Below are 72,089 nucleotides of genomic sequence, written 5' to 3'. Positions count from 1 at the left end.
CCTCTTCTGTCGTGGCGTGCTTTCTTGGTCTACCCCGCCTGCGACTAGGGTATGGTGTGTCGTCGCCCACATAGATGTTGAGAACCTCTGAGCCCACGCGGCGACGTATACCATGTGCGTGAGCGTGCTGCCGCCGTTTTCAGAACGTTCGACTGGCGCCGCCGCTGACATTTCCCTCCTCGTAGCCAGCGCCGCTGTTGCCGTTTACCTCCACGCTCTTACTGTGCCGCCGTTGCCCTTTTCCTGAACTCTCTGTCTGCGCTCCATCGCCCTTTCTCAGAACCCTCCTCCGACCGTGGTGTTTCCGTTTCCCAGCACCCTTCATTTTTCCTATACCTCACAACGCGAACATGAAACATAGAGATCTGCGGCTATCGCGTTAAAAGGGAGTTATTAATTTTCACCTGTGGTGTGATGGGAGAGCAACTTCTCAAGCATTTTATCTAGACGTGTTTGCTTTTCTGAAGTATTTGCTACAGAAGTACAATTTCAAAAGTGCAGTGTATTGCAACATTGTTTCGAACTATCTTTCTTTGTACAATTACTTGAAATATTTTTCACAATAAATAGAAGCCCGAAGTTCACAAATTCGTAACTGTGCAGCAGAACCAGGACTGAGCTCAGTTGGTCAACAGCACTGTACAACTGTATCACCCGTGCAACGAAGACAGCGCCCATTATCCCAGCCCACTGAACACAAGACCTTTCGTAACCGTCTTGGCGAACCAAGATGGACTAGCATGTCTACAACTATTCAAGGCGGCTACAAAACGTCTTTCATTGTACGTCATGGGGACGTCCTGCGAAAAACGCCTAGAAGGCGTCTTGTTAAGCTGTTCTAAGTTAACATCTTGCTAAGACGGCTAGGAAACCTTTTGTAAGAACGTCTCGAAGATATCAGGGCGGAGCCTTATCCAGGTATTTGTATAAAAATTGGGAGGAGCCTTAAGCTTAGCTTTTAGGAGTGGAACGCGACAGCATTCAAAGATCCCTGACTGCTTCTCATGCTTCCCGACAACTGCAGCTTAAGCAACAGTAATGGTTACCGGGAAACACTGGCGGCGAACGCTGTGCACGAAGACAAGCTTTCTCGTAGAAACGTGGCCTCCTGCATGGGGCGATCGCGGAGATATTGCACAGCTGCGCCAAAAAATTGCATAATTTTCAAGTTTTCGTTTTCGTTTCTTACTTTTAATATTTCAGTCTGAGAAGATTTAGCATAAAAGGCATGTGCTGTCGGTGTTTTGTTTTATGACATTTGTTTGTGGATTGTCATTCTCAAAATTCCGGGGAATAGCTTTGCCAAGAATGCAAGACAGGGTATGAGCAATATTAATGATGGAATGGTGTGGCACACCTAAATATATTTGGAGGGCCTGCGTGGTTGGGGATGGTTTTCTCGGCCGCGGGCGCCGACGCCGACACCGATGCCGGATTTTCTGCGAGATGGGACCCTTAACGAAATATACATTTCGGTGGTTTCCGCTGCATTATACGGTTAGAATTCTAGCGCCCCTACTGGCCACACAGCTTGCACTTAAAAAACCCGCACATGCACTGCCTTTTCTTTGGTCTGTCGTTTTACCATCCTGTAATGTGGCCATTCCCATTAGCCGCACATGTTTCATTGCGCTGTATGTCCAGTCGCAGCGTCCATACGTATTTCGCCAAGGAAAAACACAAATCAAACGTAAAAGATAGCTCTATATTGAAGTCAGCATTCATACAAGACCTAAGCGTTTAAAGCACGTTAATTGAGAAAAAAAATGTGAAAAACAAATGCAAGGGTTATACGTGCCAAAAACATGAAGCAGACCTTAGGTGGAGACGCCGGATTAATGTTGACCACCTGAGATCTTTAACGTACAGATCAATCTAAGTACACGAGCGTTGTTTCTTTTCGCTCCTATCGCACCCGCGATCTCAGTAGCGCGATGCTATAGCCACTAAGCTACCGCGGCGGGTAACAGAAAACATTTGCCTACGCTGAGCAGCTGCGCAAGTTTAGTGTGTGCGCTAGTTTCAGATAGATGGATAGGTGGGCCCAGTCATATATTTCCGGGGCAGAAGATCGCGTGCAGGTATTAGGGTTTCGACCTTTGCGGTTTTCTGCAGGCAGTCCCAATCGGCGTTTTTCTCGCGGTGCTATTCAACCTCCACGCAAGCGCGTTATTTGACCGCTTTTCGCTTCTACTAAAGGTTGCACTTTGAGCTACATCACACTTGCGCTGTCAGCTTTTCAATCAAGTAGTAAAAAATTGAAGGACACTTTGTAATTTCCAAAGTGTGTTCGGCGAAAGCTTGTGCCCATTCGAATGACTACCGCCGCATGCGCATTCGCTCATTCTTCTTCTGGCGTTTGGCATCCACATTCTTGGGGCGCTTCTCCAAAACGCTTGCAGGGTAATCATCACCAGGCCGCTTGGGAGCCATCCGACTAACTCGACTGCTGCAACAAGACGTCTGACGAAGGAGCGTTGCCGCGCGCGCCGCTGTGCCATCACGTGATTGCTGAGAGATTGTAAGGGGGAGAGGCCACAGCTGGCACCGTTCCAGAGCACGGACGGACGAACGGTCGGACGCCGCGAGTGTGAGTAATTAAAACTATAGTATCGCAAGTTGCTCAATGCTTAATTTATTACGCTTTTCACCGTCGTGTACTCCGAAGTTCTGAGACTGAATCGTTCATTCCGTCTATCTTTCAAATTAAATACCTATATACGCTAAAATGCTACAGCTAAAATTGGTGCTATAAATATTCATGTGCACTTTGGGGGGAGAGCAGCATATCGTGCATTTCATCTAGACTTATTCATTGTGCGTAATTATTTTCAACAACAGCATGGCGATTTTAGAAGTGCACCACATATCATAGCAAGCGTTTCCAGAAATTTTAATACAGCAAAGTTTTGAATGATACTGCTTTCTATATTTAGGTGGAATATTTTTAACATACATAGAAGCGCTCAGTTCCCCAAATGGTAACTCCACCAGAGACCGATATTGCAGCATTTTGCAGCTCGAACTGCCATTGTGTCCTGATGACGCCGCATCCAGAAACACTCGCCTACGCTTCGTAAAGTTTCAACGACCATGCGCTCAAACTCCTACCTATGTCCTTATGTCGCCTTTACCTCCAGTCCCTGATGGTGACTATGTGGTTGCTCCCCTCACAGATCTGATCCTACCGCGCAATATCGCACTTCCTTACCATAGTAGTTGTCGCCAACAACGGAACGTTGCTATACAGTCCTCGACTTTTCTACTTCGACCCATATTCTTCCTCAAGGAATTTCTCTAGCCGAACTGTCACCTCTGGAAGAGTGTACTGTTTCTGCATTCGCTGCTGACGCTGACACTGTGACCCAACCTGTCATACCGGCGCCAACCAAGGCACTTCTGGACAGAATGATATCTCCAGGCCTCTTACCTTCCCAAAGTGAAGCACTCCGTGGTGTCCTATTTTCTTACCTTGACGTTTTTGATGTTGAGAACAGCCCACTAGGCCGTACAGATGTCGTGGCCCACCCCATCGACATTGGAGACGACAGACCCATTCACAAGCACCCTTACCAAGTGTCTCACTCTGAGCGCCAAGTCATCCAAAAAGAGGTAAAGTGCTTCATAAAGTTGTGATCGAGCCTTCCTCTAGCCCTTGGGCATCCCCTGTAGTGCTTGTGAAAAAGGACAACAGCTGGCGGTTTTGCGTCGATTATCGCCATCTCAATCGGGTAACGAAGAGGGATCCGTATCCTCTCCCACGAATTGATGATGCGCTCGATTGCCTCCATGGTGCCAAATATTTCTCGTTGCTAGATCTCCGCTCGGAATACTGGCAAATTGCCGTCGATGACCGCGACCACGAGAAGACCGCATTCATTACACCCGATGGCCTCTACCAATTTAAGGCCATGCCTTTTGGGTTGTGTAATGCACCTGCAATTTCTGAACACATGATGGACACTATTCTACGCGGTCTTAAATGGTCGAACTGTGTTTGTTATCTGGACGACGTAAACGTTTTCTCGCCCAGCTTTGAAAGCCACCTCTCTCGTCTGTCGGCCATTCTCGAGATATTTCGCCGGGCTCGCCTCCAGCTCAATTCATCTGGGTGCCCCTTTGGGCGCCGCCAGATCAAATTGCTTGGACACTTAGTCGATGCTACTGGTGTCCTACCGGACCCTGACAAAGTTCGTGCCGTGCGCTAGTTCCCGGTTCCACGGTCCATGCAAGAAATACGCAGCTTTCTTGAGGTCTGCTTCTACTTCAGCCGCTTTGCTCTCAACTTCGCGGACAGTGCTCGACCCATCATGGAATTACTCAAAAAGGATGCGACCTTTTCTTGGGGCGCCTACCAAACGACTTCCTTTGCGTCGCTGATTTGTGCCCTCATTTAATCACCTGTACTGGCTCATTTTCTTTGACCCAGCTGCTACAACAGAGCTTCGCAGCGAAGCAAGCGGCCATAACATTGGTGCTATCCTCGCCCAAACACAGAACGGAGCCAACCGTGTGATCGCGTATCCTAGTCGGCTTTTGTCACAGTCGGAAAAGAATTACACCATTACTGAGCGAAAGTGCCTAGCTCTCGTCTGGGCTGTCGCGAAATTCCGTCCACACCTATATGGACGGCCGTTCGTGGTCATAACAGAACATCATGCTCTCCGCTGGCTCTAAACACCTAAAGACCCCCTAGGAAGGCTCAGACGACTACAGGAGTGGATGTTCTCGGTAGTGTACAAATCTGGAAAGTTACATAATGACGCCGTATGCTCATCCCGCCACCCCCTTGAACCATCGGGCTCCACTGAATTCAACACACCCCGACACCTACGTATTAGCAATAATAGACTTCATTCATGTGGCCCACGAACAACGCAGACATCTATCGTTGCTCTCTCTTATTGTCCGTCTGCAACCCGGCCCCCTCGACCCTTCACTCAACAAGTTCATGCTTCAGGATAACGTTCTGTACCGCCGCAACGTGCACCCCGACAGCTCAGAACTCATGCTCGTTGTCCCGCATCATGTGCGCCGTGATGTCCTTATCCAGTTTCATGACACCCCAACTGCCGGGCACTTAGGCGTCTCCAGAACTTATGATCGCATTCGATGACGTTTTTTTTTCTGGAAGAGCCTTTATCGTTCCGCTCGCCGCTACGTAACATCTTGTGATCTGTGTCAGCGTTGCACGAAACCTGCGACTGAACCTGCTGGTCTTATTAGCCACTTGACGTTCCAACCGAACCGTTTTATCGAGTGGGCCTGGACTTGCTCGGTCCCTTTCCAATTTCCACGAAAAACAACAAATGAATTCCAGTGGCTAGAGATTATACCATGCGATATGCAGTGACTCGAACTTTGCCAACCAGCTGGCACGACGTCATCCTGCAACATGGTGCTTCACATCACCTACTCACAGATCACGGTCGCTGTTTTCTGTCTCGTGTGGTTGACAATCTACTTAATCATGTGCTACTCATCACAACTTCACCAACTCATATCACCCTCAGACGAATTGACTCACCGAACGCCGTAACCGTACACTGACCGACATGCTATCCATGTACGTTACCGATGACCACCACGATTGGGGCGTTGCCCTTCCGTTCGTCACATTTTCATACAACTCATCGCGTCATGAAACTGCTGGCTACCCACCCTTCTACCTTCTCTTTGAACGCCATCCCTCATTACCCTTTGACACCTTGTCTCTTCTGATCCGGCCTCCACGTCCACGACTGCCTATGCGCAAGATGCCATCACGCGTGCGCTCGTCGCACGCACAGTAGCCCGCACCTCGGCTCTCGTCATCACAGACCGCACTAAAGTCCATTTACGATCTCCCGTACCGGGATACTGATTTTCCACCGGGCTCTCTCGTTCTTCTCTGGCTCCCATCTCGTCGTGTCGGCCTCTGCGAAACGTTAATGTCGCGGTAAGTCGGGCCCTACCACGTTCTGCGCTAGGTGACTCCTGTCACCTATGGGAGAACTCCCAGTGGCATCCACCTCATTGACTGCCACACCACGAAGTGACATCGTACATGTTTCCCGCCTCAAGCGTTACAACTCTGATAACCCATTTTGACCGCAACAAGCACCGGAACGGTGCTTCAGCGGCGAGGGATAATTTCACTCACGAGCAATGGCGAAGACAAATACGTTGTAGTCGGGCTGGGTCAGAGGCTCGCCTGTTAGATTGAAAACCTGCTGAAACCTGTGCCCTCTGTGCAGTCTTGACTAGACAAGTGCTAGCCGTTTACTGTTAAGTAAATACTCCCCGTAACAGTATTACTTGCATTGCCCTTAAACAAGTGAGACAGAATTGTTGCGGTTGTAGACACTGCACCTTTGTCACTGTAAAATGCTAAGAATTATGATAACCTTCACTGGCAAATTATACTTCAAGATACTGGTAATGTTGCAGTAAATGAAAGTGTGATTTCGTCCTGCCTGCATCAGTCTCATTGCATGATAAAAATGGACAAGTTTGGTTAGCTCTTGTCTGATTAGAAAATTCTTTGAAGTTAGTGCAATCAATACAACTTTAATAGGACTGCAGCGCTATGTCACTAAGCTATACCCCAATACAAAATATCCTGTTTCGTCATATCTGATATAATCTGTGTCTGCATAGGAGCCGCGTTTTTAATTTTTTTTCTTGGGTATCTTTCGCATGTTTTACATATATTGTACCTAGCTGCCATTTTTTAACATTCTAGCAGAAATTCGAAGAAAAAGAAAAAGACAATCCCACGCTCATTTGCTGATCGTTCAATTTTGTTCTTTGTTCGTCGAGACATCAGCAGTCATGAGAATGATGTCGCCTGCATGTAAAAGCTGTTGATTGTTCAGTCGTGGAGGTAGATAGCCCCATCGTGACGAGAAACGGCAGTGCGTTCTGCGAAACAAGGCCGGCTCGCCCATTTTGCGCCACTCATCCTATATTGAAGCCTCTCTATTCAGTCGGTGCGGTGCAGCGGTCGATTCGGGGTGCACCATGCAAGCGCCTTTCTTCTGCTGGGTGAATGCAACCTGTAGCTTTTACTGCACCACGCGGAGTTGAAGAGGGAATGTGGCAAGAAGGCCAGAGCGCATGTAAAGGGACAGTAGCAATTGCAAGAATAAACCGTGACGGCCAGCGTTCATCAAATGCCTACTGTGTGTTACATGCGTACAGGCCCACTTGGTGCAACGACACCAAGTGGTCAACACCAACACTTGGGACAAATGGACATGAAGTCGGCCAGAGAGCACAGTCATTGAGATCTGCTGCGAAGTGCGCACACTTTTCAGTATTGGAAGCATCTGAGACCTCAGCTGAATGTTGTAGTCTAAGGCATCACTTCGAACCAGAGCTCGGTGAAACAGCGGAGAAGACCGATGCAACTCGGAGATGTGCGCTGTCATAATATTTCAATCCTCATGTGGTTATCGCAGACTATACGCTTCCCAAGATCTGACAATATGGCCTCTTGTCTAATATTGCATTAGATGAAACTTTTGAAAATTCGTGAACAAATCAACAGCTTTAGAAACTTGGAAAATCCCGGATAGTCGTTGGCTTTAAAGGTACGTGCGATGCGTTTCGAACCTGAAACACCTCATAACAATACAGTGATATTTGCAGCGAAGTTGTTCTTGCGGTATGATAGAATTAAGAATATCAAATGTCTATCACCTTGTGCGGTCGATTGGGTGCACGTTTAAAAACGGCATGTTGTGGTCAAAAGTAATCTGGCATCGCACATTACGGCACACTTCCTAATCGGACAGTTGTTTTGTCATCTAAAATGCCAGAATTTATTTTGGTATTTATTCTCTATACCCTTAAAACGAATCCACATAAAACCCTGCTAACTTGCAGGCTTTGATGTGTTCCGCACAAGGAAGGGGCAGCAGTGGGAGCCGTTGGCTTGAACTAAACGTTATTAAAAAAAATTAACTGCACAAACTTACCACGGAACTTACCTCGCAAAACTAAATAAGTGGAATCTATATAAACATGCACGCGCTACCAGCGATCGCGACTGCTTTCTGGCAGATTAATCATACGTGGTAGCGAAGCTTTCATAGAAGCTCATGCGGTCAGAAAATGGCGCTTCGTCAGTGCTTAATGTCACTTGCCTCATTTCTGTGAGGAGGGGACCGTTCAGGCGGAAGAAAAAATCTAACGAAGAGACGTGATACTTCCTGGTCGAAAGAAGAAGAGAAATTGAAGAGAGAGAAGAAGAGGATCGAATGAAATCAGTAAACAGTCTCAGATCCTTTATTTTACATTTGGCGCAGCCCGACAGGATGTGGATAGAAGTACGAGTTGGTACTACTACAGCGGGACAACCGTACGTCACGTCATACCAAGCCGAAGATGAAGAACAAGTCGAAGTCCAAGAGACAACGACGTCACCGAGCCTGCTGCAGTTCATCGCAAGTAAGCCTAAGTCACCGAGGCAGATCTCGTCAGCCGAGCTACGTGGAAGTTTAATATCAAAATGTCCGACTATGAAAAGCACTTCAGACAGTTATCAAGTAGCAAGCCCTTTCAATATGATAACAGCCAGGACATTGCTATGCTTATGGAGCGGATGTTGAAAGTGCAGGCGTCTCAAATTGAGCAACATGGACAATTGCTGGCTATGCTAACAGAGACTCTGCGCGCTAACAATGGCCCCAAAGCTGAATTAGTGAAGCCGGACATGTTCGATGGGACGACGGCGTCGGCAACCACTTGCTTGAAGTTCTGTGATTATGCTTGTGAAAAGAACTGCTGGTTGACGTCACACGATAAAGTGCAAAATATGAGACTATTTCTTGTACACAATGCCAAGAAATGGTATGAGCTCCGCATAACAGACCATCCGGACGACGCCTGGGATCACTGGGGAGCAAGTTTTATCTCGGCTTTTGATCAGAACCCGGTCGACCGATGGGACAAAGCTATATTTTTCAAACAACGCTCAAGTTCACTAATTGACTATTTCTACGAGAAGAGACGGCTGTTGCTGTTAGCAGATCCTACTTTGCCTGAGTCGTCTATTGTACCGTTAGTCATCCACGGTATGACAAAGGAATGCCAAAGGCAAGTGCAAATAAGGTCGCCTAAGACAGTTGAAGACCTACTGGGGTGTCTTAAGGACGTTTACCATGACGCCCCTGGGCCCGTTGCGCAGCACAATTGGATGCATTCAGCCAGGGTTCATCCGGATAATACAGCGACAGCAATGACAGCATCTACCAGAAGCGCAGCTTCTGACTATTTCCCTAGCAACCGAGACGTCAAGGAGACAAAAAACGAATAAACGTGGGTGCACAGCCCCACCCTTGTAACCAAAACGAGGCTGTCTACTTGATTCGATCAAACGTTTTACAAACGGCACTGCTTATTAACGGAAAAGAAGTAAGTGCCCCAGTCGACACAGGAGCTTCAGCAAGTCTGATTAATCAAACCATGGTAAAAGCAGATGAGATGCGACAAGGTAAAATGGTAATGGTTAAGAGCTACGATGGATCATCTCGAACACTGCACACTTGGACAAGAGTCAGTATACATTTGGCTGGGGAGGACTTCACAGTAGAAGCGCTGGTTATGCGTGATGTCGAATTCTTGTTTATACTGTCAAGACCCGACATGAAGAAGCTACGAATGAACATTTCTTGGAAAGATGAAGTGACTTTAGACTCCCTGGTTTCAAATGTCCAGACACCGCCACAGATGAGGACTGCCAAATGCGCTAATGACATATGGACAATTTTTCCCGAACTTATATGCCTCGATACATATCCACCTGCAGCTTCTATACCCGAAGTGCCTTTTGAACTCCGCGACACGACTATTGTACGGAAGAGAGCCTACAGGATTTCTCATGAAAAGAAAGTACGGCTGAAACAAGAGCTGCAACAAATGCTGAACGCTGGAATAATAAGGCCCTCAACGTCACCTTTTGCGTCTCCTATAACTATTATTCCCAAAGAAGATGGTTCACAGCGACTTTGTACTGATTATCGGCAAATCAACACCCAAACAGAACTGTATCCATTCCCTATGCCTTTGATTGACGACATCATTAATGATACTGGAGGATGCCAATGGTTCTCACGAATAGATTTGTGCAAAGGTTACTGGCAGGTACCTCTCCAGGAAAAATCAAAGAAGTACACGGCATTTATAACACCATTTGATATATATGAATACAACCGTCTGCCATTCGGTTGGAAGAACTCGGGTGCTTGGTTTCAGCGCATGATGAACGGGGTACTTAAAGATTTCATCGGAGATTTCTGCAATGTTTATGTCGATGACATCATTATTTACTCCCGTACCGAGGAAGAGCACTGTTCCCACGTCTCTCAAGTAATAGAAGCGTTGAGCAAATCACAACTAAAAATAAACAAGAAGACAAGTGAATGCTTTCAGAGAAAGGTGGTGTTTCTTGGCAGAGTCCTGGACGGCTTCACGAAGACGACAAAGGAACAGTCCGTCCAACGAATCAAGGAAATGCGTAAGCCCTACGATGTTCACTCCCTGCGTGTATTCTTGGGATTGGCAGGACATTTTCGGGCGTTCATTAAAGACTTTGCGGCGATATCCAGGTGTCTTACAAGGCTCACTCAAAAGGAAGTTCCCTTTGTGTGGAGCGACGAGTGCGACCGTGCATATGAAGAACTGGTGCGCGCAATATCTTCAGATCCAATCTTGATATTACCTGATTTCGCCAAACCCTTCGAACTCTGCACTGACGCGTCCAATTATGGCACAGGAGCAGTGTTATACAAACGAGATTCCAGCCAAGACAGAATCCACTAGTTAAATGTCATTGGCTATTACTCCTACACCTTTTCAAAAGCGGAAGTAAATTACACTACCACGGAAAAGGAGGCCCTAGCAGTAGTGCTAGCGTTACGATACTTCAGGAGTTATTTGGAGGGCCGTCAGTTCAAGCTTTTCACGGACAATCAGGCTTTGACATACCTTCTGAGCCTTACACAACCGAAGGCAAGAGTGGCAAGATGGATTAGCGAAATTCAGCAGTTCACGTTTGATGTTAGCCACAGACCTGGTGAAAAGCTACCTGACGCGGACGCGTTATCAAGGTTGCACATACCACCAATAAACAACGACCAAGGGGCACACGTCGCAAGTGTGTGGGAAGATACTGAAGAACTAAAATTAATCGACAGAAAGTTTGTTGTACCTCAAAGCTGCATATCCAAAATATTGCGGCTCTATCATGACAGTCCACACTCAGGGGGGCATGATGGCTTTTGGCGGACTTACTGGAAGATTCAGAAACGTTTTACGTGGAAGAACATGAAAGCCGATGTAGAGTATTATGTCAAGACCTGTCATCAACGTCAGACTATCAAAGCCAAGTTCCACCCAAAAGGAAACCAAATGGTCATTCCTTTGTATTCAGATGTCCCCTTCGAAGTCGTCCATCTCGATTTCGCTGAAATCAAAAAGAAAGCGGAGGGTGTGCGCCGGACTCAGTCTTTTATAGTGGCTGTTGACCAGTGCACACGTATGGCGGCGGCCAAGCCCGGAAAAGAAGATGCAAACAGTGTGATTGCACTGATGGAAAGAGAGGCATTTAGACACACCAAGGTGATTGTGTCTGATAATGGACCTGCATTCCGCAGCGAGAGGCTCCGTCGGTGGGCCGCAGAAAAGGGTATCACTTTGAGATTTTCAGCACCATATCACCCGGAAGGAAATGCTCTAGCAGAACGTCTCATACGTGTCTTGAAGACCTTCATTTCTATATACGCAGAATTTTGTGGAGGATGGAAGTGTGCTCTTGAGACAGCGGTTAGGCATCACAATCAATCCCACACAGCTGGACTTGGCTGTAGCCCTCAGTTTGCTGCCTTTCAGAAGACAACGTGGTTACCAGCAGATCACGAACTTGGCATAGTAGGGAAGATCCATATTCCAGAACGCAAGAAGACGTCAGAAGAATACCATATGTATAAACGTACCATGAAGAAATATTACGACTCGCGCCACGCAACGCATATGCCCAACGTACAACCTGGAGACATGGTGCTAGTACGAAAAGGTCTTGATCGTTCCAAGACTGCTTTCACGGGCCCTTATGTCGTCCTCAAAACGGTAAAGCAGCAAGGTATACTCAAGTCTGTGCACTTTCAAGGACCAGCAGGCAAGACAGAAGTTACAACTGTAGGTAACCTAGTGCCTTACCATCCGCGGAAGGATGGCAATAAGATACCCGGAGAATGTAACGTCCTGGTCAAAAGAAGAAGAGAAAGTGAAGAGAGAGAAGAAAAAGAAGAGGATCGAATGAAATCGGTAAACAGTTGATCAGTCTCGGATCCTTTATTTTACAATACTCGGTAAGAAAAAGAGTGCCATCATTTTTGTTATTAACGAATTTATTTGTATGGTTCCGATTAGAGCGGTACTTATAAAATTCCTTTAACTCTCTACGTGTCCACTGCGTACACACTAAGTATTGGAAATGTCAAACTCCATTCGATGGGCGCTGTTTATTTGTTTATTTTATATGTCATACTGCAGACTTTGTGGCCCAAGCAGTAGTTTACGAACAGGACTCCTGCTTTACGAGTTCGATGACGTATTGTTAGCTCTTGTCTTATTAAATGCGTTCGCATATCTAGTGCCAAGATAATGAAATTTAGACATACTGGCGTGCCGCCTTGGTTTTGCGGGCTCCTGACTTTGATAATAACTTGGCCCTTGCTTAATATTTGTTTAGCTATCGGCTAAGTGCACCCGGCCACGTACCATGTGTTTTTGTATTATTTCAATGCTTGTCAGGTGAGTAGGGCAAGTGGAGAGGGATGCACCGCATTACTAGGTAGTTACCGTTCAGACAACAGTATTCCTTCTTATTCCCAAATTTCTGACAACGAATGACTTCGTACCGTAAAACAAGAAGCATACGATGTGCCATACTGTCCGAACCAACTTTGGCAACCAAAAGAAAAAATTCACGCATTAACTCATCTGCGTGCATCGTCTGAGCGTGCATAAGCATTGTCCCACTTGCTCATGTCCACGCAGCCCGGTTAATCTTATTGATCAATGTCATGAAAGTTGATCCGGCTAGTATAAACGCATCGGGAATGTGGCATGTTTGGCCTAAATTTTCACAAATTTGTCATTTTCCTGACGTCTACAATGCTACAAGACGGCTCTATATAGGGTCCAAGAGATTGCTTTTATTCCACCATCCCCAAATCTTTCAACAAAGTCGTCATAGAAAGTGTTCTCCTTTGAAATTTGTTTTTACCGCCACAAGACATTCATATGGTTCTAATATATTAACATTTTGCTAGCTAGGGTGTTTAGCTTAGTGGGTACGACACTCGGCTTCGGAGCCTGGGGTCGTATGGTTCGTAACTCATCGCCCACATTTTTGCTTCCGAATTTATTTTGTTTTATAATTGTTATAGCGATTTGTCTAACGTGACAGTCGAATGGGCATATTTCCTAGTACGGTAGGCATAGAAATGTTTACGCCTGTAAAACGTACATCAGCAATATGCGCTCAAAAACGCTTGCGCATAACAATTTTTTTATTTATTTATTGATACTGCGATCTTATACAAGACCTTAGCAGGGTGGGCATACAATATGCAAGTAAAGGTCCGTTGGAAACATCCAACGTAATTCCAAAAGTAATCATTAATCCATTCACAAATAAATCATAAGTCAAGATCCAGGAAAAGAAATGCAACAACATAAGACACAATTGCAACACAATGATATAATGCAGTATAAACGATGTTAAGAAATTACAGATAGCTTTCAAACATTTGCAGTGGTGTTTGTGATACTGCATCATTATTAAGATTATTCCAATCTGTAATCGTTCTGGGGAAATAAGAATACTTATAGGAGTTAATTCTAGCATTTAATGGTGTCACTGTAAAATCGTGCCGTTGTCTTGTGTTATGTCCAGAGGAGTACGATATAATGTTGGATAGGTTAAGATTGTATTTACCTTGGAGTAATTGAAAAAAGAATTTTAAACGGCAGATACGGTTTCTATGAGAGACTGGAAGCAAACCACTTTGATTAAGTAGATGAGTGATAGATGAACGGCCAAATGAATTATAAATAAACCGTACTGCTTTCTTTTGAACTCTCTCCAATTTAGCAGTGTTAGTTTTAGTGAAGGGATCCCAGATTATGATGGCATATTCTAACATGGGACGAATAATGGTATTATATGCGAGAAAACGTACACTGGGGGGCGTGAGCTTCAAAGCACGTCGAAGGAAAAAGAGTTTGCGGAGGGCGTTAGCGGTGACGTTATCCACATGTTCGGTCCAGGAGAGGTTTTTACAGATCCGAAGCCCTAGGTACTTGTAGCTGTTCACTTCTGAAAGATCATTATTATTAGCAGTATAGTTAAATAGGAGAGGCTTCCGTTTCTGTGTTATGCGCATGAACACTGTTTTATCATAATTAACACACATTTGCCATTTGTCACACCAAGATAATACTTTTGCAAAATCACTGTTTAACCTGGCTTGATCCTCAGCAGTATTAATCTTTTCATACAGCACACAATCGTCTGCGTACAATCTGATAGAAACAGAGATATTAGAGACAATGTCATTGATAAAAATCAAGAACAGAAGCGGCCCAAGAACAGATCCCTGGGGAACGCCAGAATCAACAGAAACTGTAGGGGAAGACGAATTATTTAATACCACAAACTGGCGACGGTCCTTGAGGTAAGCTGAAATCCATTTGAGTAGCTTGTCGTTTTTTATTACACTACCTAGTTTATGAAGAAGTTTATTATGCGAAACTTTGTCGAATGCCTTTTTAAAATCCCTAAATATAGCGTCAGTCTGTTTTCCTTCGTTTATTGCCGCTGCAAAATCATGTATGGTTTGGACTAGTTGAGTATTAGTAGAATATCCTCGTCTAAAACCATGCTGTGCATTGGTAAGAAAGTTATTTTGCTCAAGAAAGTCGGCTATATGTTTATGAATAATATGTTCTAAGATTTTGCATGCTGTTGAGGTTAATGATATCGGACGGTAATTTTGAATAGATGCTCTGTCTCCAGTTTTGTGAATTGGCTTGATTCTGGCCGTTCTCCAGTCATCCGGTAATGAGCCCTCACTTAGCGACCTGCTGAACAGGATGCATAAGTATTTTGAACACCACTCTGAATACCGTTTCAGGAAAGCATTGGGAATATCATCTGGCCCAGGAGATTTTTTGACATCGATTTTCAACAATAAATTCAGAACACCAGCCTCGGAAATCATAACATCAGGAATTGAAGGTAAATTCGTGGCGTAGTTAGGAAGGAAGCCGTCGTCCTGCGTAAATACTGATTTGAAATATTCATCGAAAGCCGTGCACACCCGAGCATCATCACGCTCACTCCTGCCATCTACTGTAAATGTATCGTTAGATCGTTGTTTTGGAATTATTTGCCTCTAGAATTTCTCTGGGGATGTTTTAATGAAGGAGGGCAACTCGGTAGAATAATACCTTTCTTTGTCCCGGGCAATCTGCTGCTTTAATTTTTCTGATTGATCATCAATGCTTGTCCGAGAACAGCTTCCTACTCTTAATTTCTTTTTCATTCTTTTTAGTTTGCGTTGTGAGCGTAACGTCTCTCGTGTGATCCACGGGTTACATCTTGGAGTCTTTTTAGCAATTTTGGGGACAAAGCGTTCAATGCACTGAAAAACAATGTTTTTGAAAAAGTGCCAGAGGCTATTCACATCGCCGTTAAAATTTCTGAAGCTGTCATAATGAAGGTCTAGCATATCAATAATTGATTCATCGTGAGCGCGAGAGAAGTTAGGAAAAAATGGGTAGTATCTTCGTGGCTAAAGTTTGCATTATTCAAGGTCAGAATGACAGCTTGGTGATCAGAAATCCCAGTCGTTACATCGCATTCCACTCTTTCTTTAATAGTACCATTCAAAAAAAATAAATCAAGAGTAGAACCTGAGCCATTATGAACTCTAGTAAAGTCTTTAACCACTTGTAACAGGTCAAATGCAAGGGAAATATCAAGCATAGTTTGTTCAATAGTGTTAGTGGAATACGAGAAAGTAGTCCAATCTATGTTTGGCAGATTAAAATCGCCAGTCAAAATGAGCCTATCATTTGATTTAACATGGTGTTGTAGATATTCTTTCAGGTTAATTAGAACCTCAACGGAAGAGTTAGGAGGCCTGTAAACGACTCCGAGAATATACCGAACATTATTTTTGTAGAATTTACAAAATAAGCCCTCTACACCATCAATATCAGGCATTTTGAAGATCTGCAATGAAGATTTGAATAATATGGCCACTCCACCGCCCCTTCCATCCCGGTCTTTACGAAACACTCGGTAATTTTCTGGAACAAATTCACTATCAAATATGTGGCAACTTAGCCAAGTTTCGGTAAGTGCAGCTATTTCTACATCATGAGTAAGAAGCAAACCCTCAAGTTGTGTAGCTTTATTAACAACACTTCTACAGTTGACATTTAATAGTGTGAACATTTGCTTTCTAACTGTGCTCGGTCATTCTTTCTTTTTAGTAATACGATAGCGCTCTTCCTTCTCCTCGTTCCACCCGAACATAGCACCATCAACAAAAAAGTTTGTCAAATACCAGTTTGACTTTAGCACCGTTAGCCTTCTCCTCTGAACAGCTTTGCCATAGCTTTTTTTCTAATCTCCCGAATTCGGCTGGAAAAGTCTTCAGTCACAGAAAAATTGGTTCCTTTCAGATTTGAGCATGCCTGTAGGACTGTAACTTTATCTCTGTAATCCTGAAATTTCATAATTACAGGGCGGCACTGTCCTTCGTTCTTTTTTCCCAATCTGTGACACCTTTCCACACTATTAATTTCGACTTTCAGTTTTTCTTCAAAGAGTTCTTTCTTGACCATATTCTGAAGACTAACAGGTGTCTCTTTGTCTTTCTCCTCCAAACCGTAAACAAGTAAGTTATTTCTCCGGCTTCTGTTTTCCAAGTCATCAATCTTTTTGAGCATGTATGACTTGTCTTTTTCAAGTTGAGTCACAGCTGTTTTTAGATTACTGAGCTCTTTGTTTAATGTTGCAAAGCATGATATCTTGGCTTCCAGCTTAGTAATTCGCTCACTTAAACCGCCAATTTTATCCTCAAGAGCACTCCGCTGTGTAAGTAAAGTGCTAATTGAGGCAGTCATATTAGTTTGGCCAGAAATAAGCTGAAGCAACATTTCTTCATGTGTTGGGCCTGGATTAGATTCAACATCACCGCATATTAACAAATTCATTGGGAATGAACAGACATCAGATAGAACGTTCGCGATAATCAGTGGGCACGGCAGCAGCACCAAAAAGCGGTTATCGCTGCGAAAGCATTTAGTAGGCATGTGTGCACAAACCTGGACAACAAAGAAGAACGGGTTGGTGAACATCGTTTCCGATGCGCTGCTGCCAAGCCCACTGAAAGTGATCGGCGATGAGTTGCTCCTTATAAAGGCTTGATGGACCACGTGTTCTGCCGTCCCAGATGTCGGGACATGCGCAGAAATCCTGATAGTCGGCAGGATGACTTTGCTGGCTTTCATCCAGTCGCCACGTGTTTGTAGCTCGTTGCTGACATAATCAGCGAGAACGACAGGCAGTCCAGGCAAGGCGCAGAAAACTGGTGGTTGCACTTGTATCAGGCCGGCTAAGACCTGGACAACAAAGCAGAACGGGTTGGTGAACATCGTTTCCGATGCGCTGCTGCCAAGCCCACTGAAAGTGATCGGTGATGAGTTGCTCCTTATAAAGGCTTGATGGACCACGTGTTCTGCCGTCCCAGATGTCGGGACATGCGCAGAAATCCTGATAGTCGGCAGGATGACTTTGCTGGCTTTCATCCAGTCGCCACGTGTTTGTAGCTCGTTGCTGACATAATCAGCGAGAACGACAGGCAGTCCAGGCAAGGCGCAGAAAACTGGTGGTTGCACTTGTATCAGGCCGGCTAAGACCTGGACAACAAAGCAGAACGGGTTGGTGAACATCGTTTCCGATGCGCTGCTGCCAAGCCCACAATCACAATGTGTGGTCAACTATATGTGCGTCTCCTTTTTTTTCCGGTTTGTACCGTGCTGATAACAAAAATTAAATGTTTCCTACGCAATATTTGATACTGCATCATTACAGCTAGGATCAAGGAAGTAATTTTTGCGGCGGCCAATGTTTGTTTACGTCGCACATGATGAACATTTTCTATTTCAGGTTGTTTTCTTTAAACGAGCAGCGTTAATTTCATACTGCTTCTTTGGCAAAGAGGAACGTTCTTATCTCACGATAGCACACGCAGTTTAGCCCTTGCATTGCGCGTTAAAGCTGATGCATGCATGGCTAAATTGCCATTAAATTGACTCAATTTTCACGATTACTTTAAAATCTATATAATCTAGCAGCCATGGTTCTCACATGTGGCAGCGATTTACGATGAAAAGGATGATGTATTGATAGGGAGCCAATAGTGTCCTCGGTTGTCTTAGTACATTAAAAAGCAAGTTAAGGTAAAATGCTTTTAAACACGCCCATCACCAAAACGAAGCTCACCGGATCAGGATAGCGTAGATACCGTTTCCAGCAATCAATGTTTTTCCCAACTGGTGACGCATGACGTTCTGAATTGCCATTGCTCGGTCTGGACTTCTCATTCTTTACCCAGCTGTCAGCAGTAGCAGTGGGAAGGCTCCAAGAGGACATTGTTGACCGACCGATGAGCTTTGCGCGAGAAGTAAGGTCTGTGGATGAGCCTGAGTTGAGATGCGACGAACTCGCCGGTTTACAAAGCAGCGCAGGACTGGGTGACGTTGATATGAGCGAGAAATGATACAGTATATGCGAGCCAATAGCCGAGAAACGGCTATTTGAAAGCGTGGCCCCATTTTTAACTAATAATGTTTGACCTCATTTTCGGAGATATAAAAAATTGAGTCTAAAATGACTTTAAAAGCTGAATGGAAGTGGCTGCTGCGTTGAGAAAGATGCGTAGGGCAAGGAAAGGGACAAACGACACAGCATAAAGCAGCTTCAAATGGACGTTTTGATAGGCATGTTGAAGAAGGCAAGAAACGTGAATGTCGAAGGGACCGATATTGGCAGTCGTTAGAGAGATACAAGCGTTTGGAGGTGTGTTGCCCGAGATGAGTCACTCATACTTTTCTGAGCTACACTTATTTTGTGAGCTATTCTGGGAGTCGCACTTCTGTGAGTAATGCTTCGGTGAGTCATACTTCTGTGAGTCAGACTTCTGTGAGTCATGCTTTAGGAAACGTCGGCACTTGTTCTGCGCCGTTGAATGCTTCGTTGTCAATGTTTTGTTTCTGTATTGCAATGGTCTATTATGTTTTTCGGATAGTATTTGAAGAAATTGAAGTTTTTTTGCATTCCAGCCCAAATGAAATGAAACAAAAAATAGAGGTTGCTGTGGTGTTAAGGAGATTGATACTTTTAGGGCTTCACAAAATTCTGCTAAACTTAAACTCCATTGTCAATTTGTCACACCAGCGCTTTGTGGTCAACGAAAAGTAAAAATCTGGCTTAGATTCTTAGCACCATTTCGCACTGTGCTTCAGCACAGAACGGTTTAGATGATAAATCTCATAGCGTCTAAATAGAGGATTTCGTTGACAATTAAGGCACTGTACTTAGACAGCTTGCATAATGCCGACAACGCTGTCCACACATTGGGTTTCCACGACCATCGTGAAGTGGAGATGTGCGGGCCAGCGCAAGACACGCGTCAGGATCTTGTAGACCTCACGTGCTCCGCTACAAGGCACGCCAACAGGTCTTCAGTATTTCTGGCTAATTTTCACAATAAGTGCAGCTAAAAAGAATGTGTACAGTTCGCACATGCATAGTTATTCATTTTTCCCACGAGTGAGCTAAAGCATCGACCCGGGCACGGGCCGGGCTCGGGCTTTCTGGTGGTGTGCATGTAACGTGCAGCGAGTTATTTTCGGGCGTCTCAACTCTGAAAAACATTATTTTTCGGTCTCGGGCCGGTTTCGGGGCGGTTTCGAGTCGGGCTCGGGCCGGGCTCGGGCCTAAAGTAAAGGGGTGGCGGGCCGGGCCGGGCGGTAACGTACATTATTTCCGGGCCCGGGCCGGGCCCGGGTCTCGCCATAAAAGTTGTGATCGGGCTCGGGCGGGCAGCCCAACGTAAAAACGGGCCCGGGCAGGGCTCGGGCGGAAAAAATCGGCCCGCGCAGTGCTCTACGTGACAGCAGTCACGTTTCTTGAGATGTGCCGCGGTAGCTGCGACAAGCTGACCGGACCGTGTGGCCGAATACACTAGCGCTTGAGAGGCCACCTCAACCATGCTATATAGATGGTGGTATACACCACATGTATACAGCGCCAGCTCCCACAACTGAAATACCCTGGCAGAAGATATGAACCACCTGTTGTGGTCTTGCTAAAGCACAGGATGCAACCGCGATCCCGTGCTCACACATTCTGGCCCTCGCATGCTGATTTCAGCAAGTGGGGCCAAGATGATCATCATTAGAAAGCTATTCGAATCCCGGCCACGGTGGCCGCATTTCGATGGGGGCGAAATGCGAAAACACCCGTGTATTTAGACCTAGGTGCACGTTAACGGATCCCAAGCGGTCGAAATTATTCCGGAGTCTCCCACTACGGCGTGAGTCATAATCAGATCGTTGTTTTGGCACGTAAAACCGCATAATTTAAAAAAAAGAAAGCTTTGCTGGACTTCCGGCGCGACGTGACGCAGCATTCGTACTTGTTTTTGCTGTGACGTATGAAAAACCTACTGAAAAAAAAAAGAAAACGTCTGTGACAAAATGTTGGGTAGCAGCAAACAAAACCCGCTGAAGGTCACTGTGATGACAGGTTCTTTTGTGTTAATGTTTCTGGCGGTTCTCTGAGGCGGAGCCCAGAACCCAATCGAGGACAAAACCGTTTGTTGAAAAACACACAAACTTTTAATAAAACTAGAAGCGAGAATAAAGAATAAAAGTAAACACTCAGCTAGACATTACAGCAACAAACACAGGAAAGTTCGGGCAGGAAGCGTGCGCGTGCGCGTGCTATAGTCTCGACGCGAAGCAGCGGAGACGAGACGACGAGAGAAGTGGTGTTGGTCTCACCATAGAAGGTCGTTGTATCGGACCGTCGTACAGGCTACCAGTGCGGGGCAGCTCTGGTGTGGAGTGAGAAGACAGGCGGCTCGGCAGCACGGGAAGACGGCACTGGCGTTCTGGCCGGGCAGCTGGTCGTGGAGCTCGGGCCCGTAGCCCGACAGCTCTCGTTCTGCCCACGGGCACAGACGCTCACCGGCCTCGGGCAGCAGCAGGTGTAGAAATATGGTGCTTGGGTTTTTTTAGACTTTTCAAAAGCCTTCGACCTCATTAGTCATGATATTCTGCTTCAAAAAATGGATCACAGTGGCATAAGAGGTGTCACGCACAAACTAATCAAGTCGTATTTACTATACCGTACTCAATTTGTTGCCATCGAAGGAAATCATTCTTCAATAAAATGCATTAAAACAGGCGTCCCTCAGGGAAGCATCCTGGGACCGTTTCTGTTCATACTTTATATTAATGAGATTGTCCACATTGATAAGACAGCCCATTATATAATCTATGCTGATGACACGAGTTTATTCTTTTCGAGCAAATCATGTGCCGATTTGGTAGTCGAGTGAATAGCGCACTGTCTGAAATTAATGCATGGGCCCAAATGAACTCCCTAAAACTAAACATTAATAAAACGAAGGCAGTTTTATTTCACCCCCGCCACGCATATGTCCAGTTACCCACCATTTTGTTAAACAACTCTAAAATTGAAGTGGTAAAAAGCTTCAAATCATTGGGCGTGTATTTTTCACAAAACATGACATGGGATGATCACGTGAACTACATAATTAATAAACTATCTAGGACAACAGGCATTATGCGCCGCCACTGCTAAAATTTTCCTACCTCTGTTAACATACTCATATATAATTCTTTATTTTTGTCTCTATTAAATTACGCGTTTCTTGTATGGTCAACAACAACAGCTGGAAACATTAGCAAACTTACCGTCCTGCAAAAAAGTGCTCTACGCCGAGCCTGTAAAGTACCATATCGCTACCACACTGCAGACTTGTTTAAGAAGTACCACATCATTCAGGTTACATCAATGTATGATTACAAGCTATGCCGTTTATATAAACTCGGTTTGCTGAAAAATAATGATGACATGAGAAGCCTAGCAAGGCTAGAGAAAAACATTCATGCTTATAATGTACGCCATCCTGAAGTGTGGTATGTCGCGAAATGTAGAACTAATTACGGAAATCAAATGTTAAAATTTCAATTGCCTACACTTCTAAACAACATAATAAAAGACAATAACATTGACATATCTAGTACATCACCAAAACAACTGCGTTTAATGTTTGTATAATGATGTCACACGACGATTTCCTTGTTCTTTATGACTGCTTCGTAGTCCCCTTTTGAAGTGACGTTTTATATCTTTTGTGTTTCCTTAGTAGGTTGTACTTCCTTAGCCGCACGCTTTTATGCTTTCCCGTGTGCTAGGGGGGTCAGGGCACCTCAAGCTGTTCTTACAGCTTTTACCTGCCCTCCTCGCAACTTTTTCTTGTTGCGGAATAAAAAATTCAATTCAATTCAATAACTGCCTCGATACTCGACAACATACGTACAAACGCCAACTTCATGTAAAAATCATATTACAGATAAAGCATTTGCTCAAACTTCAAACGTGTATTCTTGCTATTGCCTATATGTCTAATATATGCCTTTTTATTTTTATATCGACAGATCAGTGGGGACGATTTAGATTTAAGTTTAGGACCGATATTCTGGTTGATACAGTTAGTTTGTCAGTTCTGCAAATAGAAGTTGTGTGTCTGAAACAACTTGAAATACTTTATATTCAGCTCTATTTCAGGATTGCAGGAAGATGCATGCGTGCGAACCTTGGCTCAATAACTTATCTGGTGCTGCGCATATCGCGCAAGCTGATGCGCGTTCGAAAACATTGCAGTGCAAAGTACAAAGTGGCTCCAACAAATCAGTCAAAGAGTCAATCAATCAATGAACTAAGAAATCACTAATCAATCACATGAAACGTGTCATGACGTGGACGGTAAATATGAAGCATACAAGAATGATTCATTGGCGATTTAGCGGTAAATGCGAGGGAAGCGCGTTGTCATTACTTAGCACCTCTTTGAGGTCGTGGTTCCATGATGTGAACCGCGTTCACCACATTGCAAAGCGTTGTTTAGTAGTGAAAAGCGCAAGAAGTCACTGTAGGTTTGTAATGTTCAAAAATAATGGTTCAAATGAATGTTTCTTTTTAAGAAATGATGGCTTGTAACACAGATGCCAATACCTCCCGAGAGCGATCAAAACGCTCTGACCACGAATTATGAACAAAAGCTTTCACGGCCCCAAAAGACGTGAAAAAGGAAGCGATACATACGCCTCTTGGCCGCAATTGCTTATGACCATCACGAGCATATTTCGCGAGGTTCGTCGCACCACAAATTATTGCGGAACATTTCTACAACGGCGGCCCAATGCAACGTAAGGAAACGCAACATTGCCGTTTACAAAACTACCCTTCCTGTGACGCTACCCACTGACATTCCTCCAGCCAATCATCAAGGAGACATATAGGCTATCTGAGAATGCACCCACATATTCCAGACATTGTAGATGCATTGCACGGGCTTGTGCACGCTTCCATTCACTTTTTTTACGTGCTAATATTACAATGTAGCTGCCAAGGACAAACACTTTTTTTTTTCGTTTGGAAACGTTTACAGCTCCACATCACGTTTCGTCATTTTTATGAAAGCTCAGAGACGCTTATTGCAATGCCAGTAACTTGCCAGTAACAAGCCAGAAACATGGCATGCCAGCCAGTGGCGGTTATAACTATAGGAAAAGTGTGGGATATCCAGGCATTAGTTTGGAGATTAATATTTGAAAAACATAGTGAGACAAACGCAATGCTGCCGGTCGCTACCGTACACAGTGCGCCTTATATAAAATGGTGCATCATGCATCAAGGATGCGCCTTCAAAATGTACGTGCCATTATACCGGCATATGAAGTGCCAGAAATTACATTTCATAGAAACCATGGAACCAGGCCTCGTGCATTCGCTGTACATCCGCCTTTTCGCCCTTTCCCAGAATCCTATTTTTCAGCGAAGATGTTAGCCTCTAGTAGGTACCGCCACCTAGCGGCCGTGGCCACTCAGACAGACCTGAAACGGCAGCTGGAAAAGGGATTTGCCGCTGTGTTTCAGCGTAACGGAAATATTTTTCGTCGTAAATTCGAATTACAATCTGAAGCTATCATGTCTGCAGCTTGTGTGTAAGTCGTACTTTACGAATTGTATGATGCAGGCTACATTGAGAAATTCAATTAGTTCAATAACGCACTTGGCGGAGGGCTTAGGAGAATGAAGATGTATGCTGCACTTAAGCACACGCGCATGTGCGCGTGACGTACGTATGCACACAAGATAGCTGTTCTTGATGCGTGGGCGCTCTGCTCGTTGCATCAGTCGAACAGCGTGTGCTGCAACCGTAAACGACATTATGGCAAACGCTGTCCAAAAATAGCACCGCCACCTAGCGACCCCGGCCACTCAGACAGACCTGAAATGGCAGATGGAAAAGGGATTTGTCGCCATGTTTCCACGTAACGGACATTTTTTTTGTCGCATATTCGAATTACAGTCCGAAGCAATCACATCTTCAGTCTGTGTGTAAGTCATAAATAATTGTCTGACGTAATTTACATTGAAGAATTCGATTATTTCAATCAGCCACTTAACTTGGCGGAGGACCCAGAAGAATGTGGGTGTGTCCTACACGTCCGACCACGTGCGTGCACGTGCTCTTGACGTACGTCGCTCGTGGTGGCGGTGCTTGTGTGATGTCGTCTGACGTCAGTTGTGCTTCTCTAACGTCGGCAAAAGCTTCACTGTGTATCCATTTTCACAGGGTGGAAAGGAGGTGGATTTTTTTATTGTGTTCCTTAAAAGCAATAACAGTAGAATATAGACAAAAGCAAGGCGCAGAAGGTGAGTGACTGTGATGTGTAGTGCGCGACGGTGATATGTGTGGTGCGCGACGCGGTGCGGTGCATTCAAACAAGGAGCAGACGACGAGTAGTGCGCGCCGAGGCGAATTCCATGCTGTTGGAAAACGACGACGCCGAACACCGTCCGGCGCGTGCACACGCGGCACAAGAAAAAGAAAAAAAGAAAGCCAATCCAATCACAAAGGAACACGGAGCCTCGAGCAGCCAATGAGAAATCGACGAATCGACCAGAGCAGCAGAAAAAGGAGCCGCGCTGGCAGTAGGGGGGAAGAGTTCCAGAAGCGGCACCAGGACAAGGTCGGTCACCGGATCGGGGGTTGAAGACGGCCGTCGGGTTCCGGACCCGAGCCACCTGGACTTCAACCGACCGGGGCCTCCTGCCAACCCATTCCTGGGCGTCGCCATACCATCCATTGGGGAACTGCTGCCCGAGGCCGGTGAACGTCTACGCCCGTGGGCAGAACGAGAGCTGTCGGGCTACGGGCCCGAGCTCCACGACCAGCTGCCCGGCCAGAACGCCGCCACCGTCAACCCGTACTGCCAAGCCGCCTGCGGTCCTGGGCATCGTCACTCTGCCCGATAATCAACTGCTGCTGCCCGAGGCCGGTGAGCGTCTGTGCCCTTGGGCAGAACGAGAGCTGTCGGGCTACGGGCCCGAGCTCCACGACCAGCTGCCCGGCCAGAACGCCAGTGCCATCTTCTCGTGCTGCCGAGCCGCCTGTCTTCTCACTCCACACCAGAGCTGCCCCGCACTGGTAGCCTGTACGACGGTCCGATACAACGACCTTCTATGGTGAGACCAACACCACTTCTCTCGTCGTCTCGTCTCCGCTGCTTCGCGTCGAGACTATAGCACGCGCACGCGCACGCTTCCTGCCCGAACTTTCCTGTGTTTGTTGATGTAATGTCTTGCTAAGTGTTTACTTTGATTCTTTATTCTCGCTTCTAGTTTTATTAAAAGTTTGTGTGTTTTTCAACAAACGGTTTTGTCCTCGATTGGGTTCTGGGCTCCGCCTCAGAGAACCGCCAGAAACATTAACACAAAAGAACCTGCCATCACAGTGACCTTCAGCGGGTTTTGTTTGCTGCTACCCAACATTTTGTCACAGACGTTTCTTTTTTTTTCAGTAGGTTTTTCATACGTCACAGCAAAAACAAGTACGAATGCTGCGTCACGTCGCGCCGGAAGTCAAGCAAGGCTTTCTTTTTCTAAAATTATGCGGTTTTACGTGCCAAAACAACGATCTGATTATGACGCACGCCGTAATGGGAGACTCCGGAATAATTTCGACCGCTTGGGATCCGTTAACATGCACCTAGGTCTAAATACACGGGTGTTTTCGCATTTCGCCCCCATCGAAATGCGGCCACCGTGGCCGGGATTCGAAAGGCTTTCTAATGATGATCATCTTGGCCCCACTTGCTGAAATCAGCATGCGAGGGCCAGAATGTGTGAGCACGGGATCGCGGTTACATCATGTGCTTTAGCAAGACCACAACAGGTGGTTCATATCTTCTGCCAGGGTATTTCAGTTGTGGGAGCTGGCGCTGCAGGTATACATGTGGTGTATACCACCATCTATATAGCATGGTTGAGGTGGCCTCTCAAGCGCTAGTGTATTCGGCCACACGGTCCGGTCAGCTTGTCGCAGCTACCGCGGCACATCTCAAGAAACGTGACTGCTGTCACGTAGAGCACTGCACGGGCCGATTTTTTCCACCCGAGCCCTGCCCGGGCCCGTTTTTACGTTGGGCTGCCCGCCCGAGCCCGATGAAAACTTTTATGGCGAGACCCGGGCCCGGCCCGGGCCCGGAAATAATGTACGTTACCCGCCCGGCCCGGCCCGCCACCCCTTTACCTTAGGCCCGAGCCCGGCCCCAGCCCGACTCGAAACCAGCCCGAACCCGGCCCGAGACCGAAAAATAATGTTTTTCAGAGTTGAGACGCCCGAAAATAACTCGCTGCACGTTACATGCACACCACCAGAAAGCCCGAGCCCGGCCCGGGCCCGGGTCAAAAAGCACACGCCGTGCCCGAGCCCGGCCCGAGCCCATGAAAAAACTGTTCTATCCGGCCCGGCCCACGGGCCGTTCCGCGCCCGGGCTTTCGGGTAAGCCCGAGCCCGTGCAGTGCTCTACTGTCACACGGTTTCAGGAGGCTGACACTCAGCTCACAACGACGCTTTAGCTCACTCGTGGGAAAAACGAATAACTATGCATGTGCGAACTGTACACATTCTTTTTAGCTGCACTTAATTGTGAAAATTAGCCAGAAATACTGAAGACCTGTTGGCGTGCCTTGTAGCGGAGCACGTGAGGCCTACAAGATCCTGACGCGCGTCTTGCGCTGGCCCGCACATCTCCACTTCACGATGGTCGTGGAAACCCAATGTGTGGACAGCGTTGTCGGCATTATGCAAGCGGTCTATAGTACAGTGCCTTAATTGTCAACGAAATCCTCTTATTTAGACGCTATGAGATTTATCATCTAAACCGTTCTGTGCTGAAGCACAGTGCGAAAATGGTGCTAAGAATCTAAGCCCGATTTTTACTTTTCGTTGACCACAAAGCGCTGGTGTGACAAATTGACAATGGAGTTTAAGTTTAGCAGAATTTTGTGAAGCCCTAAAAGTATCAATCTACGTAACACCACAGCAACCTCTATTTTTTGTTTTATTTCATTTGGGCTAGAATGCAAAAAATCTTCAATTTCTTCAAATACCATCCGAAAAACATAATGGAGCATTGCAATACAGAAACAAAACATTGACAACGAAGCATTCAACGGCGCAGAACAAGTGCCGACGTTTCCTAAAGCATGACTCACAGAAGTCTGACTCACAGAAGTATGACTCACCGAAGCATTACTCACAGAAGTGCGACTCCCAGAATAGCTCATAAAATAAGTGTAGCTCAGAAAAGTATGAGTGACTCATCTCGGGCAACACACCTCCAAACGATTGTATCTCTCTAACGACTGCCAATATCGGTCCCTTCGACATTCACGTTTCTTGCCTTCTTCAACATGCCTATCAAAACGTCAATTTGAAGCTGCTTTATGCTGTGTCGTTTGTCCCTTTCCTTACCCTACGCATCTTTCTCAACGCAGCAGTCACTTCCATTCAGCTTTTAAAGTCATTTTAGACTCAGTTTTTTACATCTCCCAAAATGAGGTCAAACATTATTAGTTAAAAATGGGGCCACGCTTTCAAACAGCCGTTTCTCGGCTATTGGCTCGCATATACCGTACCATTTCTCGCTCATATCAACGTCACCCAGTCCTGCGCTGCTTTGTAAACCGGCGAGTTCGTCGCATCTCAACTCAGGCTCATCCACAGACCTTACTTCTCGCGCCAAGCTCATCGGTCGGTCAACAATGTCCTCTTGGAGCCTTCCCACTGCTACTGCTGACAGATGGGTAAAGAATGAGAAGTCCAGACCGAGCAACGGCAATTCAGAACGTCATTCGTCACCAGTTGGGAAAAACATTGATTGCTGGAAACGGTATCTACGCTATCCTGATCCGGTGAGCTTCGTTTTGGTGATGGGCGTGTTTAAAAGCATTTTACCTTAACTTGCTTTTTAATGTACTAAGACAACCGAGGACACTATTGGCTCCCTATAAATACATCATCCTTTTCTTCGTAAATCGATGCCACATGTGAGAACCATGGCTGCTAGATTATATAGATTTTAATGTAATCGTGAAAATTGAGTCAATTTAATGGCAATTTAGCCATGCATGCATCAGCTTTAACGCGCAATGCAAGGGCTAAACTGCGTGTGCTATCGTGAGATAAGAACGTTCCTCTTTGCCAAAGAAGCAGTATGAAATTAACGCTGCTCGTTTAAAGAAAACAACCTGAAATAGAAAATGTTCGTCATGTGCCGCCAACATTGGCCGCCGCAAACATTACTTCCTTGATCCTAGCTGTAATGATGCAGTATCAAATATTGCGTAGGAAACATTTAATTTTTGTTATCAGCACGGTACAAACCGGAAAAAAAACGAGACGCACATATAGTTGACCACACATTGTGATTGTTATGCGCAAGCGTTTTTGAGCGCATATTGCTGATGTACGTTTTACAGGCGTAAACATTTCTATGCCTACCCTACTAGGAAATATGCCCATTCGACTGTCACGTTAGACAAATTGCTATAAAAATTATAAAACAAAATAAATTCGAAATCAAAAACGTGGGCGATGAGTTCCGAAACATACGACCCCAGGCTCCGAAGCCGAGTGCCTTACCCACTAAGCTAAACACCCTAGCTAGCAAAATGTGAATATATCTGAACCATATGAATGTCTTGTGGCGGTAAAAACAAATTTCAAAGGAGAACACTTTCTATGACGACTTTGTTGAAAGATTTGGGGATGGTGGAATAAAAGCAATCTCTTGGACCCTATATAGAGCCGTCTTGTAGCTTTGTAGACGTCAGGAAAATGACAAATTTGGGAAAATTTAGGCAAACATGCCACATTCCCGATGCGTTTATACAAGCCGGATCAACTTTCATGACATTGATCAATAAGATTAACCGGGCTGCGTGGACGTGAGCAAGTGGGACAATGCTTATGCACGCTCAGATGATGCACGCAGATGAGTTAATGCGTGAATTTTTTTCTTTTGGTTGCCACAGTTGGTTCGGACAGTATGGCACATCGTATGCTTCTTGTTTTACGGTACGAAGTCATTCGTTGTCAGAAATTTGGGAATAAGAAGGAATACTGTTGTCTGAACGGTAACTACCTAGTAATGTGGTGCATCGCTCTCCACTTGCCCTACTTACCTGTCAAGCATTGAAATAATACAAAAACACAGGGTACGTGGCCGGGTGTACTTAGCCGATAGCTAAACAAATATTAAGCAAGGGCCAAGTTATTATCAAAGTCAGGAGCCCGCAAAACCAAGGCGGCACGCCAGTATGTCTAAATTTCATTATCTTGGCACTAGATATGCGAACGCATTTAATAAGACAAGATCTAAAAATACGTCATCGAACTCATTAAGCAGGAATCCTGTTCGTAAACTCCTGCTTGGGCCACAAAGTCTGCAGTATGACATATAAAATAAAGAAATAAACAGTGCCCATAGAATGGAGTTTGACATTTCCAATACCTAGTATGTACGCAGTATGTACGCAGAGAGTTAAAGGAATTTTATAAATACCGCTCTAATCGGAACCCTACAAATAAATTCGTTAATAACAAAAATGATGGCACTCTTTTTCTTACCGAGTATTGTAAAATAAAGGATCCGAGACTGATCAACTGTTTACTGATTTCATTCGATCCTCTTCTTCTTCTTCTCTCTCTTCACTTTCTCTTCTTCTTTTGACCAGGACGTTACATTCTCCGGGTCTCTTATTGCCATCCTTCCGCGGATGGTAAGGCACTAGGTTACCTACAGTTGTAACTTCTGTCTTGCCTGCTGGTCCTTGAAAGTGCACAGACTTGAGTATACCTTGCTGCTTTACCGTTTTGAGGACGACATAAGGGCCCGTGAAAGCAGTCTTGGAACGATCAAGACCTTTTCGTACTAGCACCATGTCTCCAGGTTGTACGTTGGGCATATGCGTTGCGTGGCGCGAGTCGTAATATTTCTTCATGGTACGTTTATACATATGGTATTCTTCTGACGTATTCTTGCGTTCTCGAATATGGATCTTCCCTACTATGCCAAGTTCGTGATCTGCTGGTAACCACGTTGTCTTCTGAAAGGCAGCAAACTGAGGGCTACAGCCAAGTCCAGCTGTGTGGATTGATTGTGATGCCTAACCGCTGTCTCAAGAGCACACTTCCATCCTCCACGAAATTCGGCGTATATAGAAATGAAGGTCTTCAAGACACGTATGAGACGTTCTGCTAGAGCATTTCCTTCCGGGTGATATGGTGCTGAAAATCTCAAAGTGATACGCTTTTCTGCTGCCCACCGAAGGAGCCTCTCAATGCGGAATGCAGGTCCATTATCAGACACAATCACCTTGGTGTGTCTAAATGCCTCTCTTTCCATCAGTGCAATCACACTGTTTGCATCTTCTTTTCCGGGCTTGGCCGCCGCCATACGTGTGCACTGGTCAACAGCCACTATAAAAGACTGAGTCCGGCGCACACCCTCCGCTTTCTTTTTGATTTCAGCGAAATCGAGATGGACGACTTCGAAGGGGACATCTGAATACAAAGGAGTGACCATTTGGATTCCTTTTGGGCGGAACTTGGCTTTGATAGTCTGACGTTGATGACAGGTCTTCACATAACTCTCTACATCGGCTTGCAGGTTCTTCCACCTAAAACGTTTCTGAATCTTCCAGTAAGTCCGCCAAAAGCCATCATGCCCTCCTGAGTGTGGGCTGTCATGACAGAGCCGCAATATTTCAGATATGCAGCTTTGAGGTACAACAAACTTTCTGTCGATTAATTTTAGTTCAGTATCTTCCCACACACTTGCGACGTATGCCCCTTGGTCGTTGTTTATTGGTGGTTTGTGCAACCTTGATAACGCGTCCGCGTCAGGTAGCTTTTCACCAGGTCTGTGGCTAACATCAAACTTGAACTGCTGAATTTCGCTAATCCATCTTGCCACTCTTCCCTTCGGCTGTGTAAGGCTCAGAAGGTATGTCAAAGCCTGATTGTCCGTGAAAAGCTTGAACTGACGGCCCTCCGAATAACTCCTGAAGTATCGTAACGCTAGCACTACTGCTAGGGCCTCCTTTTCCGTGGTGGTGTAATTACTTCCGCTTTTGAAAAGGTGTAGGAGTAATAGCCAATGACCTTTAACTAGTGACTTCTGTCTTGGCTGGAATCTCGTTGGTATAACACTGCTCCTGTGCCATAATTGGACGCGTCAGTGCAGAGTTCGAAGGGTTTGGCGAAATCAGGTAATATCAAGATTGGATCTGAAGATATTGCGCGCACCAGTTCTTCATATGCACGGTCGCACTCGTCGCTCCACACAAAGGGAACTTCCTTTTGAGTGAGCCTTGTAAGACACCTGGATATCGCCGCAAAGTCTTTAATGAACGCCCGAAAATGTCCTGCCAATCCCAAGAATACACGCAGGGAGTGAACATCGTAGGGCTTACGCATTTCCTTGATTCGTTGGACGGACTGTTCCTTTGTCGTCTTCGTGAAGCCGTCCAGGACTCTGCCAAGGAACACCACCTTTCTCTGAAAGCATTCACTTTTCTTCTTGTTTATTTTTAGTTGTGATTTGCTCAACGCTTCTAGTACTTGAGAGACGTGGGAACAGTGCTCTTCCTCGGTACGGGAGTAAATAATGATGTCATCGACATAAACATTGCAGAAATCTCCGATGAAATCTTTAGGTACCCCGTTCATCATGCGCTGAAACCAAGCACCCGAGTTCTTCCAACCGAATGGCAGACGGTTGTATTCATATATATCAAATGGTGTTATAAATGCCGTGTACTTCTTTGATTTTTCCTGGAGAGGTACCTGCCAGTAACCTTTGCACAAATCTATTCGTGAGAACCATTGGCATCCTACAGTATCATTAATGATGTCGTCAATCAAAGGCATAGGGAATGGATACAGTTCTGTTTGGGTGTTGATTTGCCGATAATCAGTACAAAGTCGCTGTGAACCATCTTCTTTGGGAACAATAGTTATAGGAGACGCAAAAGGTGACGTTGAGGGCCTTATTATTCCAGCGTTCAGCATTTGTTGCAGCTCTTGTTTCAGCCGTACTTTCTTTTCATGAGAAATCCTGTAGGCTCTCTTCCGTACAATAGTCATGTCGCGGAGTTCAAAAGGCACTTCGGGTACAGAAGCTGCAGGTGGATATGTATCGAGGCATATAAGGTCGGGAAAAATTGTCCATATGTCATTAGCGCATTTGGCAGTCCTCATCTGTGGCGGTGTCTGGACATTTGAAACCCGGTAGTCTGAAGTCACTTCATCTTTCCAAGAAATGTTCATTCGTAGCCTCTTCATGTCGGGTCTTGACAGTATAAACAAGAATTCGACATCACGCATAACCAGCGCTTCTACTGTGAAGTCCACCGCAGCCAAATGTATACTGACTCTAGTCCAAGTGTGCAGTGTTCGAGATAATCCATCGTAGCTCTTAACCATTACCATTTTACCTTGTCGCATGTCATCTGCTTTTACCATGGTTTGATTAATCAGACTTACTGAAGCTCCTGTGTCGACTGGGGCACTTACTTCTTTTCCGTTAATAAGCAGTGCCGTTTGTAAAACGTTTGATCGAATCAAGTAGACAGCCTCGTTTTGGTTACACGGGTGGGGCTGTGCACCCACGTTTATTCGTTTTTTGTCTCCTTGACGTCTCGGTTGCTAGGGAAATAGTCAGAAGCTGCGCTTCTGGTAGATGCTGTCATTGCTGTCGCTGTATTATGCGGATGAACCCTGGCTGGATGGATCCAATTGTGCTGCGCAACGGGCCCAGGGGCGTCATGGTAAACGTCCTTAAGACACCCCAGTAGGTCTTCAACTGTCTTAGGCGACCTTATTTGCACTTGCCTTTGGCATTCCTTTGTCATACCGTGGATGACTAACGGTACAATAGACGACTCAGGCAAAGTAGGATCTGCTATCAGCAACAGCCGTCTCTTCTCGTAGAAATAGTCAATTAGTGAACTTGAGCGTTGTTTGAAAAATATAGCTTTGTCCCATCGGTCGACCGGGTTCTGATCAAAAGCCGAGATAAAACTTGCTCTCCAGTGATCCCAGGCGTCGTCCGGATGGTCTGTTATGCGGAGCTCATACCAATTCTTGGCATTGTGTACAAGAAATAGTCTCATATTTTGCACTTTATCCTGTGACGTCAACCAGCAGTTCTTTTCACAAGCATAATCAAAGAACTTCAACCAAGTGGTTGCCGACGCCGTCGTCCCATCGAACATGTCCGGCTTCACTAATTCAGCTTTGGGGCCATTGTTAGCGCGCAGAGTCTCTGTTAGCATAGCCAGCAATTGTCCATGTTGCTCAATTAGAGACGCCTGCACTTTCAACATCCGCTCCATAAGCATAGCAATGTCCTGGCTGTTATCATATTGAAAGGGCTTGCTACTTGATAACTGTCTGAAGTGCTTTTCATAGTCGGACATTTTGATATTAATCTTCCACGTAGCTCGGCTGACGAGATCTGCCTCGGTGACTTAGGCTTACTTGCGATGAACTGGAGCAGGCTCGGTGACGTCGCTGTCTCTTGGACTTCGACTTGTTCTTCATCTTCGGCTTGGTATGACGTGACGTACGGTTGTCCCGCTGTAGTAGTACCAACTCGTACTTCTATCCACATCCTGTCGGGCTGCGCCAAATGTAAAATAAAGGATCTGAGACTGTTTACTGATTTCATTCGATCCTCTTCTTCTTCTTCTCTCTCTTCAATTTCTCTTCTTCTTTTGACCAGGACGTTACAAGTATCACGTCTCTTCGTTAGATTTTTTCTTCCGCCTGAACGGTCCCCTCCTCACAGAAATGAGGCAAGTGACATTAAGCACTGACGAAGCGCCATTTTCTGACCGCATGAGCTTCTATGAAAGCTTCGCTACCACGTATGATTAATCTGCCAGAAAGCAGTCGCGATCGCTGGTAGCGCGTGCATGTTTATATAGATTCCACTTATTTAGTTTTGCGAGGTAAGTTCCGTGGTAAGTTTGTGCAGTTAATTTTTTTTAATAACGTTTAGTTCAAGCCAACGGCTCCCACTGCTGCCCCTTCCTTGTGCGGAACACATCAAAGCCTGCAAGTTAGCAGGGTTTTATGTGGATTCGTTTTAAGGGTATAGAGAATAAATACCAAAATAAATACTGGCATTTTAGATGACAAAACAACTGTCCGATTAGGAAGTGTGCCGTAATGTGCGATGCCAGATTACTTTTGACCACAACATGCCGTTTTTAAACGTGCACCCAATCGACCGCACAAGGTGATAGACATTTGATATTCTTAATTCTATCATACAGCAAGAACAACTTCGCTGCAAATATCACTGTATTGCTATGAGGTGTTTCAGGTTCGAAACGCATCGCACGTACCTTTAAAGCCAACGACTATCCGGGATTTTCCAAGTTTCTAAAGCTGTTGATTTGTTCACGAATTTTCAAAAGTTTCATCTAATGCAATATTAGACAAGAGGCCATATTGTCAGATCTTGGGAAGCGTATAGTCTGCGATAACCACATGAGGATTGAAATATTATGACAGCGCACATCTCCGAGTTGCATCGGTCTTCTCCGCTGTTTCACCGAGCTCTGGTTCGAAGTGATGCCTTAGACTACAACATTCAGCTGAGGTCTCAGATGCCTCCAATACTGAAAAGTGTGCGCACTTCGCAGCAGATCTCAATGACTGTGCTCTCTGGCCGACTTCATGTCCATTTGTCCCAAGTGTTGGTGTTGACCACTTGGTGTCGTTGCACCAAGTGGGCCTGTACGCATGTAACACACAGTAGGCATTTGATGAACGCTGGCCGTCACGGTTTATTCTTGCAATTGCTACTGTCCCTTTACATGCGCTCTGGCCTTCTTGCCACATTCCCTCTTCAACTCCGCGTGGTGCAGTGAAAGCTACAGGTTGCATTCACCCAGCAGAAGAAAGGCGCTTGCATGGTGCACCCCGAATCGACCGCTGCACCGCACCGACTGAATAGAGAGGCTTCAATATAGGATGAGTGGCGCAAAATGGGCGAGCCGGCCTTGTTTCGCAGAACGCACTGCCGTTTCTCGTCACGATGGGGCTATCTACCTCCACGACTGAACAATCAACAGCTTTTACATGCAGGCGACATCATTCTCATGACTGCTGATGTCTCGACGAACAAAGAACAAAATTGAACGATCAGGAAATGAGCGTGGGATTGTCTTTTTCTTTTTTCTTCGAATTTCTGCTAAAATGTTAAAAAATGGCAGCTAGGTACAATATATGTAAAACATGCGAAAGATACCCAAGAAAAAAAATTAAAAACGCGGCTCCTATGCAGACACAGATTATATCAGATATGACGAAACAGGATATTTTGTATTGGGGTATAGCTTAGTGACATAGCGCTGCAGTCCTATTAAAGTTGTATTGATTGCACTAACTTCAAAGAATTTTCTAATCAGACAAGAGCCAACCAAACTTGTCCATTTTTATCATGCAATGAGACTGATGCAAGCAGGACGAAATCACACTTTCATTTACTGCAACATTACCAGTATCTTGAAGTATAATTTGCCAGTGAAGGTTATCATAATTCTTAGCATTTTACAGTGACAAAGGTGCAGTGTCTACAACCGCAACAATTCTGTCTCACTTGTTTAAGGGCAATGCAAGTAATACTGTTACGGGGAGTATTTACTTAACAGTAAACGGCTAGCACTTGTCTAGTCAAGACTGCACAGAGGGCACAGGTTTCAGCAGGTTTTCAATCTAACAGGCGAGCCTCTGACCCAGCCCGACTACAACGTATTTGTCTTCGCCATTGCTCGTGAGTGAAATTATCCCCCGCCGCTGAAGCACCGTTCCGGTGCTTGTTAGCGGTCAAAATGGGTTATCAGAGTTGTAACGCTTGAAGCGGGAAACATGTACGATGTCACTTCGTGGTGTGGTAGTCAATGAGGTGGATGCCATGGGAGTTCTCCCATAGGTGACAGGAGTCACCTAGCGCAGAACGTGGTAGGGCCCGACTTACCGCGACATTAACGTTTCGCAGAGGCCGACACGACGAGATGGGAGCCAGAGAAGAACGAGAGAGCCCGGTGGAAAATCAGTATCCCGGTACGGGAGATCGTAAATGGACTTTAGTGCGGTCTGTGATGACGAGAGCCGAGGTGCGGGCTACTGTGCGTGCGACGAGCGCACGCGTGATGGCATCTTGCGCATAGGCAGTCGTGGACGTGGAGGCCGGATCAGAAGAGACAAGGTGTCAAAGGGTAATGAGGGATGGCGTTCAAAGAGAAGGTAGAAGGGTGAGTAGCCAGCAGTTTCATGACGCGATGAGTTGTATGAAAATGTGACGAACGGAAGGGCAACGCCCCAATCGTGGTGGTCATCGGTAACGTACATGGATAGCATGTCGGTCAGTGTACGGTTGAGGCGTTCGGTGAGTCAATTCGTCTGAGGGTGATATGAGTTGGTGAAGTTGTGATGAGTAGCACATGATTAAGTAGATTGTCAACCACCCGAGACAGAAAACAGCGACCGTGATCTGTGAGTAGGTGATGTGAAGCACCATGTTGCAGGATGACGTCGTAGAGTACGAAGTCGGCTACATCTGTGGCGCAGCTGGTTGGCAAAGTTCGAGTCACTGCATATCGCGTGGTATAACCTGTGACTAAACTTGCGCAGCTGCTCAGCGTAGGCAAATGTTTTCTGTTACCCGCCGCGGTAGCTTAGTGGCTATAGCATCGCGCTACTGAGATCGCGGGTGCGATAGGAGCGAAAAGCAACAACGCTCGTGTACTTAGATTGATCTGTACGTTAAAGATCTCAGGTGGTCAACATTAATCCGGCGTCTCCACCTAAGGTCTGCTTCATGTTTTTGGCACGTATAACCCTTGCATTTGTTTTTCACATTTTTTTTCTCAATTAACGTGCTTTAAACGCTTAGGTCTTACAAGCCACTGCAATGCATTTGTTGTATTGCGTGGAAATTGGTAAGGGACCGAGCAAGTCCAGGCCCACTCGATAAAACGGTTCGGTTGGAACGTCAAGTGGCTAAGGAGACCAGCAGGTTCGGTCGCAGGTTTCTTGCAACGCTGACACAGGTTACAAGATGTTACGTAGCGGCGAGCGGAACGATAAAGGCCCTTCCTGAAAAAAAACGTCATCGAATGCGATCATAAGTTCTGGAGACGCCTAAGTGCCCGGCACTTGGGGTGTCATGAAACTGGATGAGGACATCACTGCGCAGATGATGCGGGACAACGAGCATGAGTTCTGAGCCGTCGGGGTGCACGTTGCGGCGGTAAAGAACGTTATCCTGAAGCATGAACATGTTGAGTGAAGGGTCGAGGGGGCCGGGTTGCAGACGGACAGTAAGAGAGAGCAACGATAGATGTCTGCGTTGTTCGTGGGCCACATGAATGAAGTCTATTATTGCTAATGCGTAGGTGACGGGGTGTGTTTCAGTGGAGCTCGATGGTTCATTGTGGTGGCGGGATAAGCATACGGCGTCATTATGTAACTTGCCAGATTTGTACACTACCGAGAACATCCACTCCTGTAGTCGTCTGAGCCTTCCTAGGGGGTCTTTAGGTGTTTAGAGCCAGCGGAGAGCTTGATGGTCTGTTATGACCACGAACGGCCGTCCATATAGGTGTGGACGGAATTTCGCGACAGCCCAGACGAGAGCTAGGCACTTTCGCTCAGTAATGGTGTAATTCTTTTCCGACTGTAACAAAAGACGACTAGCATACGCGATCACACAGTTGGCTCCGTTCTGTGTTTGGGCGAGGATAGCACCAATGTTATGGCCGCTTGCTTCGCTGCGAAGCTCTGTTGTAGCAGCTGGGTCAAAGAAAATGAGCCAGTACAGGTGGTTAAGTGAGGGCAGAAATCAGCGACGCAAAGGAAGTCGTTTGGTAGGCGCCCCAAGAAAAGGTCGCATCCTTTTTGAGTAATTCCATGATGGGTCGAGCACTGCCCGCGAAGTTGAGAGCAAAGCGGCTAAAGTAGAAGCAGACCTCAAGAAAGCTGCGTATTTCTTGCATGGACCGTGGAACCGGGAACTAGCGCACGGCACGAACTTTGTCAGGGTCTGGTAGGACACCAGTAGCATCGACTAAGTGTCCAAGCAATTTGATCTGGCGGCGCCCAAAGGTGCACCCAGATGAAATGAGCTGGAGGCGAGCCCGGCGAAATATCTCGAGAATGGCCGACAGACGAGAGAGGTGGCTTTCAAAGCTAGGCGAGAAAACGATTATGTCGTGCAGATAACAAACACAGTTCGACCATTTAAGACCGCGTAGAATAGTGTCCATCATGTGTTCAGAAATTGCAGGTGCATTACACAACCCAAAAGACATGGCCTTAAATTGGTAGAGGCCGTCGGGTGTAATGAATGCGGTCTTCTCGTGGTCGCGGTCATCGACGGCAATTTGCCAGTATTCCGAGCGGAGATCTAGCAACGAGAAATATTTGACACCATGGAGGCAATCGAGCGCATCATCAATTCGTGGGAGAGGATACGGATCCCTCTTCGTTACCCGATTGAGATGGCGATAATCGACGCAAAACCGCCAGCTGTTGTCCTTTTTCACAAGCACTACAGGGTATGCCCAAGGGCTAAAGGAATGCTTGATAACAACTTTATGAAGCACTTTCTCTACCTCTTTTTGGATGATTTGGCGCTCAGAGTGAGACACATGGTAAGGGTGCTTGTGAATGGGTCTGTCGTCTCCAATGTCGATGGGGTGGGCCACGACATCTGTACGGCCTAGTGGGCTGTTCTCAACATCAAAAACGTCAAGGTAAGAAAATAGGACACCACGGAGTGCTTCACTTTGGGAAGGTTAGAGGCCTGGAGATATCATTCTGTCCAGAAGTGCCTTGGTTGGCGCCGGTATGACAGGTTGGGTCACAGTGTCAGCGTCAGCAGCGAATGCAGAAACAGTACACTCTTCCAGAGGTGACAGTTCGGCTAGAGAAATTCCTTGAGGAAGAATATGGGTCGAAGTAGAAAAGTCGAGGACTGTATAGCAACGTTCCGTTGTTGGCGACAACTACTATGGTAAGGAAGTGCGATATTGCGCGGTAGGATCAGATCTGTGAGGGGAGCAACCACATAGTCACCATCAGGGACTGGAGGTAAAGGCGACATAAGGACATAGGTAGGAGTTTGAGCGCGTGGTCGTTGAAACTTTACGAAACGTAGGCGAGTGTTTCTGGATGCGGCGTCATCAGGACACAATGGCAGTTCGAGCTGCAAAATGCTGCAATATCGGTCTCTGGTGGAGCTACCATTTGGTTAACTGAGCGCTTCTATGTATGTTAAAAATATTCCATGTAAATATAGAAAGCAGGATCATTCAAAACTTTGCTGTATTAAAATTTCTGGAAACGCTTGCTATGATATGTGGTGCACTTCTAAAATCGCCATGCTGTTGTTGAAAATAATTACGCACAACGAATAAGTCTAGATGAAATGCACGATATGCTGCTCTCCCCCCAATGTGCACATGAATATTTATAGCACCAATTTTAACTGTAGCATTTTAGCGTATATAGGTATTTAATTTGAAAGATAGACGGAATGAACGATTCAGTCTCAGAACTTCGGAGTACACGACGGTGAAAAGCGTAATAAATTAAGCATTGAGCAACTTGCGATACTATAGTTTTAATTACTCACACTCGCGGCGTCCGACCGTTCGTCCGTCCGTGCTCTGGAACGGTGCCAGCTGTGGCCTCTCCCCCTTACAATCTCTCAGCAATCACGTGATGGCAAAGCGGCGCGCGCGGCAACGCTCCTTCGTCAGACGTCTTGTTGCAGCAGTCGAGTTAGTCGGATGGCTCCCAAGCGGCCTGGTGATGATTACCCTGCAAGCGTTTTGGAGAAGCGCCCCAAGAATGTGGATGCCAAACGCCAGAAGAAGAATGAGCGAATGCGCATGCGGCGGTAGTCATTCGAATGGGCACAAGCTTTCGCCGAACACACTTTGTAAATTAGAAAGTGTCCTTCAATTTTTTACTACTTGATTGAAAAGCTGACAGCGCAAGTGTGATGTAGCTCAAAGTGCAACCTTTAGTAGAAGCGAAAAACGGTCAAATAACGCGCTTGCGTGGAGGTTGAACCAGCACCGCTGAGAAAAACGCCGATTGGGACTGCCTGCAGAAAACCGCAAAGGTCGAAACCCTAATACCTGCACGCGATCTTCTGCCCCGGAAATATGTGACTGGGCCCACCTATCCATCTATCTGAAACTAGCGCACACACTAAACTTGCGCAGCTGCTCAGCGTAGGCAAATGTTTTCTGTTACCCGCCGCGGTAGCTTAGTGGCTATAGCATCGCGCTACTGAGATCGCGGGTGCGATAGGAGCGAAAAGCAACAACGCTCGTGTACTTAGATTGATCTGTACGTTAAAGATCTCAGGTGGTCAACATTAATCCGGTGTCTCCACCTAAGGTCTGCTTCATGTTTTTGGCACGTATAACCCTTGCATTTGTTTTTCACATTTTTTTTCTCAATTAACGTGCTTTAAACGCTTAGGTCTTGTATGAATGCTGACTTCAATATAGAGCTATCTTTTACGTTTGATTCGTGTTTTTCCTTGGCGAAATACGTATGGACGCTACGACTGGACATACAGCGCAATGAAACATGTGCGGCTAATGGGAATGGCCACCTTACAGGATGGTAAAACGACAGACCAAAGAAAAGGCAGTGCATGTGTGTGTTTTTTAAGTGCAAGCTGTGTGGCCAGTACGGGCGCTAGAATTCTAACCGTATAATGCAGCGGAAACCACCGAAATGTATATTTCAACGCGATAGCGTTAAGGGTCCCGTCTCGCAGAAAATCCGGCATCGGTGTCGGCGTCGGCGCCCGCGGCCGAGAAAACCTATCCCCAACCACGCAGGCCCTCCATATATATTTAGGTGTGCCACACCATTCCATCATTAATGTTGCTCATACCCTGTCTTGCATTCTTGGCAAAGCTATTCCTCGGAATTTGAGAATGACAATCCACAAACAAATGTCATGAAGCAAAACACCGACAGCACATGCCTTTTATGCTAAATCTTCTCAGACTAAAATAATAAAAGTAAGAAATGAAAACGAAAATCTGAAAATTATGCAATTTTTTGGCGCAGTCTCCGCGATCGCCCCATGCAAGAGGCCGCGTTTCTACGAGAAAGCTCGTCTTCGTGCATAGCGTTCGCCGCCAGTGTTTCCCGGTAACCATTACTGTTGCTTAAGCTGCAGTTGTCGGGAAGCATGAGAAGCAGTCAGGGATCTGAATGCTGTCGCGTTCCACTTCTAAAAGCTAAGCTTAAGCCTCCTCCCAATTTTTATACAAATACCTGGATAAGGCTCCGCCCTGATATCTTCCAGACGTTCTTACAAAAGGTTTCCTAGCCGTCTTAGCAAGATGATAACTTAGAACAGCTTAACAAGACGCCTTCTAGGCGTTTTTCGCAGGACGTCCCCATGACGTACAATGAAAGACGTTTTGTAGCCGCCTTGAATAGTTGTAGACATGCTAGTCCATCTTGGCTGGTCCAAGACGGTTACGAAACGTCTTGTGTTCAGGGGGCTGGTATAATGGGCGCCGTCTTCGTTGCATGGGTGATACAGTTGTACAGTGCTGTTGGCCAACTGAGCTCAGTCCTGGTTCTGCTGCACAGTTACGAATTTGTGAACTTCGTGCTTCTAATTATTGTGAAAAATATTTCAAGTAATTGTACAAAGAAAGGTAGTTCGAAACAATGTTGCAATACACTGCACTTTTGAAATTGTTGTACTTCTGTAGCAAATACTTCAGAAAAGCAAACACGTCTAGATAAAATGCTTGAGAAGTTGCTCTCCCATCACACCACAGGTGAAAATTAATAACTCCCTTTTAAGGCGATAGCCGCAGATCTCTATGTTTCAAGTTCGCGTTGTGAGGTATAGAAAAATTAAGGGTGCTGGGAAACGGAAACAGCACGGTCGGAGGAGGGTTCTGAGAAAGGGCGATGGAGCGCAGACAGAGAGTTCAGGAAAAGGGCAACGGCGGCACAGTAAGAGCGTGGAGGTAAAGGGACAAGCGGCGCTGGGTACGAGGAGGGAAATATCAGCGGCGGTGCCAGTCGAACGTTCTGAAAACGGCGGCAGCACTCTCACGCACATTGTATACGTCGCCGCGTCGGCTCAGAGGTTCTCAACATCTATGTGGGCGACGACACACCATACCCTAGTCGCAGGCGGGGTAGACCAAGAAAGCACGCCACGACAGAAGAGGCAAGAGCAGTTCGAAATGCCGCTCGTCGAAACTGCCATCGGGAGGAAGCGGATATGGATTTATGCTGCGGCAGCGGCCCGACGAGAGCAACATATAATGCGACGCAGGCAATAATGCGACGCAGGCATTCTGGGAACGCAGATTTGGTGAAGAGGGAGGCCGCTGCCGCGCGTGCAAGACGAGTCGCCTGGAGATGTGAACGTACCCAGGGGGGCAAACAGGAGGATCCTGGCTATGCCGAGCGACCCGAATGAGCTTCAGAAGGTCCTGTCCAGGGGGCTGCTAAAATGGTTACGGGCGCGGCTGCTGCGGAGATAATACAAGGGCGACACAGAAGAGCGACGGCCATATACAAGAAAGACTTTGTGGACAATCCCCTTGGTGCAGTGTGTGATGTGTGTGACCGCATTTCGTTCGAGGGAGACTTGAAAAAAGTGAAACCCGAGTGGTGTCAACAGCACATGAGGATAAAGTTCAACACCAGATAAACAGAAGGTCCAAAAATGCTTTCGCCTTCACGTTCTTAGAATGTTCTAAGCATCTCCCGTAATTTTTGAACTGTTACTTTGGAAGGAATGTATAGGTATTTTAAACAGCGATACAATTGGCAGTTTAGACTCGCAACTTCGGATTATACGACCGTGAAGCATGTAATAAATTAAGAATGAATCACCTTGCGATAATACCGCTTTTTACTAGTTGACTGACACCTGACAGCGCATTTGTGATTGAGCTTAATGTTCAGACTGAAGTGAAGTGTGCAGATTTCAGGACGGTAAAATGACAGGTGGAAGGCAAGGAAGTACAGGTTCTGTGGTCATATGGGACGCTAAATATGTAGCAGAGGATAAAGCAGAGGAAATTACTAAAATGTCACTTTTATACTTACATCCAAGCATACCTTCTCGACGTTTTCGCAAACGTTTTCTAGCCGACTTGTGATAAAAGACTTTGGTCTACAGCCATGTTGAATGACTGTAGACCTCCTGGCCGATTTTGACTGGTCTAGGACGGCTATGAACAGCCTTGTGCCCAATGAAACTCTAAGTCATGTCAATATCGTCATGGCGTCGCCATCAAGCCATCGTCATCATGCCATGGTGGTTATGCCGTTGTCGTCACGCTGTGGTTTTACAATCGTCATCGATTCTGTGACGGCATCCCATTGTCGTAATGCCGTCGTCGTCATACCACCTTCGTCGTTCCATCGACATCAATTCTTTGTCCATCTGCGGAAGTCTGCTGTTGCCATTCACCCATGATTACGCAGCTATAATGATGGCACCGTTGTTATTACACTGTCGTCCGACACTCGCCATGACTCACCTGTTCTCCAATAGTCGTCAGCCGTCGTGATAAGGCAATCGTCGCCATTCCAGCTTCGTTAAGCTAGTCATCGTACCTTTGCCTCAACCCTATCGTCGTGAGGCTATCACCGTCACTCAGGCTTCGTACTAGAGGGGTCATTACGCCATTGTCGGGACAGATTAGTCGTCATCAGATTATCCTCATACTGTTGTATGCCTTCATTGTCATTCTGGCACAGTCATCATGCATTCGTTGTCATATACTGCGGTTCTGATGGCGTCGTGGTTGTTCCAGAGTCGTCATTCTTACATCTTAATCCAAATCTCGTCATTGCGTCGTCTTTATGCCATCGTCGTCACACAGTTGTCATCATACCAGTGTCGTCATACTGTCGTCGTCGAGCCATCGTTATCGCAAAGGCTTCGTGATGCAGTCGCCATGACGCCATTGAGAGCATACTTTCGTCGTCATCCCATTCATAACACCACGTCGTCATCAAACGCAGTCGTCGCCATAACATTGTCATGTAATTATCGACAAACAGTCGCTTTACCATAAGTACTGCGGATTGGGCAAGTTGGTGCATCGTATTCGTGACTTCCTTTAGCGCAACTCAGTTTGAGTATGAAGGGAAAAAGGGACAGGTGACAGGGTGAGCCAGTTGGAAGTTAGCGCTCACCCTGTCACCTGTCCCTTTTTCCCTTCATACTCAAACTGAGTTGCGCTAAAGGAAGTCACGAATACGCTTTACCATCATCATCCTTTCAATAACGTCTTCCTATTTTTGTCATACCTGTTTGTTAAATCCATCAACGTCCTTCCATTTCCGTCATCCTAACGTAATTATGCTGTCATCAATGAATCTTGATTATGGAGCCGTTGTCGGGCCATCGTCATCATTGCGTCGTCATAACAGTCGCTAATATGCATCCGCTGTTATGCCATCGTCACCATGCCGTCGTTGTGTTATCGCCGTCATTCCACCTTCGTCATCTAGTCGTCGTCATACTGTTGTCGCAACGCGATCGGCATCATACACCATGCCCATGGCCGACCTTGACATGCTAGTGCGATAGTAGCATGAGTGGATGCAAGATTATGTCCCATATAGCCAATGCAACCCAAGCCTCAGAATAACAATTACAGATAACTTCGCTTCCTAAATACGGTGTGTGACTACATTGCTCGAATGCTAATCCCATTACCATAGACAGTGATCGTGAGGGGAGTTCTACCGTAATTTCTTGTTTAGTGTTTACAGGGGTTATTTGATTATATTGACACGTGTACTTGTTTTTCTTTCACCGGTGACCACTTTTCACCAGCTAACAAATTTTAAATGTTATCGCTCGGCGCAGGACGCGCCTGCGTGTATCGGAAGTTTCTCGAACTTTATCGATGCTTCTATCCGACGTCTCACCGACGCTTATGTAATTTGATTGTATGAGCGACGCGAATTGTCTAGTACTTTCTGGAAGACACGCGGGCACCAGGGATTACTCTGGAACCTTGGATGACTCATGTTATAAAAGCCGACGTGTTTCGCCACTGATCAGATTTCGACGATCGCCGATTGTGTTCGCCGCTGTCGTTGTGCTTCGAGTGCAACTTGCTTTTGTGGGCCCAGGTTCGCCAAATAAAAAGTCCGTTTCATCATTGCCCGTTTTGCGACTTTTTTTCTCCACCGTCACTAACACGTGAGATCTGCTGGAAGTCCTAGTGCGTTCATGCACCGAACGCGCCCGCAAAGCGGCGATCCAAGCCTAAAACCAGAGGACAACACCAACGTCGCCAAGCACCAGCCAGCTAGCCGTAGGCCGCAAGGACTTCTGTCCGAGTACGGATTCTTCCCGAGAAGACCACAGCGATCAAGGCCAAGTCAACGACCCCAATGGCAGCCACGGCGTCCCCCATCGTGCTCCAACAACCTCGGAGCCACCGACCTTCCGTGGATCATCGGCTGGAGACCCTGAAACCTCGTTGGAGACATACGAGAGGACTGTGACGTTGAACAAATGGAGCGACGACGACAAGCTGTGCAATGTCTATCTTTCGTTGAATAACGCTGCTCTGGCCTGGTTTGAGAACAGAGAGACCATCCTGGTGACTTGGGACCTATTTAGTGAGAACTTCGTGAGTACTTTCACGAGTGTCGTACGACAGGAAAGGGCCGAAGTTCTCCTACAAACCAGAGTGGAATCGCCGAACGAGAACATTGCGATCTTCACGGAGGAGATGACTCGCCTCTTCCGCCACGCTGACCCCGGCATGCCTCAAGAAAAGAAAGTTCGGTTCTTGATGCGGGGTGTGAAAGAGCAACTATTCACCGGATTGATACGCAACCCGCCCAAGACTGTCACAGAATTTGTGTCGGAGGCCACAACGATCGAGAAGACGCTTGAAATGCGCGCCAGGCAATACAACCGACGTGCGCTGACTACGCCGAACCTCAAGCGCCAGGCGCCAACGACCTGCGAGAGAGGATCATAGCGGTGGTACGGGAAGAGCTGCAGAAGTTATGCCTGAGGTCCCTGCTGCCTCCGGTAGCCTCGATCGCTGACATAGCTAAAGAAGCGACTCAGCAGTCACTGAAGTGCCAGAATTTCCGGCATCGCCTCAACGACAGCCGGAAGCGATGACCTACGCCGCCGTCACCTGCCGTCAAGGTCCCCCTCCGCGTTCGCGCCAGGGCCCTGTAACGCCGCAGTTCCGTCTGTCACCGCCGCCGCCACCAGCACACCTGCCCGTCGCCCAGCGCAACTACCAGAGGAAGTTGCATTATATTCAAAATTAAGCATTATATTCTTCATAGCTTGCACAAGAGCGTATGCCACAACAATTAATTTGTTCTGCGTACGTGCTTTGTGTCATGTTGGTCGCTCATGCACCTGTTACAGCGCGTGATATTTTGCAGCCACAGCCAGCAGAAGACGCACCTGAAAAGGCCTTTCTAAGGCATGAAGTATGGCGTTATACAATTACAAACTGCGACCAAGAAGAAGATGAAGACTCTACGGCAATCCCATCAACAGCTTTTCAAAAAGTTGCTCATCTCGAAAAGGTCAGAAGATTTATCTGACAATCGCATTCTAGGAAATGAGGATGTCGCCATATTGCAGAGTCTTGGTGGGCCAAAAAAAATGTGGTTGATCCCTCTTATATAGGAATCGGTATAGAACACGAAAGTGAAACGTGTCTTCACAGAAGTAGTGTAATGTTTATTGCACATTGATATATAATGTCTATTGGTGTTTTGTGGCTAAAGCGCCCTTAGGCGTTGATGCACCCACGCTGACGCCTGGTGGCACGTCTCCTCCATCAATGGAGGAGACTCCATTGATGGAGTCTCCTCTCATGGTCATCGACCAACGTCGATGACCATGAGCAACCGTCGTGCATATGGAAGCTGCACTACGCTGCACACGCTAGCACAACGCGAAAGACGAAGCACGTAACTGACACACTAATACAACGCGCAAGACAAAGCACGTAACTGAATCGTCACCGAGTCAAATCAGCGCGTACAGCGCGTCGTAATTGCAGCCTCCGCGATCAACTTCAGAAACATTTTCAGAGCTAATTGCGGAGGCCACGCTCCGCTGTGCTGAGTACGGTGAACGCCACCTAGGTGGCGTTGGTAGTGCTTCTTGATGCCAGCGTCCCTTCGAATGCTGGCATCGAGGCGTCGTAGTGCTGAGACCACCGAAGCGTTCACTGTCGGTGCGCGTTAGTGTCATAATGCAGTACTTCTCTTTTCTGCTCGTAGGCGGCGGCACCGCCCCGAGCAAGAGCGCGGGTACACGGAGGAGTGTTAGATATATAAGGCGCGTCTGTGTAGCTCTCTGCAAATGCGTTTGTGGCGCAATGGGTTAAACGCTCGGCGATCTATCGTCGCGGACCGAGAGGTCGTGGGTTCGATTTCCAAATTTTGCATGTTTGTGGAACTTTTTCTTCTGGTTTCTTTCTTTGTATTATGTTCTATGACGTATTTTCGTGACGGAAATACGTCATAGACGTATGACGTTGATGCGTGAGCAAATCTTTTTAACACGAAAGTGTTTTATGCCGGGGTCCACCAAGACTTCACTGACGTATTTCCGTGACGGAAATACGTCAGTGAAGTCTTGGTGGACCCCGGCATAAAACACTTTCGTGTTAAAAAGATTTGCTCACGCATCAACTGCCACATAAGTCTGGTGCCAGCAGTGTCACCCGCTTACTCGCCAGAACTCAGGCCATTTGCACTGACTTTGCATTTTTATTCCCCTAGAGCATACAGATATGTACGAGCTGTTTTCAACACATGCCTCCCGCATCCAAAGACACTGTGTAAATGATATCAATCCATTGATAGGGCTGCTGACTTTTCAAAAGAGGCAATGACTGCATTGGCTATCAAGATAAAGCACGGCTCTCCACATTATGCAATCTGGTTGTGGATGAGATGGCCATTCAGAGAAGTAGTGTGGGATGGGAAAAGCTTCCATGGATATGTTCACATGGGCATTGATGTCAATGATGACAGCTTTCCAGTTGCCAAAGATGCATTTGTTTTAATGCTTGTTGCAATCAATGGCAGATGGAAGCTGCCGATTGGCTACTTTCTAGTGCATGGCGTTGGTGGTGAGCAGAGGCGCAATTTGGTGCTGCAAGCTGCTAGCTTCACTCACGAAAAAGGTGCACAATTGTGAGATTGACCTGCGATGGCGCTGCAGCGAATTTGTCATTGCTGCACAGCCGTGGCTGCAAGATGGACCTTACTGAGCTGGATGCTTCTTTTCCACATCCAGTGACAAAAAAAGCTTTTCTTTGCAACGCCGCCCCCTCAGGCCGATGCCCGACGAACTATCAACTCCTTACGGGAGTTTGTGCGCGAAGCCGGCTTGACCGGCAGGTTATGAATGTGTAGTGTTTTCTTGTTTTTTGTGTGTTTTTTTCCTTGTGAACCCCGCCATTGACCCTTACCCCTGCTTAGGCCATTGAGCCATTCTTTTCATTAAAGTTCATCCTCTCTCTCTTTGCCATGTTGGATCCCTGTCACATGTTGAAGCTACTGCGGCACACCCTCTTTGATAAAAAGGCTATTGTGATACGAACAAACAGTTCATATTGTTGAAACACATTGATGAGCTGCATGAAATCCAGTACACAGAGGGCCTACATTTCGCAAACAAACTTAGACAAGCACATATTACCTGGAAAAACCAGCCCATGAAAGTCTCATTGTTGGCTCAAACGTTTAGTCAATCGATAGCAGATGCTCTTAGTGACTGCGGAACTAAAAAATTCTAAATTTTCAAATTCCTTGCCAACAGAAGAGTTTATCAGACATGTCAACAATGCATTTGACATTTTAAATTCAAGACATCCAAGGCAAGAAGAATAGAAAGGACCGCTGTGTTCTGAAAATGTGGCTCCTGTCACTGCGTATGTCAAAGAACTTATGGCCTACTTTTGCTCGCTTAGGGAGTCTGCAGCTGGTAAACTAATGACAGGGACCAACCAAAAGACAGGCTTCATTCGCTTTGTGGTGTGCTTAGACAACCGTCTATACAACCACTTGGTTACAGAAAATGGCCTATTGGCATATCTTCCGACTTCCAAGCTCAGTCAGGACCACCTTGAGTTACTTTTTTGCTGCAATAAAATCATTTGGGGGCTGCAATGACAACCCAACAGCAAAGCAGTTTGCAGCAGCATTGAAACGTCTAATAGTTCGTAATGAGGTCAAGGACATTGATGGCGGTACATGCTTTCTGTTGGAACACATCGAAATTCTCTTTGTACGCTCCTCTGAAAATACCATACTCCATCGCTGTAATTAACCTCACTACCCCTCAGAGAAGCCCTGCAGCCAGTGAACCACTCACAGAAGCAATTTTACAGGATCATGGTTACTCTGCTGACCCAGGCAGGGTGTCTGAGCTTGGGCCAATATCCAGGCTGGTGAGCTCATCACAGACACTCACAACGTGGTCTTGGGAGGCACGACTTTCCGAGCTGGCACTGGGAAGCCAACTGGCGACCCTGGACCAGGCCCGGCGAGCCGCCGCGGCCAGTGGGGCTCTACAAGAGGGCTACCCGAGAATGACCACACCAACCACTCTTCGTACAATAAAGTTTATTCTCTCTCTCTCTGGGTGCCTGCGGCTCGCAGTACTGGAAGAATTGGTACACAAGTTTTCTCGTGGGTGAATTAGGTTCATGGTGGCCCACACAATTAATTCCTTTATCCATCAACTTCAGCTGTCCCACCATGTTTTATGTTAAGGTATTTGTTTTTTGAGTTACCTTGTAAAGCGCATATATTGTTCAAGAGCGTTGTATGCAGCTGTCAAACTTTTATAGAGGGAAAATGTGATACCTTATTGTAAATTGTGTAAGTACATGTTTGTTAATTGTCTTGCTGAATGCTGTAGCTTCAATCAACTGCATGCAAATTATGCTTAAACAATTGTTCTGTTAAGCCCAAGCTAAACCGTGTGGACAATGACGGTAGGTTAGCTGGCCTACCTTTCACTAGAGCAAACTGTGTGATGACATGGACATGCTGTGAATGCTCTCAATGGATTATGTGTGAGCTAGGTATAGGCTTGAGGATGACAATGCTTTTTTAATGTTTATCCTGTATGTCTTTTACCTGACCTTTGTGGAAATTCGCCACTGCCACCTGGAATGCCGTTGGTGATACTATTTGTTTAATAATTTAATGTGCTCACTCTGTTCACTTGCTTTACAATAGCCTTTTATGATGCCAGATTCACTGTAACCACAAACATTTGGTGTATACCACTCAATGAGTGTTTTAAATACCGTGAAATATTCATTCAATTGAGGTTCACAACGTAATAGAGCCGTCGCGTCCTAATTTTGCGGTGTGTTGGCTCAGCTTCAACGGTGCTAACTTTTTTCTAGGTATGTGATACAACATAAGCTTTGGTGTACATTTTACTTGCAGCAAAATGCATTGTATTTTAATGTTGACATACTTACTTTGTGGGTCTGACCTCACATCAATTGTTTCAGCTTTGACTTTGTGAACTACCGCTCTTTTTTAATTTCTGCATACGTTTTGCTTACTTTTCTGACAAGCAGAATCACCGAAGCCTTTCGATATTTGTGAGGACAGCGCAGATATTAATATTATACAATTATAGCCCTATATGGAAGGCGTTGCATACAAGGCATTGTAAGCAAAACTGCAGCTACATTCAAGGACAGCTGATCCTATTGACCAGTTTTATTAAAGGTATCAATACTACGTGTGATATAGCTTACTTTGTATAACATTATTATACAAATTCCCTGTGGCATACAAGTATGCTAATACTGATACCGAAGAGCAGTGGCACAATAAGTTTTCCCACTTGCTGTTTATAATTTTCTTTTGTGTATTATCTTTGCAATGTACTTCATTTAAATTACAAATGTGGCTTCCTTATATATTTGTGTGAAATGTTCTGGCTTCTATAGGTGCAATAAACACTGAATAAAGAATGAAACAATTACTGTGGTCATAAAAATGTGCTTTCCATAGTACAAGTACACCAGCTACACAATGAATCCACAGGTGCAAATGAATGCTGTCATTTTTTCCTTGCCGCTATGAATTCAGTTTTCATGCCGTTTCACACTAGCAGAGGAAGAAGGGTCCCCCTGGCAGTGTTTGATTCTAGGACATAATTATGCTGTGGGGCTATACTCGCATTCGGAAACCGCTGAATAAACTCTAGATAATGCACAAATCCCGTCCATTTGCTTTATTATATAACGAAAATGGATCCCCGAGGCGCGTCTCAACAGCGTCGTTGCACCACACAATCTTGCAAAATAGTACGCGTAAATCTGAATAAACGGCGATCACTTCGGCGTTTAGAATGCAGGCTAACGCTATTTATATCTCTCAAAGTGAAACACGCCCACCATAACCTTTTATTAAGCGAAAATGCGACAAAAAAGTGTCCTTCAAAACATCTCGTTTCTTCCTAGGTGCAAGACAGCGTGAGAAAAATTATTTCTCTCAAAATAAAACACGCACACCAGCCTTTTATTAAGCGAAAATGCGACAAAAAAAGTGTCCCTCAAAACATCTCGTTTCTTTCTAGGTCCAAGACAGTGGGACGAAAAATTAGCAAGATAATACGCACCACAGCTTAAGATGCACAACGGCTGATTTGACGAAACTTGAGTACGTAGGAAAAATAGACCACACTCGGGCGTCTGGACGGTTTTCGAGCCGCGAGCGCTGGCAACTCCACTAACCGCGGTGGTAAGCGCAAGTGACGCCTTGAAAATTTTCTGTCTTCGTGAGTCAGACGCCCCAGTCTTGCTCCACGTTTCAAGGCATCGCATTTGAAGCGAAGAACGACGCGCGCAGTAGCAGAAAACCACCACCCGCATACGGGCCGCCAAGCCTTTGACGGCAGCCGCCACTAAAAGTTACCACGTACCGAACAATCACGAATGTTCCGGCAACCTTGTGGGCCTATTCCGCCCCAAAAGGCACCGCGCACGGGGCCCCTGAGAGAGGGAGGGGTCGCTTCAGAGGAGGTTGGCTTGCCGAGGCTAGCGGAATCACGTGACGCTCCCTCCTAGTATTTTTTACCTCCATGGCTCCTCTCATTCTCCTCCCGCAACGCACGGTAAATATAACGGTAGCTACGTACCTCAACCTTACGGAAACGACGACCTGAAAACTAATGGCAACTTGAGTCGACCCCATGGCTGCTTCGCATACTACTCAGGGTTCCCCTGCGGGAAGATGGTGTAATTTTTTTTCATTCATTCATACTTGTAGAAACGCGGCCTCTTGCGTGGAGCGATCCCGGAAATATTGCACAGCCGCGCCAAAAAAAAAGCATAATTTTCAGGTTTCCGTTTTTGTTTCGTACTTTTAATATTTCAGTCTGAGAAGATTTAACATAAAAAGCATGCGCTGTGGGTGTTTTCTATCACGACATTTGTTTGTGGATTGTCATTCTCAAAATCCCGAGGAATAGCTTTGCCAAGAATGCAAGGCAATGTATGACCAACATTAATGATAGAATGGTGTGGCTTACCTAAATATATTTGGGGACGATTTTCTTGGCGGCGGGCGCCAATGCCGACGCCGGATTTTCTGCGACGCGGGGCCCTTAACGCTATCGCGTTAAAAATCCAGCGGTGCAATAACTTTACCGAGCTGGGAGAGAGAGATAGCTGAGTGAGAGAGAGTGAAAGCAGAGTATAAAAATAGCAGGAGCAGATGCCCTCTATAAAAATAGCATCACGCACCATAGCAGAGGCGAGGTGGAGAGGAGGAGTGAAGAGCGAAGGCATGCTGTAGTGGGATGCGTAGAGCTGCTGCAGACGCCGCTCGCGTTTCCTCGCATTCGCGCCGAACGCGCCTTGTGTCCGTGACTGCAGCCGATGCCTCTGGCGGTGTCTCGGCAGGTTTCGGCGAGACAACTAGTTGTTTCCGAAAGACTGAAGCGAGAGCTACGGAAGCTGCAACCAAGCGTCGCAGAAGAGAACATTCCGACTTTAGGTTCAGGGAAGCCGAGAATTCGCGTAGGCAAAGAAATGAAGATGCGGAGGCTTGTGAACGCGGCCGGTTGAATTCATCACGATACTACGCAGAACATCGCGACGAAATCTTGAGCGCCAGGAAACTAAGTGTGTGGTTTGTCACTGTGTTACTAGGCTTTCCCCAGCTCCGCTGGTCCCAGGTGTTTGCGGAAGCAGAGCCACGCATAATTTTTTCAGTAAAAATCAGCATGGATTTCGGCAAACTTTATCATGCGAAACACAACTACTTCAATAAAACACGGATTTACATTCTAACATGGATCATAACCTTAAAACTGACCGAGTCTTTCTAGAGTACTATAAAGCATTTGACTATGTAGCACATTGCCGTCTCATTGCAAAATTATCAGCCCTTGGAACAGACAGTTTAAATTTGTCGTGGATCAGAAGCATTTTATCTTGTCGCCTTCAAGTCACAGTGGCAAACGACTTTTCTTCTTCCATCTGTAACGTATTATCTGCTGTACGGCAAGGTGGCGCCAGATGGGCTATACGAGCTTAATGTGATGCCTTTTGGGCTCTGCAATGCGCCTGCCACCTTCGAACGCATGATAGCTAATGTCCTGCGTGGTTTAAAATGAAAGACCTGTCTTTGCTATCTCAACGACATCGTCGTGTTTTCAACCACGTTCCCAGAACACCTGCAGCGTCTTGAACAAATACTAACCTGCCTCGCAAACGCTGGCCTACAGCTCAACACGAAACAATGTACTTTCGCAGGCAAGTCTATCAAAGTTCTGGGGCACTTAGTCAACAAAGTAGGCATTCGACCAGACCCTGAGAAACTATCCGCCGTCCTTGAGTTTCCTCGTCCTCTGCGCCAGAAAGACCTGCTCAGTTTTCTCGGACTGGCTTCGTACTTCCGGCGCTTCATACGCAACTTCGCTGCGCTTGCGTCTCCGCTCCATCAACTCCTCTCAAATACTACGCCCTTCGTTTGGTTCACCGAATGTGAAAGTGCCTTTTTGACACTCAAGCAGGCCCTGACGTCTGACCCGGTACTGTGCCACTTTGACCAAAGTGCAGCTACTATAATTCACACTGACGCCAGCAGTGATGGCAACGGTGCTGTTCTCCTGCAACGTGACACCACCTTGCGTAAACTAGTCGTTGCATACGCCAGTCGGACGCTGACTGCTGCCAAGAAAAATTACACCATCGCCGTTCTTGCTCTTGTTTGGGCAGTGCAAAGGTTTCGCCCATACCTCCACGGTCGCCAGTTGACATTCGTCACCTACCATATCGCACTGTGCTGGCTATGGTCGCAAAAGAACTTATCGGGACGCCTTGGTCGCTGGGTGATACATTTACAGGAGTACGATTTTGATGTCACATACAGGTCTGGAAAGAGTCACCAAGACGCAGATGCTCGATCTCGTTACCCCTTGGGGAGCAAGAATGACTCAGCATAGCCTAATCGTACTTTATCAAGCCCGAGCGCACCTCATCGGCCTTGTCTGTCTCATCGCTTGACTGGCTGAAACCTAATCACCAATCTGTCCTTGTTTCCCATCGAACCTGACGACCCTTACTTCCGAACTATTCTCGACCGCATACAAAGTTCTGCTTCACCTCCGAACCCCTGACTCCGTCGACAACTTTAACAATTCAAGCTTCACGATGGGGTTTTGCATCGCTGTATTTAACACTTCGATGGCAACAAATGGGCACCCATCCTACCACGTTCTCTGCAACGTGAGGTGCTTGAAGCCTTTCTTGTTCATCCGACGGCAGGTCATCTCGGATACCACAAGACCTACGACATAATACGCAGTCGGTGCTCTTGGCCTGGCTTCTCTTCTGCCGTAGCCTGGTAGGTCGCATCATGCGTTCTTTGTCAACGAGAAACGACCTACGACTCCTCCTTCTGATCTTTTGCAACCGCTTTCTTGTCCCGCTTCGCCCTTCGAGGTCGTTGGAATAGACTTGTACGGTCATCTTCCCAATACCTCCAATGGCAATTGCTGGATTGTTACGGCCGAAGACCATTTGACGCACTATGCCGAGACAGCCTGTATACAGTCTGGGAGTGCCGCTTAAGTCGCCGATTTCTTTCTACGTAACATCCTCTTACGTGCCTGAGCTGCGCTCGTTCTCCTCAGCGACCGCGGCAAAGCCTTCCTCTCGTCTCTTCTTACCAAAGTTCTGCGCACCTCAAACACCGTTCACAAGACCACTTAGAGTTACCACCCGCAGACCAACTGCTTGACAGAGCGTTTTCATCGTACTCTATCGGATATGATTGCAATGTACATCAGCCCCGACTACACCAATTGGGATGCAATCGTGCCGTTTGTGACATTTGCTTACAATACGGCTGTCCAACATACCACCGGCTTTTCTCTATTTTTCCTCGTCTATGGCCGCTCACCTAGTTTCGTTCTGGACCTCTCGTTCCTTACGGCTCCAGCGTCCTCAGCAACGTCCTTCTGAGAACAATTTTTGTCTCGCCCCGAAGCCTGCCGTCACCGAGCCCTCATTAACACAGACATCTATCAGGATTTCCGGAAGCATCACTACGACTGGACTCACCGTGTTATCACTTTTGTCCCCTGGTGACGAAATCCTGTGCGCGTTCCCGGTTTGTGCGAAAAATTCGCCAGTCGCTTTATTGGACCCTACACAGTCAATGAGCAGACACCTCCGGTTAATTACCGCGTCTCGCCGCTTAGAATTTCTTCCGGCCACAGTTGACGTGGTGCAGAAATTGTGCATGTATCGCGCTTAAAACCGTACACTCACCGTATTTCATCATAATGCCGCGCGACCAAGCGGCTGCTTCCACCGCGGGAGGGAATTAGTGCGAGTGCGAACCACGACTGTCTCTTCGTCATCTCTACACGTCACCATCACTTGTACAAATTCCTAATCTGTATTTATCATCATCAGCCGCCCAACTTGTTCTTTGTCATCGTAGCTCGAGTTCGGCTGGAATAAACGGTTCCATGGCAGATATATATATATATATATATATATATATATATATATATATTGTAAGGACGAAGTGAACTAGGGCTCGCGCGCTCGGAAAGCGGGCGCTGGGGGAAGACGACGACGAAAGGATATAGAACAGCCGGCTGGCGGTTTTCCTATTGGTCTTTGCTTTTTTAGCTGATTGTTTTTGACGCTTCTTTACAATAGCTGTAACATGTTAGAGTAATTTCGTGCTCATCTGCAATGTCTCTCTCATCGCCAGGCCAGGAGGCATACTCCTTGTCGGCTTCCATTCCTCCCCCTGATTTGCCTGTGGAGCTTTTCTTACGCAGTGGGACCACCAGCGTACCTGTGGCTTTAGTCCCGAGTGATGGCGGAATGATTCGCATGAAGAATCCCAAGGCAATTCAAACCGAACTGCGGATGGCCTCGGCCAATTTTCAACAGATCACCGAGGTTCAACAATTTGGCCGAGGGGGCATCCTTTGCTGTTCGCCAGACCAGGCTTGTGTACAAGATTTAATGAAGTGCAATGTTTTTGCGACACATCCGGTGAGCAGCTACATTCCTCCTCACCTCGCGTGCACCAAAGGCCTAGTCCATGCTGTTGACATAAGTCTGTGTCCCTCAGAAATTTTGGAAATATTTTCATTGGCAGGCGTGATTTCTTTCTATTGTTGCAGCCGTGTCGTTGATAATAAGCGCGTACCCACAGAAACTGTCATTGCTACGTTTGCTCCCTTGAATCGTCCATCAGAAATCAAGGCATGACCACTCAAATACCGAGTTGAACCTCTATCACCCCGTGTCCTTCAGTGTTCAAAATGCTGGCGGTTTGGACACTCCATAAAATGTTGTAGATCAAACACACGGTGCCGCGTTTGTGGAGAAGACCATAGCTCAAATGAATGTTCTTTACGTGATGAATCCTGCTGCCTTTGTAGCGGTACTCATCCTGCAGATGAGTCTAACTGCCCTGCAAGGACAAGAGAACTACAAATCCTTGAAATAATTGACAGACGCCGACGCTCGTCGCGAAGCCATTGCAGAAATTCAGAGCAGGACTCAAGGATATGCTGGTATAACGGCCCGTCAAACATTAGGTATGGATATCTCAATCTCTCAGGCTGTTGCAGCTTCCGTCGAAAAGCCGTTGGAAAAAGCAATGGAATGCATTACGGTGAACCTCACCGATTCCCTTGTTCAGGCAATATCCACACAATTCGCTCAGTGGTTTCAAATTGCTAATAAAACCAACACTGAGGGTCAGGTGCCTGTTCTACCAAGCATTATTAGGTGCCTGTTCTACCAAACATTACCAGATATTAATATTTTACAGAAAAATTGGCTCACTGATGATCAAAATTTTAATCTAAAAAATTCCCATGTCGTCGACGGCGAAAGTGCATATGCTAGAATTTATTTGCTAGCTTTGTCATTTATGTAAATTAAAAAGAGAAGCGGCCCTATAATACTGACCCCTGTGGCACGCCCGATATTACTGAAGTACAGCTAGAAATGTGCTCTCTAAATCTTGATGTGTTGAAAGCGACTGCGCACGAATTCTTCGATCCAAAACTTCGTATTATCGTCATGTTGCAGTTTACGAACCTTCCTATTTAATCTGCTGTGGGGCACCCGATCAAAAGCTTTTGATAAATCTACAAATATAGCATCAACGTACTGCAAAGCATGCAAGGAGTCGTGAAGATCGCTTACTACTTCAAAAAACTGTGTTTGACAGGAGTTCTTGTATCTAAATCTGTGTTGTTGTTCAATCAGCAGATTATTCTTTTTTAGGTGGGACATTATGTGCGTGTAAATGATATGTTCCAAAAACTTACAGCAAACTGAGGTCAGGCAGATAGGTCTATAAGTGTTACGACACGTGCTTACGCCTAACTTGAACATCGGAATGACCTGCGCTATCTTCCAGTCGTCGGGAAGACAAGCCGATTCGAAGGACTGCTAGAATATGAGTGCTAATAAAGTGGCTGACGTGTGGCACGTTAGCTTAAGTAGCTTATTGCTGATACCATCAGGGCCCGGGCTGCTCTTCTGCTGCAGTCTCTCGATAGCGCGTGCAACACCATCTTCGCTTATTAAAATCGCTTGGCATTGGTGAAGTATTACTGGGTCAGCGTCGTCGGATAACATTCGTAGTGGAGCCTCTTTTGTAAATACTTGCGCAAAATTTTTGTTAAATATTTCGCTTGTGGTTTTAATGGACAGCACGTCACCGTTTTCATCCTGTAGCGTAGGTGTCTTGAATTCAGACTTTGGATTTATGTATTGCCAAAATTTTGCTGGTTTTGTTTTCAAAAACTAGGCAAAGTTTGGTTAAAAAACTGGTACTTCACTGCTATAAATAAGGCCTCAGCCTTAATTGAAGCCCTTTTATCGATTTTCCAGTCCCTATATGCGTTTGTTTGCTTGGCCTTGCGGTTTACTCTTTTCTTTCTATTTAGGCACCTCTTTACCTCTTTCGTGAACCAAGGAGCATCGTCGCTTGTTTTGAATTGTTAATTCGGTATGCAGGCACACTCAATTTCTTTTAGTTTATGAGAAAACAGTAACCAGTTTTCATTATTTGTGCGGGTGAGGTAGGAGTCCTGAAACGGCCGGCGAAATTCCTGCAACATACAATTCATTTTACCGGCCCTAGAGTGGCTCAAAATTGTTTTTGTAGTAGCCAATTTATCGGCCATTAGAGCTGGAAGAACGCAATGCACTAACTTTATGTTCGCTTAGTTCCTCTAGCACGTGAGTTTCCGAATTATCAGGTGTATTTGTCAGCAACGGGACTAATATATTACTGCCACCTGTTGAGCTTTTGACAAGCTAATTGAGCTGATGCATGCTCAATATATATAGCAAACTGGAACACTCAGAGCGATTTTCTGAGGAAGTGATGGACCGTGTAGCCCAGTTAACACCCGGGTAGTTAAATTAATGCCTAAAATTATGATGCATTTTGGATATGTTTTAATTATTCCGTGAAGTGACTGCTGTAAATGATCAATACAATCGGAAGAGCTTCTCGGAGGGCGGTACAATGCACCCAAGACGTATATGATGCCCTTAAGTCTCATCAACACCCAGATCAGCGCCAGTGGGGTGTCAAGTGAAACCAAAGATGGCTGATAATCACTTCTAATGGCAACGATTACACCACCTCCTCTACACTGATTCCTATCTTTACGAAATATCCGAAGTCGTTAGGCAGAGATCGCTCGCTGTTTTCAACATCTGCTGAAAGCCGCGTTTCAGTTGCAATGATTATATCAGCAGAACACTTGTTATCATTGCGTTAACCATAGCAGTTTTTGGGAATAGTTTTGTCAGTCTTCATAGCACGGGTTCATACGAAGCACGTGAACGACATCGGGTAAATGCCGTCGGTGCTTTGAACAGTGAGAGCTGTCTGGAACAACTTTGTAGTTGACGTCAATGATGCGTCGGAGAAATATGTAGGGCCATAGTGTATCTGCACAAGAGCTTTTCAGAGAGCCCACGCGGACGAATAGGTATCCAGACCCACACTTTGTCGCCGATGTTGTATATTACGGGAATGTGCCGAATGTGGTAGCGTCTGGCGTCACACTCCTGTTGTTAGTGGATTCGCAAGCGCGCAAGCTGCCTAGCTGATTCTGCTCATTGTGTGATCTCTTCAGAACCTGTCTCGTTGTCATCAAATTCACGAGGGAGCATTCCGTCTTATTTTGTCGTAACCTCATGGCCGTATACGAGACTGAAGGGTGTCTTGCGAGTGGTCTCTTGAACAGCCATATTGTACGCGAAAGTGACATAAGGTAAAACCTCGTCGCAGTTCTTGTGCTCCACACGTACATGCTCTATTTACATGCTTGTGCTCTTGTGCTCTACATACATGCTTACCATGTCAGCCAGACTCCTGTTGAGTCGTTCCGTCAGCCCGTTTGTTTGAGGGTGATAGGCCGTGGTCTTCCGGTGGGCGGTACCACTTAAACGTAGAACGATGTCCAAAAACTTGGCCATGAACGCAGTACCTCTGTCCGTGACGACTACTGCAGGAGCGCCATGCCTTAAAACGATGGATTCAACTAAAAATCGTGCCGCTTCATCTGCTGTTCCCCGTCGCAGAGCACCTTTCTCGGCATATCTAGTGAGATAATGCGGGGCGACGCTTATCCACCTATTGCCGGCAGTACACGTTGAGAAGGGGCCCAGAAAATACATGCCTACTTGTGAAAATGGTGTGGCAGGTATATGAACAGGCTGCAGAAGGCCGGCTGGCTTTCTGCACCCTGACAGACATGTCTGAATCCAGACATGTCTGAACATAATGTTTAACGACAGCAGCAAGTCTCGGCCAGTAGTAATTCTGCCGAATCCTGTGCCAATGTGCGAGGGTAGCCCAAGTGCCCAGCGGTCGGCTCGTTGTGGCAGGCGTGTAAGATTTCACGTCGAAGCGATGAGGGAACAACGAGTAAGTAGTTTCTGCCGCTAGGGCAGAAGTTTTTCTTGTTGAGTACGTTGTTGCGGCGCAAGCAGTACGACTACAGCCCTCTTGCAAATAGCCTCGGAACGCTGTTGATTCGTTCTTCCAAGCAATCAATCAGCGGCAGCAATTCAATATCATCCCATTGCTGGCCTGAAAGATCGGCAGTGTCCACGAGCCCCAGAAAGACCGTGTCCTCATCGTCTTGTGCTACCGTCTCAACAGGAGACCGAGAAAGGCAGTCTGCGTCTGCGTGCCGTTTCCCGACTTGTATGCGACAGTAAAGTCAAACTCTTAGAGTCGAATACTACAACGTGTGAGCCGGCCGGAACGATCTTTTAAATTAATGAGCCAGCAGAGCGAATGGTGATCGCTAACAACGGTGAAAGACCGACCATACAAACAGTGTAGAAATTTCAGAATTGCCCATACCATTGCGAGGCATTCTTTTTCAGTGATGGTGTAGTTAGCCTCCGCTCGGGACAGTGTCCTACTGGTGTAAGCGATCACCTTTTCGCTGTCGTCTTGCCCAGAACTAGACCATCACCTACGCTACAAAGAGAGTCGATATAGCGTCACACCCGTCGGCTCTACAGACCGCAGGGGTCTGATCGCAGGGATCGCAGGGTATGATCGCAGTGATCATGCCAGCACAAACAAGGCCGCATCTTCGACATACGCACGCCAATACTTGGCTTCATGGAGAGTTGCCGCTGAACAATCAGCGTCGCAAAACCGATTTGTGGAGCACCGTCGACCGCCGACCAATGTGCTACCATCGTGGCGTAGCTGCACGCGTCTATCAAGTTTGCCACAAGTGGAACAACTATATATCGCGCCGCCCAATACCCAAGTTTTCCTGCCAACTATATACGCCTATTCTCCGTATGATGGTCGACGCGCCTACAAGGACGCTCCTGTGAACATTCAGCCGCAAAAGTTGACGACTCCCCCATCACGTTCTCTTTCGCGATCTCCTACGCGCTACAATATACCGACTCGTCGCAGTTTTGCTGACGTCAATCGGGGAAAGTCCCGCAGCCCGCAACGGGGAAACTAGACGCAGCGACGTCCGGGCGTGAGGTTTCCAGTACTCGAAGTTCTCCATATCCCACATTATCGACGTACGACTATGTGAAGACTCCGACGAATGCAATGACGAATACGGCGAAGACGGCGAATGCAACGACACGTACAGCGGATACAACTACGAAAGACTTAACTGACGTCGTCAGCGCTGACCTCATCGTTCGCATTGACGGCCACCAAGTAGCCGTTCATTTTGACACTGGATCCCATTTTTCAATCATAAGCTCAGCGCTGACCTCATCGTTTGCATTGACGGCCACCAAGTAGCCGTTCATTTTGACACTGGCTCCCATTTTTCAATGATAAGCTTACAGCTCGCCGACAAACTAAGGCAGGTGAAGACGCCATGACACGGACCCAACAAAAGAAGTGCCGGAGGTCTGTTGATGACACCTGTCCGGAAATGCACGGCCCGACTCTTATTCGCCGGTTCAACCTTCGTTTCCACGCTTAACCTAAAAACCGGCGCTACGTCAATATCGTCCCCACTGGCACATACCCGCGGTAATATATATATACATATATATATATATATATATATATATAATCTCAAGGTGTTTATTTAGCAGAGCTTGGAGCCAAGCAACGTCAACGGTCAGCGCAGTGGCAGTTTCCACGCACGAGAGCTGTTGCCGATGAAGAGTGCTCGACCCACTCGCGTCTCGCTTCTTCGCTACAATATGCATATATACCACATTAATACCTCGTATAATGGTACACTGGAATTTTATACCTACATATATCAGAGATATATGCAAAGCAATTGATTAAGAGTTGTAGAAGACGCATAATACTGCATTTTCTTGTATCGCTTTATATTTCCTTAAGTTCGCTTTAACAGCCGTAGGTTTTAATAGCGGAGCTATTGTAGGTGGAGGCTACGCCGTCTGTCCGCCGGTGTCACGCAGGGGGCATGTTCCCAGACTTACCGCTAGGGGCGCTGAGTCCAATTAGAGGCTGAGGACCACGGACCAATCAGAGCGCGGGCCGGTGAAGGGGGAGGAGGAACATGCCCCCTTTCTCGCCATGGATTCCCGAGAGCTCGCCCGAGAGCGGCATCGCCGTTGCCGGCTGAATTTTATGTTTCGAGCACGGGAATCGGCAGCGAAACGGCAGCGGCGGTAGCCTAATCCGGAGTTATGCAAGAGGGAAGCGCAAGCCAGACGTAACCGCCGAGAGACCGCTACCAATGAGTATCGTCGGCGGGAAGCGCAAACAAAACGGCAGCGGTGGGAGGCTAATATGGAGCTACGCAAGAAAGAAACGTAAGTCAAGCGTACTTGGAGGAAAGCGAACCATGATTTGTCCCAGGAAGAGGCAGAACAAAGATGCAAGCGCCGAGAGATCCCTTTGACCGACGGTGCCGATGGCCGCTCCAAAAGAGATTTCTTCGACCGGGAGTTAGCAGGGAATATAAATCAGTAACAGTCAAAACATCGCCCATAATCGCACGAAAACCATTGGAAAACAAACATAATCACAGAAACTCGCACACAATCACAGAAACCCACCAATAATCACAGAAAATCACACAAGAGAACCACAGCTCCGCTGTTTCAGCAGATTTCATATTGGGTGAAACTAAGTTTAGTTCTGCATTATAATATATTTGTAGTGGTTTTAGTATAAATCTTTTATAATAGTTATAATAGCTTGTGATATGTGTGTATACGCCGATATGTTACTGTTTAAATAGGTTTTCATCTCGAAAGGGGGCTCAATAGAGATTTGCGAACATCTCTGCGTGCCCCGTGTCGAACCACAGCTTTAGTGACACAGTCGAGCGTCCGCTGCTGCTGTAGGCGGCAGATGATGATGATGATGATTTATTGGAATCTCCTTTGAAACGTGGCGGTGACAAATAGTCACCTAGCCTGCTTTATTTAATGAGGTATACTATACATGTCCCTTATCTAGCATTTTTGTATACCTCTCATTAATCTTTCTTTTTTTCAAAAATTTACCTTGTATCGCTAGTTATGATTTTAAGAGATCAGGTCGTATCCATCTTTTCCCTGCTTTTTTACCACCAGTGCTCTAATCGTCTCTTGCTTATCTCTACGGCTGATCTGTTGATGTTTCCTTCCATTTTAAACCCAAGCGCTTCTGGTATTTGCACATTACCTACGGTTCTCGCTGGGTGGATCTCGCCGCATTCCATTAGGATGTGCTGAGTGGTCTCTGGATCTTTACTGCAGCATACACATACCTCATCTAGTTCCGAATATTTGCTACGGTATGTTTTGTTCCTTAGGTAACCAGCTCGAGCCTCAAATAGCAAGGCACTGCGCTTTGTGTTATCGCACAGATTTTCCCTTCTAATTTCTTTCTTCTCATTCCTTTAAATTTCCAGTAGGTGCCCTGCAGACGAGTGCCGCCGTAGGGTACCTACCGGCAAAATAGGTACAATCGCACTCCCGGCACAGTGCTGAGTAGCTACGGGAACTTAAAACGCCCAGAACGCCACCGGTAATTTGAAAATAGGCGGCATGGGAACACCAGAATTCTTTTTTTTTTACAGTTCATTTTCTACCGAAAACCATCAGTGAAAGCAATTCAGCAGAGAGCTAAGGCGACAGTGTGCATGTATTATAGTGAGCCTTAATGCACTCCGCTTTAAGAAGCCTAGGGACTTCACTGTCGCGTGTCAACCCTGCCACCGCAGCACTATTGAATTTTTTAGCAGCGAAGCTGCTTAGGCTCTCACGATGTACGTTGTCGCCGTCGTCGTCGTAGCTCCCCGTCTCGCACGCAGCGCGCATACCGACCGCACACAGGTGTTGCGCGGCGCCGGCGCCGCTCCGAAACCCCTCTCGGAGCAAGCGCACGACGACATGCGCAGAACCGTTCGCAGAGCGCACGCAGCGCGCATAGCGACCGCGCGCAGGTGTTGCGCCGGCGCCGCGCCGTTGTCGGTATACACTTAGCACTGCAGTATGGTGGAGCGCGAACTTAAGTGCAAACGTCGTGACTTTGCTCCTACACTTCGAGAACGAGACGCGGCAGCCCAACGGCAACGCTGCGAAGCTAACCCCGAGCAACGAGCACGAGTAGCAGCAGCATGCCGGCAACGGCAGCAAGACCCCGAAGCGAAAGCTAGAGCAGCAGCCGTAATCGTCCAAGGAGCTAAGCTCCATCATCAGCATTCACTTCGTGGATCGGCTGTTATTTTTTTAATAATTTGTGGCATCTCCGCTGGCTACTCAGCGAATAACGACAAGCGGAAAAGTACGGAAAACGTTCCAGGCAGCCCTCGTCGTTTCAGCCCTTGCTGTCTTCCCGCTGCCGCCACAGCGGTGTTTGATCTGAACAAATTGACTGATGATCGTATGTATGCATCATTTATTTCAGTATTATTTGGAGCGACTTCGCAAATGTACACCCGCATATTACTCATATTAAAGCCTGAACTTCAAATACAATTTGTTTTTGTATATAAAATAATGTCATTCTGAATTCCTGCATAGTGCCGAGCATAGTCTATGCATAGTCATAACGCCATGGTTAAGAGATATTTTTAAAACTTTGAATATCTGTTCTGTTACGGCATAGACTACGCTCAAGTAGTACCCAACACTACTGTAAGCCTCATTAGGTGACCCTCGCAAAGCTATGTCGTTGTTGCAGTGACCTCTCGTTTAAAGTGCACAAGTTGATCAGAATTATACTCTCCGCGCTCAACGAATTCAAAAGTAGAATAAATATTACGGCTGTTCAAGACAGCATATAGACCAATTCACAATAGCAGACAAGTAACAACCCAGCTAGCACAAAAGCGATAGAAAACTGCTTCCATTATACCGATTCGCCAAGACTAAATGAACGTCTGAAAGACGCACTAAAAATCCGTGCAGTCCGTTTAGAAGGTGATAAACGGTCGTATATCGTTGCTAATGTCCGGCGGATATGACTATTGCAAGAAGTTCTAGAATCCTGCTTAAAGTAGTTTCGAAAAATCCTGTCTTGAAATGGGATTTTGTAAGGCCATTAGAAGCATTTAAAAAATACAGATTGAATCCTGCTACAATCAGGATTTTGACATCCGTTTTCTTTCACCCTCCCCTCTAGCGCCCCCTCGTCTCCCTTTCCTTCCCTCTCCCCATGCCCCTGTGGCGTTTCGCCGGCCGGCGGCATGCAGGGTTGCGCTTGGGCAATACACGAAACACATACAGCAATAACATTTTTTTATTGCAAAAAGTAAACACGACTAGACAAGCTAGCAATCAACATTAAATATGAGTGCCTCCGAGTAACGTCCATTACAGGTATCTACCTTGATAAACCTGGTTTCGAACAGGCTGCTGGGCTGTAGCTCCTTAATTCAGCAGGTCTTCTTACTGCAAAAAGATTAGGCATGTGTAAAACGTATGTTAATTGAAGCACACTTTTCTTAGTGAACGTATAGTTTTTCAATGCATTGGCAATAAGCACTGCAATGTATCTTGGCAATGGGCAGCACTACAATATATTGGTCCAAGCACACAGTTTTCGAGCATTCCACCTTTATTAACATGGTTCTAACATTAACCGATCACAGGTGAAATTCTCTTCTGTTGCCTTGAAGACATACTTTACATCTAACTGAAGGTGTTGCATGTACAATCGCCAACCAGTGTAAGTGTCGGCTATTTTGCTAGCTTTCAGGAGGCTGTTGTCTTGACTAGTTGGCGACTGGTAGATGACAGCAGCCTCCTAAACATGTGCGAAGTAGGTGCCAATTAGAATTCAAAGAAAAGAATAGATAATGCATTTCTGATAATGATGTACGAGAAAAGAGGTAAGTGCGGCTCTGCAAAGGCACAGCTTCAGTGTGACAGCATTGTTGCACCACCCCAATTTTATTTGCCACAGATCACATAGCCAATTCAGAAATGGCGAAGCCTTGAGCATATACCTAAACACCAGTCTATCAAACACATCGCATACTTCAAATTGAGCAAATATATTGCGATTCCTTAAAAAATAATAGACAGCAGACGAGTGCAACCTTGAGTAACAGCGACTATTTGCAGCACGGCTGCTTCAAGCATATACAGTAAGAACTTCAGTTGCTTGTAATTAAACCATTAAAATGTTGCACGCCTATGACTTGCCTGTTTGAAAACCTCCACACAATAACATTGCCAAGCACTTGTAAAGAATTTTTTTACAAAAACAGTGGGTCAACAACACACAAGGTGGGAACATAAGCCGTAATTTTCCACCCAGTTTCACTAACTTTGACCTTGGTGACATTTATAGTTACGGAATGGGTTAAAGGTTAAGCTTGTGCAGTTTATAAATCATGATCTAGAGTGCTTGCATATGTAATTTATTGCTTACACCGAAATGAGCCCACACACTAAAACGCACACATGGCGCGCGGCGACGATTTCATCGCCGTTGCACTTTATACGGAATATCAGGGCGACGACGACGGCAGCAAAAATGCGCTTGGAGTGCCCATATAATTTCTATCGAATAAAAGAAAAAGAACCGCGGCGTAAATTTCTCTCTCTCAAATGGCAAGGTCCCCGTTACGTCGTCGCGCCGTAACACGCGTGTTCGAGTCGATGTCTCAACGCTGCGGCTGCGACGCAGAGGGAAGCAACGACGGATGCCCAGTCCGGCCAACGCTCGCTTCAACGGCAGGAAAATAAAGGGAGAGGGTTAAGCTGGCGCCGGGTCGGCGGCGGGCGCGCACGGAGACAGTGAAAGGTGGGGGAGCTACGAGGGAGTTGAGAGGGAGAGTGAGGGGAGCCACCGAAGCGACGGGGTCACCTCTGCTGAAGCCAAATCCGCTTCCCTGACGCCCTCCTCCCTCACCTTCGAAGTGTGCGCGCGCGCCCGGCGCCGCCGTGCTGGCGCCGCCCGCTCCCTACAGCATCGTTTTCTTTGAGCGTTGGCCGACGTGGGCAGTCTCGTGGCCCCTACTCGCCATCTGCTTGCGCGCCGTGATATATAACGACTCCATTCGTACGTCGTGCTGTGGTGCACGAATACTTCAGAAATAAGTCCTTCCTTTAATTCGAAAGAACTTTCGGGCTCCTTCGAGTTCGAATTATCGAGATACGACTGTATATGTGTCACGCTGAAAATTTAATTCGTACGATTTTAATATGAAATAACAGTTACCTGGGTTCTTGGAGTTCAGGAGTTTCGTGGTGGCCCTTTGGGCGGTGACGTTTTCGTCTGCCCCTTTCGGCACCTGCAGAGGGTACATGATCGGTATCTTCACCCTCACGCGCCTTCTCTCTTGCACGTAGGTATGTGCCTGCATAGTAAGTTACAAAAAAAAAAAAAACGCTTTATTCTTATGCTGATAAACTCGGAGTATCTACGTTTATAATGTAACAGCAGTGCCTATTACAACTGTATATTGGAATTGTTCTTTTTTTAAAAGAATTTTGTTACTGCACCGACTTGCAAAAAGAAAACGCCAGTGCGACCTCAAAATGTATTTGTTGCATGACTGAAGCCAAAAAATGTTAGGTATCCTAAAAAAAGATCTGTAAATAGCTACACTGTCGGATTATGTTACAAAAGACAAGGCAACAGTGCACTACATACAGGGTGTTTCATTTAACTTCAGGCAAACTTTAAAAATATGCAAGTGCCACGTACCAGGACCGAACCAAGGTAATGTTGGAGATACTCAGATTATTTTTTGCATTCCGCCTAGTTAGATAATTAGTTCTAATTAATTAATTAACTTCTCAATTACTATAGTTAGATGAAAAGTGTCAATGAGAAGATTGTAAAGCAACATGAGAAACCCCTAATACCGCTTTCTGTTTCTCAATATGAGCTACATAAAGTGTTTTTCCAAGTGTGAAAGATGCCTGCCAATACACGCAAACTGCCTCGAGCGGCCAGTCGTTCGGCAGTTTCGCATGTATTCGCGGGCATCTTTCACGCTCGGAAAAACACACCAGTGATCTCGCACAAGAGCGTTGACGGAAGAATGCTGTGGCTACGCGAAGATCGTAGCACGTCTCATCATGCTGCGCCAAACGGGAATGTCATCGTCTTCCTAACGATCAATGGTCAACGAAACGTCACAGAGGTAATTTTAGACAGCTTTGGCAAACCTGAATACGCACACAATAAAAAAAACGTACGCAGACGTAAACATGCCTCTTAAACAATATTAGGGATTCCAGTTAAAATCAAGGCGCTTTCATTGCAAAACTTCATTACCGCCTAAAACTTCCACCTAAAACTCCCGCCTGAAAACCGTAAATAATAAAACACGACAGGTGTCAAAGTGGCAGTGACTACTTACGTGAGCAAAGAAGATGTGGAAGGCAGTCTGGCGCTCCGCAGTTCATGAACGAATACGCGTCAGGAACTTAACGGCTGGTCCTGACAAAAATAACGGTGAACGTAACGGCGGGTTCAAAAGTTACGCAATCTGGAGGGAAGCTGCGCAGAGAGCGCAGTCTACGGTTGCCAGACGGCCCCAACAAAAAATAGCCAAATGATCTCAAAATGTAGCCCAAAGATAGCCAGACCCAAATTTTTTGTGACCCAAAAGTAGCTAAAAACATAGCCAAAAGTTTGATGATGTTCTGGAGGTGTCCTATAGATGGGGCAGATGGTTCACCGCCTATTTCCGGCTTGAAAATTGCTTCCGCCGCATGCAAACAGCACAACAGTGGCCTCAAGGTCTGCGTCTCAAGGCCTGCTAGTGAGAGCTGCCACTCAGACGTGGATTTGGACACCACTTATTGTTACAACAAGCCGATGGATTTTGTTTTCGAATGATTCATGACGTTATCAGTATTTACTGAGCCACGTTGTAAGCTAACTTTAGTTCACGCCTCGCTTTCTTCGAGGCATTTTTTTATAAGTGTCGAGCAAAATACTGCCAGCTCCACCCTCTAGGATCAGCTTCGGCTGGTCATGATCAAGTGCCCAAGAGGCGGCCCGAGCTCAATGCATTTTAGAATAGTGATGCCTTTCCTAAGCTTGATTCATAAAATAAGCAAATTATTTCTATCCCGCTCTCTCTCTTTCTCTTCCTCTCAATTTTGTATTTTTCACTCGAAAGCAGCTTGATGCTGAGTTAGCAAATGCTGCCGCTTAGAGGCACGCTGGACTCTGGAGAAAACTTGAAACCTTCTCGCATTTTCCTGGTGCGAAGGGACAGTTGTGACTGCAATTCGCCTTTGAGTGCAAAAACGGAATGGCCTGCTGGCCCGTCGCAGAAGAGGTGAAATAAAGTTCACAGTTCTAATTGCCATCTGGATTACGGCGCTGGCAATAACCAATGTGGTATTAGTATCGAAGCGTTGAACTGTGGAATTTTTAAACAGGGCTTCCCTGGCAAGATTCGTGCAATATGAAAACGTGTGCGTAAGTTTCTGTGAATACAGGCACGAATGCGTGTGTGGCCAAATTTCCGAGGGGGGCTGTATACCCGCCGGGGTGGCTCAGTCAGCTAAGGCGTTGCGCTGCTGAGCACGAGGTCGCGGGATCGCATCCCGGCCCCGGCGGCCGCATTTCGATGGAGGCGAAATGCAAAAATGCCCGTGTGCTTGCGTTGTAGTGCACGTTAAAGAACCCCAGGTGGTCAAAATTAATCCGGAGCTCTCCACTACGGCGTGCCTCATAATCATAACTGGTTTTGGCACGTAAAACCCCACAAAGAAGAAGAAGAGGGGGCTGTATACCTTATTATCTTCGGTGTGAATTAAAAAAAATAAAGAAATGTAATTCCACTAGGGAACACGTAAGCGCGCGGCGACGTTGTTAGCGTGTTTCAACTTTAGACGCAACCTCACAGTGACGACCACGACCACAACCGCGGTAGAAATGCGCTTGAAGTTCCCACATAATTGCTATCGCAATAAAAGGCAATACCTCTTGCTGAGTTGCCTGCTATTTTATCATAGACAACCAGTTTTGTTAAACCTAGTGAAAGCATTCTCACGTTCCAAAAATACTCAATTTACGGGTGGTCAGCCCGCCGGGGCAGACAACAGTAAAGGAAACGAGCCCGCGCACTTTGATAACCCATTCTTCGCGAACACACTCGGCTCGACCAGGCTGGCGCACCCTCCGTTACCGTCACTACGTCACACTAACTGAAAATGGCGCACGTGCGTTTTTGCTTCTGCAAAAAGGAAACGCAATAAATATCCTATAGCGCATTCGATTATCCTTCCTTTAATAAAACCGCTGGGCCGGCAATATCTGTGTGTTTCCAAATGCTAGAAGGGAAAGAGGGGACGGAACGGCGGCGGTCCTCCACGGGCACCGCGCCGTGGCTACCGATCTTCAGATAACGGCAGACGACGAGCGAGTATAAAGTGCGTCCACCGCAAGTACGAAGTGCGACAGTGCGCTCGTGCCTGTGCCGCAGTTCGTGATCATGTGGGAGCCTCACGCAAGACATTGACCCTACCTTAAAACATCCTCATTCTCAACTGCAATACTTTAAATTTTGAATGGCCTTATGCTTTGCAGATGTAATAGTTGCCTTCGAATGCGGAATGAAATTCGGAAATTTTTGTAATAGAGTAAGAAATTTGCCGAGTTTCTTACTCCATTCCGAAACAACGCACCACCAGACGCTTTTAAAACGAAATATGCGAATAAAATAAAATTGCCTTTGAAACAGGGGGTCCTTCTCCCATTCCTTCTTATATCCACGGCTGTATTTAACCCACTTGCCCATGCTTAGTT

Source organism: Dermacentor silvarum, chromosome 8 (assembly GCF_013339745.2).
Source record: "Dermacentor silvarum isolate Dsil-2018 chromosome 8, BIME_Dsil_1.4, whole genome shotgun sequence".
NCBI lineage: Eukaryota > Metazoa > Arthropoda > Arachnida > Ixodida > Ixodidae > Dermacentor > Dermacentor silvarum.
This window is presented reverse-complemented; position numbering follows the sequence as displayed.